Source organism: Ambystoma mexicanum, chromosome 5q (assembly GCF_040938575.1).
Source record: "Ambystoma mexicanum isolate Mex_15411 chromosome 5q, UKY_AmexF1_1, whole genome shotgun sequence".
Classification (NCBI taxonomy): Eukaryota; Metazoa; Chordata; class Amphibia; order Caudata; family Ambystomatidae; genus Ambystoma; species Ambystoma mexicanum.
Window position 1 is genome coordinate 1,007,764,524 of NC_090933.1, and position 72,089 is coordinate 1,007,836,612.

Below are 72,089 nucleotides of genomic sequence, written 5' to 3' on the forward strand. Positions count from 1 at the left end.
AGGCATGAATGGCATTCATTTACTCTAATGCAATGTGCTTTAAGATATGTTTGTGGTTTCTCAGTGACCAGGTCCTAGGGAACCTCTCCCACTTACAAAACATTGTAACATAATTTGAATAGAATTATATAATTTGCTGAAATGGGGAATGTGGGATTTAAGTCTCCCTCCATCCCCCGCACTCTCCTGTCCTAGGGTTCTAGTTTGGAATTGGTCAGTAGGCTCCATCCCCTACCATCTCCTACAATCTCATCCCATTCCATCTTTAGTTTTAGTCCAATATAAAGTGGTAGGGAAGCTAAAAAAATTCATTGGTAGAGCTGAATATTTTCTTATTTATTGAGCCTGTGTTAGCACCTATACAACCAGATGGAGTTTCCAGGCACCACAAGGCAAAATGGGGAGGGAGCAAGGAAGTACATAACATGGCAAAAAACAGTAAAATATACAATCGTGGTCATACTAGGCCATGTGTCATTTGGATGTGCAAGTGCAGTGATGAGAAGTGCAGGAGAGAGGGATGAGTAGGGGTGTGGGGGAGGGGGCAAGGAATGGGCAAGTACTGGTGTGGAAAAGGAGGGAAGTGCCAAGGGTCACCAGGAGAGAACCTTGGCTAAATCCTAGGGTGGAGGAAGCCGAGGGTGCTGTGCACAGCCACCAGGCAGGGGGCCACAGGGGGCAGCACTGAGGGGGTGGGTACTGATGTTGACTGGGTAGGAGGCTTGGTATCGTGTGAGGTTCATGAGGACCAGGCTACCAGTCTCAGCGGCAGTGGGTTGATTAGCAAGGAAGGGAGAGAGGTAAGGAGATATAGAAAAGCAGAGTTTTGCAAAGTTCCAGAATTTAAGGAGACCCAGCTCCAGTCTAAGAGGGGCAGCTTCACCTCACTGATGAGGCCCAGCAAGGCTGAAACATGTGTATGTGGTTGCTGTTGGTACTCTTGTTCAGAGAGGAATTGCCATTGCATTTCGGTGCTGGACTGCCCATGTGGGCGGGACAAAGACTGATATGCAAATGGATATTTCCCATCTGTGAACGGTACAGTGAGTAAAAGGTGTGAGCTGCAAACTCTCATCTCAGAACAGGTTATCATGCCATGTTCTTCCTGGAGAGGAGCGCCTGCTACCTTTTTTGAAATATTTGCAAGGAACTTGGGGTTGGTCACCCTGAGTTACCTGGGGGCAACCAGACGTGGACTCCCTGCTCACTGTGCTCAAAGAGGCACAGCTTCACCTCACTGATGAGGCCCAACAAGGCTGAAACACGTGTATGGGGTTGCTGTTGGTACTCTTGGTCAGAGAGGAATTGCCATAGCATTTCGGTGCTGGACTGCCCATGTGGGTGGGACAAAGACTGATATGGAAATGGTTATTTCCCATCTGTGAAAGGTACAGTGAGCAAAAAGTGTGTGCTGCAAACTCTCATCTCAGAACAGGTTATCCTGCATGCCATGTTCTTTCTGGAGAGGAGCGCCTGCTACCTTTTTTGAAATACGAGGGGCAGGGAGGTTGTTCCAAAGAGTGGCACCAACCAAAGAGAGAGAGCTGGCCCCCACTTTCTGTTTGGAGAAGCATTTGACAAGCAGAGAGTTGGCACTAGAGGAGCGGAGGGCCCTAGCAGGGAAGTATTTAGTGAAAGTTGGAGATAGCGTGGTCCCAGGACCCAGAAAGCCTTGTGAAAGATGCAGAGGGTCTTGAATGTTATCCATGCAGCCACATGGAGCCAGTGAAGAGATTTTAGGACTGGAGAGATTTGGTCCCTGGGTTTGAGGCCAAGGATAAATCTTGCAGCCCTATTCTGGATTAGTTGAAGGGGCATAGGAAAGGGTGAGATTGAGGGCTGTTGGAGTAGTCCAGCCTAGAGAGGACCTGAGCTCTGGAGACGGTAAGCTTCTGGGGAAAGGTGGGGAAAGGGAGAATGCCTCTAAGAAGGTGAGGCTGGAAATTGGACTGATTGGCAAGGTCCAGGATGTGAGAAGTGAAGAAGTGGTGCAGGAGAGAGTGGAGTCAAAGATGACCCCATGGTTTTTGGTCTCTCAAGATGGTGAGGGAAGAGAGCCCAAAGAGGGTGGCCAAAGGGCAGGGGGAAAACAGGGCACAGGTGTACCAATGAGTAGGATCTCTGTCTTACTGGCATTAATGCAGAGATTGTTTGCTGCACACCAAGCCTGGATGGTATCAGACAATTGAGGATGAGAGAGGAGGAAGAGGAGGTGGTAGAAGGAAAATTAAAGGAAAGCTGTGTGTCATCAGTGTAACACTGGAAATGTGTGGTGGTGGAGCAAGGGCCCAGTTGCAACTGAGAAGGGTGGTTAGTGAGGAAATAGGTCAGCCATTCCAGGGCCAGGTCCATGAAGCTGAGGGTATCAGGGAGTTGTTTTATGAGGATAGAATGGTTGACCACGTCAAAGACAGAGGAGAGATCGAAGAGAATGAGAACAGCTGGAGAGTTAGAGTCACAATTTGTGAGCATGTCTTCACAGGTGTTCAAAAGTGCAGTTCCATGCCTCTGGATGCCCTGAATCCAGATTAATGGTCATGGAGGCAACAAACAAGTCCAGTGTGGAGGATCATTTGGGGGAGGACCAACTTTTCCAAGCGTTTACCAAGGAAGGGGGTAGTTGAATAGGGCAATAGTTATCCTGACAGGAGGCATCAGCAGACAGCGTTTTTAAGACAGGGTGCACAAGGGAGTGCTTGAGGGAGAGAGGGAAAGAGTCAGAGGTGAAGGAGTGGTTACAGAAGTTGGCAGGAGCCAGGGCAAAGGACAAAACACTTTCCTTAATGGCACTAGAAGAGCAGGATAGCACCTGTTTGGAGGAGACCTTCATAGAGTGGACCACTTTAGAGACATCATCCGGTGCTATGGGCAGGAGGGAGGAGAATGTGGGGGAAGTAGGGTGGGGAGCCAAGTGAGGCAGGGGAGCAGGAGCGGGAGTAGGGATGGAAGAAAATGTGGATAGGATGTTCTGAGTTTTAGATGTGAAATGGGAGGCCAAAGCAATGAAGAGGGCCTGAGATGAAAGACAAGAGGTGCAGACGGCAGTTGGATTGGCAAATTCCTTGCAGATTTTGAAAAGTTCAGCCGTGTTGTTAGTGGAACCAGAGATGCAGGCTTGGATATGGAGTTAGAGCGGATGAATTCCACTAAGTGCCAAACATGCACTGTCACCACAAAAGACCCATACTTGGCTTCCTGCTTCCCCACCCCACATCACAAAACCCATACCTGGCACCCTCTCTTCCCACCCCCTCATCATAAGTCCCTCACTTGGTATTCTACTTCCCCGGCAGTATACATTATATAAACAGTAATCTTATAATTATTCATGGAGTAACCATATTTTACATTATACAGTCAAATGCATGGCATTTTCCCTATAGATAGTTAAAGAAAATAAGGCAATATGACAAAAAAAATATGGTAAGTATCTCATAATATGTTAAGTGTGGAATGCAGGGACGTCAGCCATGGCTTCCTGATTACTTTGTTTACAATTCAGACAGCAGGAGAGACTTCATCTTCTCCTATTCCATCTTCAATATAAGAATAAAAAAAACATTACTGCAAAGCAGTTAGGTCTAAACTGGTAGACTGCCAAATAATTCTGGCTTTCAAAGTACCAAGTCATTTGGCAAAGTAACCTGGCTAAATATAAGAGAATGTATGTGAAACATATGTTCATAAAGCAAGTATGCATCACTTTATGAGAAATAAAGAGAGGGGTTGAGCCATTTCAGTGGTCAGGTGTTTTGGCATGCAGCCCAAGCACATATCCCAACAGTCATTCTGACCTATCTTTCCAGATTTCTGCCTCTATCTCATTTACCCTATTGTCCTTACCCATCATCCTCCAGTGTCCTTTCCTTTCATCACTTCTTCAATGTGTCTTCATACCCATTTCTTATAATTAACATTCATGCCTCTGTTCCCCTTGTTATCCATCCCTTAACCCTTATCTCATTCCACTTTACCTATAATGCCTCTTTCCTTGCCCAAATGATCAGTCACACATTACTTGCCACACATCCTTTTCCATTGCCCTTGCTCCCATACATGACAAGAAGATGTAGTCGGGTCCTGGTGGTAATAGCGACTTTGGGGTCTGCACTTGAACAATAGAGAGTGAAAGACAACAAGGGCACTTGGCTTTTAATGTGCTGACAATATGCACTTTCTAGCAAGGTCAGGTGCATATTTCAATTCATAGCAGCAGAGGGAATTGCTGGGGATTCATTCAGGGATCTAATGATGGAGATTGAGGTAATACACCTTACCATATTTATTTGTATTTTCAAGGAAGGTGGAGTGTGTCTGTGTGTTGTGTTTGTGACTGTGTTGATATGTTTAATTGCATTTGTGACTTTGTTAAGTATATGTGGAAGGATGTATATCTGTACTTGTGACTATGTATCTATATATGTGAATATGTCGTTGATGTGTATGTGTTTCTTGATGATCACTGAAGAGTATTCTGGACAAAACAAAGAACACTTTTTTAGGCTTGGTGGATTATTCAGAGTTTGATGGTAACAGTAAAATCGGTGGTATTTAGCAAATACCACCGATTTTACTGTCTGCCCAATTCAGGCTTTCATGAAATACCACCAGCGGTTTTCCATGGGAAGTACAGTACCTCAAATTCCTTAGACATTCCCTATGAGATATATGTGGACTAAGTGAATAACCTTCACAACCATTTAACTAAGATTGGGTTTCACCAAACCTAGCCAAAAACCCTGTGTCACCCATATGACCTCTAATGTCATTGCTAGTTGTTTGAAAGAGATCATACCATCCATCAATTTAAGGAAAAATCTGATTAAAATCCAAAGGTTGAGGCCCATATGTTTCCTCAAGTTGTGTGGACTAAGCAAATAACCTTCAAGCACTGAATGAAGGCAACAACACTGACATGTACATCCCCTAAACCCTTGTAACAATGAGACCAATAAAAGACAGGTTAAATACTGCACATATTACAATAAGAGGGAAAACATCCATCAGTTTAAGGAAAAATCAGAATAAAATCCAAAGGTTGAGGTCCATATGGTTCTCTTGTTGAACCACAGTACAGGATATCCAGAGGAGTGATAAGCAATAACAAAGTAGCAAAGTAGTGGCATTGCTATGCACTTTAAATTGTCACTTCAAAAGGAACATGAGATACATATCGGCAACACTCTGAGGACAGATTTCCTGTGTCCCTACTGTTATTAGAACACTAAATCATTTGCATTAACCTTGGTCCTACATACCCCAAATTGTTGATATCAGTGTTATAAATAATTTCCATCTTTTACTGATACAAGTTGGATCAATGTAGGTCAAATTATTTTGATTTACATTGGTGGCCAACAAGGAATGTGTAATGATGAAAATAAGCCAAAACGTGGCCAGTTGTGTTGAATGTTTTTAAATCAAAATGTTTGTTTTGGTCGATTGATTGATTTGGATATTTATAATGCGCTCATGACAGACATAACCTTATAGAGGCACAGCTGATATCAAAAGCAAAAAGCCAACAAAGCACTGTAACCGCCAAGATTAATTTTAATAACCAGGAGAGCCCCACCAGCAACCTTCCGATTGTCCCTTTACTTAAACAGGAATGTCTTGAGAGCTCTGCAGAACTCATGGAGCATCTCAAGAACCCTGATCGCTCTGAGGATGCAGTTCCACAGCTTCGGACAAAAGATTGCAAATTTTCTGTCTCCCCTTGACACACAAAACAAGGGGGAACAGTCAAGCACAGCAGATCTCTTGACCGTATAAGCCTAGAGAATTGGTAGAGACAAATCTTGTCTCTTAAATACTCGGGGCCAGTCTATTTAAGCATTTCAAAATAAGGCACGCCACCTTACATTTAATACAGTCCTCCAGTGCCAACCAATGCAATGCTTGACGAGAAGAGGATACATGGTCCAATTTGCCTAGACAGCAGACCAATGTGACAGCCGCATCCTGAGCTTTTTGAAGCCTGTACAGTTGTTTAGTTGTGATGCCCATCAAGAGATTATTACAGCAGTCCAGACGGGCATTGGTTAAGGCACCCACCACCATCACATGATCTTCATCTGGGATAAATGGCAAAACTTGCCATAAAACTGGCAGAACTTGCTGTAAAAATCATAGCAAATAGAAAATTGCTTGCACCTTGGAGCCTACCTGAGACTCGCTACCAAGATTATCCTGCCAGATACAGCTGAGGTTTTTAATCTTATAAGCAAATTTCAGGTCAGTGCCTTTGAGGTTAGGGACTAATCATTCTTTTACGGCCGAGAGTCGATGTCTAGTACACATTAAAAAGCAGAGGCGACAATGAGGACCCTTGCAGTACTCCACATCCCATCACAGTAGGAGAGGAGATATATCTCTAAAATTTGATCTGCGGTTTCCTTAACCTCAACTCCTGGAACATTGTCCATGTCTTTACATATACAGGCTAGTCTAAGGGTCTGTGTTTAGTATCTGATTTACTCGAACAATTGTGCAAAGTGATCGACCAATAAATAGGTCAAGTCTCCTTCAGAGAGATACTATTACCTCTCACCAGCAACACACTCTGGCAATGGACTTTAACATGGGATGGCACAATTTCCAGTGATCCCAGCTCACGATTATCCATAATTTCCCAGGGTTCTTTTGAATCTGGCCTTATGGGATCCCCTAACCAGATATTCCAGTCACCCAATATCTGTTTGGCACCACAGCCATAGCTTCAAGCAAGTTAAAGCACAATTAGTGTTAAAACATTTACTTAACATCTACTTATATTTGAAATCTGTGTCAGCTTAAAGCAAATATATATGATAAAAATCCTTCAGAACTACTTGTAACTTCATGACGATTTTTAATCAGCGGCATAAGGAGGATTGTCTAACAAGTTGGGCCTGAAGCTAATGTAGTTGGGCCCACCGCAGTGCTATTAACATCTTTAAATGCCCACACAGTGCTGCTGAGTGGGCAGTTAGAGATTTTGGATGGGCCCTGCCCGCTCGAGTCTTACCCTATCTATGCCCTTGCGCATAATGAACATTGATTTGCCAAACAGTGATCCAAGTGATTCAGTTATCAATACATTATCACATTGTTATTGTGCCCCTGGACAATATTAAGGGACATACGTTAATTTTCAAATTAGATGAGTAGTCTCAATGACAGTGGGCAGGTGCAAGCAGAAAACACACCCCTCACAATGAACACTCAGAACGTGCAATCACTAGATCTCTGCAGAGACTGCATAATTCTTTCTCTAACAAATGGTGGGCTTCCAGCTTCCAAACAGTCTCAGTAAGACATTACCACATATTTTCAAAATAAATGTTTGCTAATACTTATTGGTACAGGGAAACACATGCTCTCAGGCGACAATGGGCCTCATTGCAAGCGTGGTGGTCCGGAAACAAGGGTGCCAGTTGTCTTACTGGCACCCTTTTTTTCTGGATCGCCACACTACGAGTCTGCCCGCTGCGGCCGCTGCGCCTGACAGGTCTGACCGTGCCGGCCCTGGTAGAGGCAGATTCTTCATGGAAGTGTCAGCACCATTAGCAATGGTGCCAGCAATGGCGCCGGTGCTTCTGTCTCCCCACTCACATACAGTCCTATGTGACTCTACGGGAATGGGGAGAAACAGAATGTGGTGCATGACTTCCAGCGCCGCCAGGACTTGTACTGTCCTGGTGGCACTGGGAAGTCAGGTGCTGGATCCGGAGTTATGGGGTTGGCGGCCAATGTCTTATGAAAATATCTCTTTTATTGCATTACTGCAAGTGTAGATCTGCAAAAGACACAGTCCAGGCAAATATAAGAGAAACTGTGGGAAATACAGTATCTCAATCATAATGTTCCGCTTTTGCCATCTGAGTAAATGCCATCTAGGTACAACCTGAATGATTTTGGGTTTGAAGACACACCCCTGAACGCTCACCCCAGAGAGAATACAACCTGCTAGGGAAGAAAGGCCCAAGTCAATCTTGTAAGGATAACAAGTTTAATCTCACACTCAGATGAGAGCAACAGCAAAGAACACTGCTGCTAAGAACCTTCTGCCAAAGAGTAGCACAAGCAGAATCTCATAAAGCAAAACATTGTCACAGGTGATGCAATACATGCAGTAAAAACCTGCGTGGCTAATTGGATGGACCATATAAAGGTACCATCTTTATCCATAAGGGATGGCTGTTTATTTGTTCCAGCCCAGTCCGTCCATCTTCCATCACGTGGGTGCTGAAGTACTCATCTTCTTCCCACTTTGAAGGTCCGAAAACAAATTAATTATACTCCTACTATACAGCTTGTTTTATCACTCATTCTGTGCACTTGGCAGGCCTCAAGATGGACACACAGGAGGTTCTGGGGCACTCTAACCTTCACACACACACCTTTCTCTCACTCTCTCCGTGCCATCCGTCTCCAAGGTCTCCACCCTTGTTTTGTAACTATAATTTATTCCTCCCAGCACCTCACAATACAAATCACACGACTGTCACTCAACAATGTTCCATGTCCATCCTCTTTGAACATTTCAGGACTTGTTACTTTGGGTTTGGTGGTCAAAGGGCACTTGGTGTAATGGAATTTGGAGATCTTAAAGTTTAGTCAGTTATGTGGGCTATTACTCGTGGTCACTCGGGAATGTGCCGGGTCATGCTTTGGCCCATGTGAGATAACATGCACACCAGGCACTGTTCTCGGATTTTGGCCTTGTAGGGCCCATTTTTCTTGGGTGAAAAACACATCTTTGCAACACTTTCAAGAACAATGAATAAACACTGCGGCAGGTAGCGGTGTGAGCTGTCCTCATGTGAGGTTGGGCATGACTGGAGAGTTCTGTGACCACCTGACCACCTGAATTTGGCCCTAGTGCATGTAATGCCGCATTTCCTGTGAAAGCCTTCTCTTCTATCTAGGATTATTTGAATCTAAGCAATTAGTGATGCTGCCCGCACCCTGGGCCACACCGTCTAGTTAAACTGTAATTGGTTGTATGAAAATAGGGTCCTGCTGGATGGGAAGGCATCCCTCTCACTCCTTCCTCCCACCTAGCTCATCATAGTGCCTCAAATGCATCTCAATGTACTTTAGAGTGCCTGGGGGAGGCGGCCCCCTTCCTAACAGGATGTACTTGTTTAGTGATGCTCAAGGTAAGTACAAGTAGGAGGAACACAACCTATTTATAGTCCACAATTAAAAACAAACACTCTTTTTTTAATAAACAGAGATTAGGTCTACTTCCCATATTTCATTTGAGAATCATCATCATGGAGTTGGAACATCTGAGTGAAATGATTTAGTATGGATTCCCAGGCTCTGCTGTACGTGTCGAACAGTGAGAAGGAAGAATGTTGATCCTAGCATAATTAGTAGGTTTAATGTAGATGGGCTAGATATGAAATGTCCAACTGTAATGCAGGAGGCGTGATGAGTGTGAAATTACGAGATCCATGTTAGGGTGAGGTCTTTGATGAGTATGTTGGAGTTTAGCATGTTAATGTCTCAGGTGCGATCAACAGTATCATAAACTAAAGAAAGGTCTAGCAAAATGAATTCCAAAGTGGAATTGTTGTTGAGTGTTTTAATGATTTCTCCACTCATACATTTGGGAGCTATTTCTCTGCTCCTGAACAGTCTGAAACCAAACGAGTTTCATGCAACGGTCAAATCCTTCATTACATTTGGATTACTGTACTGTGCAACTTTTCCCAGTATTCTTGCAAGCTACAGGATTTTAGATATATGGTGGTGGTTGGTTTGCTTGCTGCAGTTAGGGAAGAGTTCTTTAGAAAGGGGAAACAATAGCCGCTTTGAGGGATACATGTATGATGCTGGTAAGAAAAGATGTGTGAAAGACAATGGAGATAGCATGTGCAATGTTGCTGATCTTGTCCTTAAATAAGGGTGTGGGGAAAGGAAGAATCTGCGCCATTAATGTTTTGAAAATGGAGTTAAAAAAAGGGAATACATGAGTGTACAGGCAGTGATGAGGATGTTGGACTGTTCCCTACTGATGTAGTCCTGAATTATATATGTTACCATTGTTTGCTTGGGTCAAGTTGTTGGAAAGTTCCTTTGAGGTTGAGATGTTACAGGACATTTGATATGCTCAAAGGTGTTAATGCAAGTGCTGACTCTGTTATACATGTGTTTTTCGAGATTTCGATGGTGGACAAATAGATCTTAGGTACAACGTCCTTTCATCGACACCCGTTTTTATGACAGGTGTTTGCCAAAAAAACTTTTCAAAATGTGTTTGGGGGTGGGAAAACGCATATAAAGAGTTGGGGGGTCAGGAATAGCACAAACAGGTAGAGGATGGTGGGTTTGTGGGGGGAACCCCAAAAAATAATGTAAACAACATTTCGATGATTTTTTTCAGCAAAAACTCATCGTAAAAACACCTGCCGTAAAAATTGGTGTTGATGAAATGACACAGAACCAGATCTTACAGGCAAGGATGTATATTGTGGAATGGGTCTGTCCCCAACTGTGTTCTATGTTTCACAATGTTCTAGATGTTGACCTTGTACTCAAACCACTTATTTACTCTTTACCATGTGGATTATATTTTTCTGGATGGCTGACATTAGAATGCCCAATAATGAGTAATCTCTTGGTACAAATCATCCCTTAGGTTATTTAGCTCTTGTTCAAAATAGGAATGGCTGCAGAGATAATGGTTTGCTGGAATTTGTGTTCCATTAACTTTCTCACGAGTCTGAAGGAGATAATGGTAGGATGTGAATAGGCATCAAGTTTGGGCTTAGGAAGGCAGGCTCACCTTCTAAATATTAGTTATATATTTAATTTGTTGTCACAAAGGCAACGGAGGTTGGAGGCAGGCAGACTGGTTGACAGAGCAGAGGCCTTCGTGTCCGACAGAATATTCCCTTTTCTATGTTGTCATTTGCTGGTTTCAAGGGTGCAATTTTGTACTCCCTGTTTCCTGGTGTAATACAGTAAAACACGGATCTACAGGTCGCAATCACATGGGTTGGCATAGACAATTACAGAACTGCCTGTTTCCAAAATGGAAACACGGATGGACAATGACCAGGCACACGTGGAGGGATCTTTCTTCCGATGAGCTCCAGAGTGAGCACGAGTGTGTGTACTGACATTAGATTGAGCTGGTGAAAATGTGTCACTGCACAAATTTCAGAGGAGTGGAGTGCAATAAACGTACAACTAAATCAATCATTACACATGACTGTACTGTACTCTCAATCACCTTACCATTTCCTAGTTTCTCTTCCATTTTCCAGAGGAAAGAGAGACAGGCCTTAGCTGTGAGGATAGGAACATCAAAGTCTAGTTGGAAAGAAACTGCAAGACAGAAAAAGCATACCTCCACCCAATAAAAAGCCTTCCTTGTGTACTTCTGGCTTCCAAACGTGAGCTGCCAGTCCCTTTCAGAGTACATTAGCCAAAGCTTAGGCCCAGGGAATCTTCACTCAATTCTTATGATTCTCCCACACCCATCCACTGGGAACAACGGGCAAAGTAACCGTGCTGCGAGGTGATCTTCCTTGCAATATCATCTTACACAGACAGATCAAGCAAGCTAGGTGTGTGGTCCCCAACCCACCCACCAAGTGGCAAAGTTTACATAAGTTATAATTCATGTAGTGCTTGCTTGGCAAACCCATGACCATCCCATGCCGTGACAATGGCCATAGAACAGGCGTGATGTAGGCTTCCCTGAGTATCCATGAAAATTCCTTGGGTAGGGTGCTTCTTTTACCTTATTCAATCCAAATGCTCAAGACCAATTGTGGCCCAGGTAGCCATCTTCTCGATGCCTTCAGCTGATGTTTGTCCAGCAGGAGGCTGACCTTTCAGGCATCTAAAGTGTAATAAGCAATATGGTCACAACATCAGACCACAGGAGGAACATGCATGTTATGCAACCTTCGAGTGCCACTGTCTACGGAACAACAGGGTTTGATTCTTGGTAATCTTCCTTTCTTTCTTTGTATTGACACAGCAAGTGTCTCTTTCCTGCCGTGATGGGTCCTGTGGAAGAAAGCACGGATTTGTATGGGGGAAATTGCAATATCTCTGATATTATTATAGGCGGTATATTGCCCAGTCAAAACAAAACACTGAAGCAGATCTAAACCATTGCAGTCTGCAGTCATATTACGTTTAGTGCACAGCACTGCAGTTGTCAGAAAGTGAGTGCTTCATGTAATCTAGTTGACAAATCCGGTCTCACGTGTTGTAAAATATCATCCAGTAGTTGCCTATAATAAGCCCCAATAGCTGGATAAATTCGCTGTGCAGATGTGCACTGTACATGTCATAACACATTTACGTGTTTTTCGTTGGCATCATCAAAGCTTGGAAGTGTCAACACAATGGAATTCTACCAGAACAAATACGTTGAAGTATGTTTAACAACCTCAATTGAAGCACTGAACAGAACAACAACAGGTGCACACTCCACAGAACAACTTCACCATCTGCAAGTCATTAGGAGGACTGTGCCACCATCTTACACAGAATGCATAGTTATTGAGCAATGTGTTATCTTTAGATATTCATTGACATGCAAAGGTGTTGGGTACGCAAAAGAGCCTGAGTGTCCTTTTACAAGTATTAGTATGTTGCTGTTTGCCCCAACATGGCTACAGGGATAGACTGAACACGATCGTTCGTTCGTTCGTTCGTTCGTTCGTTCTTCTGATAAGTAGCAAAGTTGTCAACATTGCAACGACCCTAAGTATAATCCTGTAGTATGATGTGTTCTCAATTTTTCCATCAATATACAGTCCTTATCTTTAAGAACCGTTTCTAGAAATCCACATAATAAACAAAATGAAGCAATGAAGAAGCAGCAAGCTTTCACAAGTATAGTACTAGTATATCCCGTTTTACCTATTACAAGCTTGCACCTAAGGGGTATGAGTAAAGGTTACAGAACATGGCAGCATTGTGACGAATTGGATTGTGCTCTGCAAGAGTACACGGATCAGTAGGTGTACAATGGCCCACTCAGCCCACACACTTCTACAAACCAAAACACAATGCAATCATACAGGTAAATTAGGGACAGTTAAGAGATATACCTCCTTCACCTTTTGTGGTAACGTGGGCCGAGGGAAGGCTATATTCTTAAGAGGGGTATCACTGTCCAAAATAAAGGAAATGTCCAATCAAGATTCTATACATTTATAAACACTTTAAACAAACACAACATCTGCACGCAGAACAAATAGAGAACTCTGTACAACAACCCACCCCAAAGGAAGTACAGAGAAGATGCGACAGACTGGAGAAAGTATCACTCTGAGTAGTGCCAGGTATGGTAGTTAAGGTATTACCATAAAAAGGATAGTGGTAGAAAACAGGAGCGATCGTGACCTAACCAGTCACTAGGGTCCAAGTGGACTCAGGGGGCAGTTAATAGTGAACAGTACCTGGATTTAGTTCTTGGTGGGCTGGGAAAGTTAGACCCATGGTCTAATGTCGATCTGAGCTGATCAGGCCCAGTTCAGGCAAGTAGGATTGCAGAGGCCGCGGCAGCAAGTGGGCATCAAGTAGAGGTGAATGCAAGTGCTCTCTGAGTGAGAACAGTGGCTCTTCAAAGATGCAGGTCAGGGTGATTCCAGGAATGCTTCACAGTTAGCCAGTCCGAGTCCGGCTCTTTAACCCCTGGGAGGGGTCCATGAGTTACACTCCAGCGGTTCAAGTCGATGGGTGACAGTCATCGAAGTGGTGCTCTTGGGTGCATGAATTTGTGATCAATGAGCCATTAGTTCATGGGCTAGCTAGGTCAAGCTGTGGTTGTAACCCCCGGTTGGAGTCAGTGAGTGACTCTCCAGTGATTCAGTTGATATACCAGCAATGAGCAGTTGCTTTGGGCCTTCCAGGTGACAGGTTTTGGCTGGGACAGGATGATGTGTCAAGTTGGGCGAAGGTGCAAGCAATGTTTGTGTTGTATCCTAGTAAGTGTATGGTCTATATCTGGTATGAGAGCTGTGGGTCTGTGAGTGGAGCTTGTAATGTTGGTGTGAAGCATGGAAGGTGGTTAGTGAGAGGGTTCCAGGTCGGACGGTTGGGGACTAGCAGGGAGAGAGCCAGGGTTGAAGGCAGCATGACTATTGATCTCCTATTCTCACCTTCCTACTGAATCTGTAACTAAATAAAGAAAACTTACCTTTTGTATACCTGACTCACTGGTGGTTCCTGTTTGTCCTGCTTGAAGTTTATATCACCAGTAAATACATCATTTTGGCGACGAGGATATTTAAGAACCTGGAAGGTGAGACGAAGTAGGAGAAGTGAAGGAAAAAGCATGATGCCAACCACCAGCTTGGATGAGTGCTGTTTTGGCGAGCTGGTGGTAAAAAGAGGAGTCTGGTGCCATAGAAAGTGAAGGCCCTGGCATCAGACAGGCTATGGAGGAGGCCGTGTCATCAGAAAGACTGTGGAGAAGCCTATAGCCCATCCATGGGGCACGAGGAGCACTGTGTAAAGTTGTAACCCGAGCTGCTCCAGAACATCAGGTATAAGTCCTGTATGAGGAGTGTGCAAGCAGCCAGAAGATGTAGTGCCGGCAATTTGAAAGAAAAAGGAATATCCACATACTGGAAGAATGCAGCCCACTCGTTTCAAGGTACTGTGGGGAATCATGGGCGAATGCAATTTTGGGCCCAAAAAAATTAATAAAAAAAAGGGTCTTTTGAGGCTGTGGGCGGCGCGCGCGCCTGACAAGCCTTGCTGTGTTTCCATTCCAGCTTGCCCGTTGGGGTGGAACGCAGGGAAAGCGGCCCAGCGCCATGATCTTACTCTCCATGTTCGGAGAAAGAATCTGAAGAAAGGCCCTATGTACGTCTGTCCACGTTGTGACGTACACGGAGGGGTTTCTTTCATTGCCGTGACAATAGAACCTTGGATGGAGGAAGACAATGGAGTTTCCATGGTGCGTAATATCTGCATTATTTCTCGAGGTCCATGACTGGACAACGAGGAAACTGTTGGTACTGCTTTCAAGGCGGCATAAATGTGCAAGCCAGGGGAATGATTACTGTAGAGACATGAAAGCAGCAGTGTTTTGTTTAGAAGACATCAAAGCGGCAGCGTTTGGTTGGAAATTTTGGGAAGCTGATTCATTTGCAGACTAACAGGAGTGTTCGGTTTGATTCGTCTAACATTTTTGTACTTTCTGGAGCATTACGCGTTTGGTTGGAAATTTTGGGAAGCTGATTCATTTGCAGACTAACAGGTGTGATGTCGTCACATGACTCCCTAGTCACGTGTGAAGGAACACGGGGCAACAGGAAGGGGAGGGACGGGATATGACGTGGGGTAACCACTTCGGAGACCGTGTGAGGAAATAAAGGATGTGTTGAACGAAGGCTCCGCGTCTGTGCCTCATTTCAGGGTGTAACGTTTTACACATCTCGACAGAGAGCACCACTGATTGCGATCACCCATGAACTCCGCAGAGGCGTCACCAATACTGAGTGCAGCGATTGCTCGCGACAATGATGCTTCGTCCTCACATTTTTCATAATTACCAGAACAAATGCTGTAATCCGGACTTTTCTGGTGCCAGCATCCACACACAACAGACGAAACCTGGACAGCATCACACGGCCCCAGAAACGTACACCTTTCTATGAGAAGCACACGAACACTGCTGACGAAGACGCATCTCTCTACCTCCATGGGTCAAATTTGTTCTGCCTGCGGGGGAGAAAATCACTACAAGGCTGTGTGTTTCATCTATCGCAGCAAAGTGCGAGGAAGTGGAAGACATAGACGCTCCACTCCAGAAAGAGAAGTGAGGCGTATGAGTCCCAGTCGTGAGTCACACTACCATAATGACACAACACGCCGCCGACAACGAGAAGAAACATCCGATAGAAGACAAACAAAGACCACACATGAATGGCGTGACAACAAATCTTCATCCTCCGGACGGAAAAGACGTCCCCGGAGATATGTCAGGTGTCTGGTAGAACAATCACATTCTGACAGCATCTCTAGCACCTCCTCAGAGGACAAACCCAAGAAGGAATCAAATCCACATAGAGGAGAAACACGGACAAAAGGTTACCTATATGCCCTTGGAAACCCCACAGCAAAAGAAAATAGCCCTACTCTCATCATAAATGTCAACCAAGTGGCTGCCGAATTTCTGGTGGACACTGGAGCCACAGTAAACGTGGTGAGTGAGGAAGTGTACAACAACATGCCAAATGCCCCACGTTTGCAACCCGCGAGAGCACTCATTTTTCCATATGGCTCCAAGACGCCACTACCATGCAAAGGCTTTTTCACGGCGTCATGTCGATACAAAGATCACGTGAAGGAAATACCCATGCATGTTCTTGAAGCTGCCACTGACAGTGGATGTATACTCAGCTACAAATCTGCGGTCGACATGGGCCTAATTCATGTTATATATAGACTCATGATGCACAAACACCTGGATCCCACCGCCAACATTGACAAAATTTTCCCTGCACTGTTCAGAGGACTCGGAAAATTGAAGGACAGACAAATTGAACTACATATAGACAACAACATTCCTCCGGTAGCGCAGCATTACCGCGGCATTCCCATCAATATACAAAAACAAGTGGAAACCGAATTAATGAAACTCTTAGAAGCAGACATAATTGAACCTGCTGAAGGCCCCACTCCGTGGGTATCCCCCATTGTGCCAGTCCCGAAAAAAGACTCCGCTGACATTCGCATTTGCGTAGACATGCGAAGACCAAATGAAGCAATCTTGAGAGAACGTCACCAGTCTCCTAGGATAACGGACATGGTGCATCTACTCAATGGAGCCACAGTGTTTTCAAAACTGGACCTCAATAAGGGGTACCATCAACTAGAACTTCACAAAAAGTCCAGGTACATCACCACTTTTGCCACTCACCTGGGCCTCTACAGATACAAGCGGCTCAGTTTTGGAGTTTCTTCAGCGGCCGAAATATTTCAGTCGGAAATTCATAACGTAATAAAACATGTGCCAAATTGCTTAAACTATAGTGACGACATCCTAGTGTTTGGACAAAATCAAGAACAGCACGATGACACCCTTATGCGTGTGTGCATGGCACTGGAGGAAGCACACCTCACCTTGAACAAGGACAAATGTGAATTTAGAAAGCCAACCCTGCGATTCTTCGGCCACATCTTCTCCAAAAATGGAATGACTCCGGATCCTGAGAAGGTCAGAGCACTCACAAGCACAACACCACCGACCTCCGTCACCGATCTGCGATCGTTTCTTGGTCTGGCAAGCTATTGCACGAGATACATTAAGGACTTCGCATCCGTCAGTGCACCCTTGAGAGCCCTCACCAAACTTAACGCCGATTTCCGATGGACGGATGAATGCCAACAGGCGTTCCAAATCATCAAGGATCGCATCGCTGATGCCAAAAACATGGCATACTTTGACCCACAGAAACACACAGAATTAATAGTGGATGCTAGTCCAGTTGGCCTAGGAGCCATTCTAACTCAACTAGATCACAAAGATGGCCAGGCCATACACATAGTATCATATGCCAGTCGCAGCCTCTCAAAAACTGAACAAGCATATTCACAAGCGGAGAGGGAAGGTTTGGCGGTCGTGTGGGCATGCGAACATTTTCATCTTTTCCTATATGGGAAGCCTTTCACCATAGTCACCGACCACCAGGCACTATTATTCATCTATGGAAATGCTCAGGCCAAGATGCCTCTCAGAATAGCTCGATGGGCCTTAAGGCTACAAGACTATCAATTCAACATCATTCATCGACCCGGAAAGGAACAAAATCCTGCAGACTTCCTTTCGCGCCATCCCAGTCAAGACTGCCACTGCGATCCATCCATTGCAGATCAATACATCATGTATGTGGTCCAAGAAAGTACACCACAAGGTTTGGACATGGAACAAATAGCCAGAGAAACCAACTCGGACCCTGCAATGCAGGTCATTATGAGATGTCTTGAGACAGGGCACTGGAAACAGGCAAAGCAACTCAAAGAAGGTGCAGAAGAAGAAACCAAGCAAGACATCACCTGTCTGCTCACAGTAAAGGATGAACTTGCGGAAACAGAAGGACTCTTACTGAAAGGGACAAAACTAGTGATTCCTCGCTCATTAAGAAAAAGGGTCCTTGAGCTTGCACATGAAGGACACCGGGGAATAATGTCCACAAAAAGGATGTTACGACAAAGGGTATGGTTTCCCCAAATGGACACACAAGTGGAAGAATTACTAAAAAACTGTCCCACGTGTGTGGTTCTTAACCCTCAAACTAGACCTGAACCCCTCAAAATGACTGAATTGCCAAACGGAACCTGGGAAGAAATTGCCATCGATCATTATGGTCCTCTGGAAGGGGGTGAATATGTCTTAGTGGCCATCGATGAGTACTCGAGATTCCCAGATACACAAATTGTACCGTCAACAGCAGCATATCACACTATCCCCGCACTGGACAGAATGTTTGCCACATACGGAATTCCAAAAGTAGTGAAATCAGATAATGGACCCCCATTCACCGTACAAGATTTCAAAACCTTCGCAGAATACATGGGTTTCCACCACAGAAAAGTAACACCGTTGTGGCCTCAAGCGAACGGCACAGTTGAACGGTTCATGGGAAGTATTAAACGCACCACGCAGATAGCTCGCCTGACTGGAGAGCCACTGGAAACATTACTGTGCAAGTTAATGAGAGACAACCGCAATACCCCACACAGTACCACTGGCAAGTCACCGTCAGAAGTCATGTTTGGCAGAAATGTGCGAACTAGACTACCGCACATAGAACTGGAGGAAGAACGGTACAAAGGAGACACTGAAATGAGACAACAAGACGCGGCCCAGAAAATGAACATGAAAACCATGGCAGATAAGAAAAGGAGGGCCGAGGAGAATAGTTTGGAGCCGGGAGACATCGTCGTTGCGCGACAGCCACAACATTGCAAAAACATGGCATCGTTCAATGAAGAGCCCCTCACCATCACACAGAGGAAAGGCTCTCTCATCACGGCTGAGGGAACAACGCACACGATGACAAGAAACAGCTCTCATTTCAAGAAAATGCCAGGGATCATACCCCTAGTCGAACATTACATGCCAAGGGACACTCTGATGCGGGATGCACCCTATGAAGGAGACCAAGAAGATTCCGACACTGATGAGCTCCATTGGCCACCTCAGGAGTCGAGCGAAAGAAATAACTGGAGACCTCAGAGATCTCGACGTCGACCACCGCGTCTCATTGAGGAGATGCCCTGATAATGAACTTAATGTTTAGTATCGGGGGGGTGTGATGTCGTCACATGACTCCCTAGTCACGTGTGAAGGAACACGGGGCAACAGGAAGGGGAGGGACGGGATATGACGTGGGGTAACCACTTCGGAGACCGTGTGAGGAAATAAAGGATGTGTTGAACGAAGGCTCCGCGTCTGTGCCTCATTTCAGGGTGTAACGTTTTACACATCTCGACAACAGGAGTGTTCGGTTTGATTCGTCTAACATTTTTGTACTTTCTGGAGCATTACGACATACGGCAGTCATCACTGGATAATTGTTTAAGGAGACGTGAGATAAAGATGTCACGTTGAAATGCTTTAAATACAACAATAACGTAATTTTGAGCTGTTTTAATGTTTTGTTTGACACATTTAACACGGAAGGAACAGTATACAAAAGAATGTCAGAATGACAATGCTTTTGAAGTTTATGGAGCTTATGATGCAGGGTTCTGGAGGTGAACTTAAGTTGTGTTGCGTTAAATGCTAATTGTTATGCATGTTTCTTGATGTGCAGTTAAGTATACAGGCGTAATGAGTGAGAAATGTATGAGTTGCACAGGACTTTTATGGATTGCAGGTGGTGAAATAATTATTTTTTTTCATTAGGATACATATATTACTGATTATGCGCAGGATCTTGGAAGCAGATGGAGGTTTCTAATAAAATGATGTTTTGCATTTTTTTTTAATTAAATGAAGTGATGTGACCACACATAATTTGAAGAAATGTCCACAGAAGTTCTTTCTTGAATAGACAATTGCAGGTTTTATATGGAGGGTGAGTTAATTATAGCTCAATTAAGGATCATTGGGATGTTTTGTGATGATTTTGCGTGCGCCCCAGCATGGTGACTGATCAACACCATGGCTGGTGGTGCAACACATACCTATTTTAAGAAATGTAGTTTATAATGTGTAATTGTACTTAGTGTATGTGTGATGTGGACAGTGAGTTTGTGAGTTGTGTTTGTGTGCACAAGGGTAGCAGAGTGTGTGTGACGCAAAGAAGCTTATTGGAGGTAGTAGGGGCGTAGCTGTCATATGTGTGTGTAGCACATGGTGTACTAGTAGTAGTACACGTGAGTAGTGTGACACATTTGTAGTTGTAGTGTACGTGTATTGTGTGACGCGTCTGTTGTGGAGTTTCATGCATATGAAGGGGTTTTGGTTTCCGCACTGTGGCCAAGTGTTGTTGCTGTTTGAAAAACGTTCAGGGGTTGGACACTTATATTGTGGAGTGCTCCATGGAGTTTAACCTTTTGGTTTTGGGTAGTGGCGTAGTTGCCAGGGCAAGGAGCCCATGAAGTAGTAAGAGGTCTTTACGTAAGTTGTTACGTTACAGTTAGGGCACAGGGCCCATGTAGTAGATTTTGGTGCGTTGTAGGTTATCGCACAATTTGTTTCCTCACGGTAGAGGTTACTGTTTTGGGGGTGAAATTACACTCCTAATGGGTTTTCTGTGCTGCCAGGCGATGCCTCAAGAGGAGTAGTGGCTCGCCAGTTGATTTTTCTATCATAATTTTTGTTTTCGAGTGGCACACAGTTTTGGAGTTTTTGTCTTAGTGTGGTGCTTTTGGGAGTTTGCAGTGTTATACTTAGTTGAACCACACTGACACCAATTTAATATTTATTATAAATGTTTTGGGAGAGTTTAAGATTGCACATTTAACTTTTCATCTCTCATGTGCATCTAAACAATTTTTTTTTGCAAATGTATGTTTGGCTATACACCACATTTTTCATCTTGTGCGTATATTTGGAGTTTTTGGGAATATTCTGCGAGTGTTTTATTTTCATCTTTTCAACATTTGTGTAAGAATTTCCTGTGTTTGCACGGTTGTGTCTGTGCGCATTGCCTTTTTAGCGCACCCGCCTTTTCTGGTTGTGCTGTGTTTTTCGTGATCTCTGTGTTAGTGGCTGTTCTATATTATCTTCTTGCTTATTTTATGTGGAGAGAGGTGGTGATGCTGTTTGTTTGTGTGTTTAGAATTATTTACTAGGTTAGAGGTTGTCATACCTTTTAGTTGTTTTCCAGATGTTGTATTGATTTTGGAAGCAGGTAGGTTTTGCCTGCTGTGCAGTTTGTCCTGCAATAGGGGTGAGGTTTGTGCCTGAATGTCGCACGTTCAGGGTTTGGGTGTGGCAGGCCTTAACCGAAGGAGGTAGGTTTTGTTTTGAGGGTTTTAGTTTGTTAATGGGGTTTGCTCAGATTGTGCTTGGGGGTGGCAGCCCCAAGGTCCTGTGGGGCAGACCAGGACAAAAGGTGGTCAGTTTCTTGAGGGTTATTTTCTTTGCACTTTGGACATTTTCTTTTGGTTTGTAAGGAGAGGGGTGGTGTTGTATCCTAGTAAGTGTATCGTCTATATCTGGTATGAGAGCTGTGGGTCTGTGAGTGGATCTTGGAATGTTGGTTTGAAGCATGGAAGGTGGTGAGTGAGAGGGTTCCAGGTCGGACGGTTGGGGACTAGCAGGGAGAGAGCCAGGGTTGAAGGCAGCACGACTATTGATCTCCTATTCTCACCTTCCTCATTAATCTGTAACTAAATAAAGAAGACTTACCTTTTGTATACCTGGCTCACTGGTGGTTCCTGTGTGTCCTGCTTGAAGTTTATAACACCACTAGATAGCTCAGTTTGATTAGTGGAGGAGCACAGCAAACCGCATCAGTGACTTTCCTCTTGTTCTAGTTGCGGTGAACATAGAGCGACCCGTTTGGTGCGATGAACAGGGGGCTCCGGCTGATCTTGTCCTCTGGTTTCTGTGAAGGCCTTTCAGGGGGACTCGAGGATAGGATGGTTCCATTCATGGTCTGCTCTTCCAGTTTAGGAGATTCTGGTGCAGAGCGTAGTTCCTGATCTACAGCAGAGGTAGGTCCCCATGTGCCCTGGGAGTGGTTGTAGGGAACAGATCTTCCTTCTATCTTGGATGAGTCCTTCTTCACCTCATGCTGAGAGCTTTGGAGAGTCCAGGGAGTTCTTTAGAATGGCTCTGCAGACTTAAAAGATCCAAGAGGAGCTGAGTGAATCTGCTGATGGGGTGGTAGACCTCTTCTTAGAAAGCAAAAGTCCCCAGGTGATTGGCCTAAAGCGGATCTGCCTTAGTGGTCCAAAGCCCTGCTCTGGGATGAAGTGGACTTTGCTGTGTTGATGTCACACTTATTGTGCTTTGCTACAGAGGAATTGGAGGGTAAAGGAATTAGTAAGAGAGACAGTGAAAATCAAAATGGTGGAAACCTTCTCTTATTGACCAGAGCCCTCCTGCCTTTCATAGTCCAGCCCCTTCCCTTACTGAGAACAAAGACCTTTACAGTTGCAGCACCCTAGTGTGAGGATGCTCTTTTTGAATGGGTGTGCTCCCTTTGTGCCCTGGCCTGGCACGGCTGCATGTTGTGTGACTTTCTCAGGTGGAGGGTGTTCTCGGCCCTCACATAGAGAGATCAAAGAGGAGGCCCGGGAGACCACCAGGGGGCACAGAGGAAATGGCAGCTTGAGCCGTCATCTCACTCACCGACCACAGAAGATAAACAAAAATGGTTGGTGCATTTAACTGATTTTCACAATCAGACACAGTGAAATTGGATCGTATGTGCTCAGGGACACTGGAGCCAAAGTGAAGCCACAACACTGCCCTATTTCCTGCCGAATGTGGCTCGAACCCAGACACGGCCCAAGACGACGTGGCGTTAATGGCTGACACCATGGTGAAACGGAGGAAGCAGTCCACTTTGTGGACACACAGCGTGTCATGCTGAGATCACGCAGTCTGACCATCAGTGACAAGCAGTAAGGAGGAGTCACTGATTGCAACTCCCTGGAGTTGCCGCATTTATTCCCTGAATGGCAGGCCATAAAAGACACTGCTCTGGGCAGGGAGGAAAGAGACGTGATAACCCTGACAATCGTCATGCAGGGTGTTGAACTCCACATGCTTTGATCCACCGTGACCAAGACTGCACATCCCACAGTGGGAACCCTCCCCACCCCCACAACACTGGGTGGAATAAAGGCAAGTGAAGCAGTGACCCAACGCACCATACATAAGCACCTCAGTAAGAAGGACTGTAGGCGCGTTGACATTTATCCAGACAGGACATGGCAGAGCGCAGTCGGGGCTCGCGGCACCAAGTACAGAGAACTCAGGCACCCTAGGTTTTAACAAAGGAGGACAAACCAAAGAGAAAAAAAGGAGGGGTGGGAACAGGAGAGCAAGGACACCTTCCCAGTCTTGGGAGGAACTGGGCTTCTGTACAGACCTCAGCATGTCCAGTCAGTCCACAGAACCGTTAAAAGGGGTGGTGCACTGTGAAATAAGATAGCAAGTGAACACAGTATTGGAGCACAGAATGCATCAGGTGCCAATTGAAGCAGTCTTTTGGTGTCCTAGCTGGTACAATACATACACATACTCATATCAGTGCTGGCTGACTGCTTTGCAGGAAGGTAACACTGCAAACACCAATTCCTACCTGCTCCGGCTCACAGAACTTAGATTGAAGCACTTCCACTGTCAATCTATAGAAATGGAGCAAGAGCAAACAACAACACCACCAGACATCCCAGGAGCAGACCAAGACAGTTCAACTAAAGCAGACATATGACTTCTGCTAGGAGAAATACGGTCAATTGAATCAACTCTAACTGAGGCGGTCACAAATATGCAATCAAGAATGGTCAACGTTGAGGACCAGATTGAAGCTCTGGAGAACAATCAGTTGTCCGAGGACCTCACTGTAATGAAAACAGAGGCTGTCTCCAAGACTTGGAACAAAAAGAGAGAGACTTGGAACTGAAAATGGATGACTTGGAAAACAGGGAGCAGAGATTATATATTTTCATAATGGGCCTAAAAGTCAGGCGAATCCGGGGCATCCCTGGAGAAACGAGTGAAGACACTAATTGGTTCAATATTTGACCTCCCAATGTCCACAGATATAGAGTTTGATAGAATCCATAGAGAAGGGGGTCCAGCAAACGTTCTGAAATCAGTCCTTGTCAAGTGCTGCCACTTCAGACCTCTCAGCTGCATTTGACCTTGTGGAACACAGGGTCCTCAGCAGCCACCTAGATTCAGCAGCACACTTTTCTAAAGAGACCATAACCTGGACCGAGTCTTTCTTCAGCGACAGGACCATGAGAGAGTTCTTCCCAGCAGCAGCAGCCGACCCGATCCCCATCCTGTGTGGAGTTCCTCTGGGCTAGTGCGTCTCCCTATCCTATAATACATATTTACCAAGCCCCTTTTTGACGATCTGGACCTTCTTGGTATCACCTTCACTAACTATGCAGATGATACCCAGATTCTCCTCCCACTTTCTGGGGATTACAACAAGGATTTGGCCTTGGTGAATAGGATGTATATCATCATTCAGGCATGGATGGCAACCCATGGTCTATGCCTGAATGATGACAAAACGGAGCTCATCATCTATAGGAACTCATGCTAACCTCAAAAAACTGAGCCAAGACTACACCTCATTCAAGATCGATGGTAATATCATCAGGGTGTCCAAGTAAGTGAAGACACTTGGATTTTATCTGGATTCCACCCTCTTTTTCGACAAACAGTTGAATTCCATGGCATCTGCCACAGCTTATATCTGTAAACCCATCAGAGCCGGCAAACACTTTCTCTCAGATAACAACTGCATTATCCTAGCTACAGCCTTCATTCTATCCAGGCTCGATTACTGTAATGCCCTCTACATTGGTGCTAATAAATCAATCATCCAAAGAATCAAAATCTTACAAAATAACACCTTGCGAGCAGCTCTTGGTGGGTCCAAAAGATCACACATTTCCTGCCCACCCAAAATAAAATCCACCTAAATGTGGCATCCATTGTTCACAAAGCTCTGAACAATGCCGCACCAAGCTATCTCACAGACAAATTCCAAAAGAGAATCTCCACCCGACCAGCAAGAACCTCCAATGCCAACAGCCTTATCATACCAAGATTCAGGCTAGCCAAGGCTGGGGGGGTAGCTTCTAGTTACAAGCAGCCCAACTCTGGAACTCTTTGCCCCACCCTTTAAGGGAGGTGCAGCCCTTTCTGAAATTTAGATCTAATTACATCAGCCTGCTGAAATCCATGAATGACTAGCCTACCAGCTCCTACTTACCCATGAGACCTCCTAGTGTAGATATTTGATAGACCCTACTTTACCATCTATGTGCACACTCTTATCTTTCCCAGCTGGTCAGGGACGATTTATCCCACCAGTGCCTGAACATGCTATCCTCCTTGCAATTTGCATATATTCTGCTCACATGTAACGTGAACATGCTATCCTCCTTGTAATTTATATATATTCTTCTCACATGTAACGTGTACTTGACTGTGTACATCTCGAATGTGTGTATTTTGCTATCTATGTATCCTGTAACTGTACCTAAGCCTTGCATATCCTTTACTGCTGTGCCCAGCTACCTTCGGGTTTGGTGTGCATTATAAGTGAATAAAACAAACAAACAAACAAACAAACAAACTTCAAACTAAAAATATACATCCTGCAAAGGGCAAGGGAAAAATAACCCATTGGGCCTCATTATAAGTTTGCCGGTCCGGGATCAACTGTACTGGTAAGCTTGCCGGTACCATTGTTACCAGACTGGCAAACTATGAGTTCTGCTCGTGGGTGCCTTCCCGCCCACCAGGTCTGACTTGTCAGGTGTACCAGCATCCGTGAGCAGAGCATGTCGGATGCACCGGCACCATTCACGAATGGTGCCGGTGCATCCGACCCCCCCATTCCCTTGGAACCCTATGAGGCTCAAATGGGAAGGGGGACCATTTTTTTCAGGAGCCCGCGAATGAGCAATTACCGGGTCCGGCGGGGCTGTAATGACCCACTAATTGCCCATTCGCAGGTCTCATAATGAGGCCCATTGACTTTTGAAGAATGCAACATCAGATTATTCCAGGACCTGTCAGTAGCCACACTCATCAAAGAGGCTGCCGCATTCTCACGAGTTGGCTGCAAGAGCAAGGAGTGCAGTGTAGATGGAGGTTCCCTTTTTCATTAAACTTTTAACATGGCAACAAGGAATATCTCATCCCCTCGGAGGAGGAAGCTCGAGGGGTACTGGAAAGCTTGCGATCGGGCATGAAGGGAAGAATCTTACATGCCAGAGGTTCCCAATGACAGGGAAAAAATGTCTACACCGAGAAGAGGCCCCTGTTAGGGAGAATTCTCATAAATGTGCTAATTTCCCTTATCTTAGAGACCCCCGGCCTCTTTGCTGGATTTTGGGGGCTTGATTTTGTTTACCTGGAAAGAGGGTGAACCTTTTTTCCCTCTCTTTCAAGTATTTTGATGTGTGTTTTACTTTTGTGTTGTTTGGATATGGAGTTTTAGACAACTCCATAGGCATCATCTTGTTCTTGTGTGCCACACAGCACCCTCAGTGCAGTGGTACAGGGATGTCTTTCAGACTTCCCAAGGTTTAAAAACCTTCTCTGGGACTGACTACTGTCTCCCAGTGAATGTAAAGTTAAATTGACTTTGCTAGTCTTTTTAAAATTGCTACACCCAGCACACACTGCCTTAAAGCAGAGTGCTGGAAGGAATACCTAGTATTCCCTATGCCTAGAAAACTCATGTAGCACTCAAATGCTACCCTTTTCTCTCAGAATGTCTGGTGACAGTGGTATTACATTATTTTCCTAGAAGACCTGAATGCACTCTGGCATGATTGGCTGGCTGACTGTCCGGCAAGGACAGCCACCCTACTGGGTGAGTAGCAGCCAGGCTGGAATGAATGGGAGCAAACTGTTTAAAAGCAGGTCTCTGTGACTTGGAAGGCAGAGTCGACCACTGGAATGAAAGAACTGAAGACGCGCTGAAGGAAGATGACTGCTGCAACTCCTGGATAGTTGGTTTGCCAGGTGGAGCCCTGCTGCAGGTCCAAATAGCCTGAAACTCCCTCGACAGAGAAGCCCCTTCGAGGACGACTTCTTCCCTTGAGCTGGTGGAAACAACCAACTCGCAAACCACCTGGAAACCATCTCCATACTGATCGAATTTTCTTCAGAGTGCTGTTGAAAACCAGATAGCCAGTGAGAAGGATACCACCTTGTGGACTTTAAGGCACTCAGACTTTAAACCAATGCTTTGTCAAGCTCATGAATCCATCCCCTTGCAGTGCAGGAACCTCCCGAAGTCCTCCCTCTTGTCCCCACGACTGAGGCCCAGGAACAGCGAGATCTGCAGCAACTGCCAGGAAAAACTGCCTCAGCTACAGCTTTTCTTAATTCCAAAGGTACTGTGCAAACGCGGTTGAGAAATCCTCTCTGCTGCAGTGAACGTTTGTGAAACTTTCAAAACTTTGGAGTCTTGTTTGCTCCTAATCTGACATATAACTCTTTTCCGTGCAAACTACTTTTAAGAACATTGCCAAAGAACTTTACTATCCTATCCAAGACACTGATCCATTGACTTTGGTCCAGGCCTATTGAATTGAATTGCCTCTTGTAGTGAATTGAAACTATTTGCCCTGTCTAAGAAAGTATTTGTGTTTAATTCTTATAACCTGTGTCTTTTTACTCCCATTTAAAGTTACTGAAGTGCCATTTTGCTCCCACTTCTGGGGAGCCTAACTTGTTCAGAAACGTATTGGTTTGGTACTGGAGTGTATTATAGTGTGATATTGAGATGCTGATTGCTAGTGGAATGTTTACGAAATGAATATGTAAATAAATTACTATTGTTTTACCAAGAAATCTTGAGTAAATGTCTGTTTGAACCACTGTGATTGCAAGTTCTTTGTGTAACACCTTGTGCTGCTCACATCCTCTTAAGATAAGCCTGGCTGCTCAGCCCTGCTACCAAAGAAACTGTGTAGTACAGACTTATACCAAAGGTGAGATTGTGTTTACACCTGTAGTCTTAATTGTGTGTAGTGTTCCCAAAGGGTACTGCATGTAATTCTGCCTAACACAGGTGTCAAGCGGTGAGGATAAAGTATAGTTGTTAAATTGAGAGTGATGCTCTTACTGTTGTTGAATTAATCTACACAAGGCTAAGAACTACTAGAGAAGCAATTGTTTTATCACACTTGATATGGATAACTACAGACAGAAGGCCCTAGTCATTTTAACAGTTGATCAACTAAAGGAAATGTGTAAAACTAGGAACCTCACTGTTAAAGGCAAAACAAAAAATGAATTGATAGAATGATTGTTGGAATTTCAAAGTCTGACAAATAAGTCTGCTACACCTACTTCTGTAGAAAATGTGGAAAATGATGATGAGGATGATAATGTTTCAGAGCCCAACTCAAATGTTATTGATGAGTTAGAAGAGGCAGAGGAGTATCAAGATGTAGGCCCTACTAGACCTCTACCTGCTCTTAGGCCTCAACCTTTAGCCACAGGGACCTTACTAGGTCCAGCACTGAGTCCAGAGTTTGTCTCTCTTGAGAAGATGAGACTTGAATTAGAGTTCAAAAGGCTCCAAGCACAAACTGAAAGTAAACATCAAGAACTTAAACTAAGGGAGATGGAATTACACCATGCTTTTGAAATTAAGAAATTGTCTCTTGAGAATGGTTCTCTCCCAGAGTCTTTTAGGTCTTCCAGTCCTAAGAGGCATCACATGCCCAAAGATGCAGTAAGTATGAATCAGGTTAAGCTTGATTTTTTGGATTGGTTGGGGGATTTGTTGGCTGCTTTTGAATATAACTATGGGATTCAGGAAATTACAGGGAATCAGCAGATTCCTTGGCTTTTGTGTAGGCCACACCAGGTTGCAACTGATGCCATAATGGAGTTGGGGGAAATAGACAGGATGAAGTATGAAAATGTGAAACTAGCTTTGATAGCTAGGTTTGGGAAAACTCCTTCCCAATATCTTAAGAGGTTTAGAACCCTCAAAAAGCATGATGGTACCCCTTGGGCTACCTAGGTGTGTGAATGTTTGAAAAACTTAGATGGTTGGGTTAAGGGTTATAGGGTTAACACTTATGAAGGTATGAGAAATATGTTCATGTTAGAATCTATCTGTTATGCATGCTCTCCTAAGCTCAGATAGCACTTGGCTGATTCCAAGGCAATTGAGAAGTTAGGAAAGGCTGCTGACTTGTTGGTTGCCAACAGGGCTACTCATGAGGATTCTGGGGCTACTCAGAAGAACGATGAGGGAAAGCAGCACAAGAAAGATAACAAAGAGAATTCCAATACCTCCACTCCAAAAGAGGCCACAAACAATAAGAAGGGTAAGCCTCCTGGGAAACCGAATCAGGCTAGTGAAACCTCTGGTGCTAAACCAGAGGGAGGTCAGACCAAACCTCCATTTATCAAAACATTTGGGAAATGTTTTGCTTGTGGGTCAACTGACCATGTGAAAGGGGATCCCAAGTGTAAGGGTAAACCTTCAGGGGTCCACACTGTCTCCTTAACCTTCTCCCCAGAGGATGAAGTACAAATGGCAAGTGGAAACTTTCACCTACTGGCTGAGGAACCCATGAACGTCTCAGCCAGTGTTTCTTTAGTGTCCCTGTGTCTGTGGGAACAACAGAACTTAGATGTCTATAATTCCATCCCAGATAAATGCCAAAGAATATTACAAAGACAGTGTACTTATGAATGGTCAGGACACCACTGCCATCAGAGACACTGGGGCCAGCATTACTGTAGTGGATACATCTTTTTTCAAGGTTGAGGATGTTCCTAAGGCACCCAAATACCTTACTAAGCTTACTGGAGGCCCTGTCCAAATGCTTCCACAGTTACCAGCTCTCACCAATGCAATGACATGACTGTCAAGATACATGTTAGTGTGCAGAGTGAAGTACCTGGGAGAGTCATGCTGGGGAATGACAAGAAAGGCCAGAGAGAGTCCCTTAAAAGGATCTCTAGGAGAAATTATAGAGGAAACTATAACCCCCAGTCCACAGGAATTACTGACTGTTATTTCAAAGAAAAAGAGGGAAAAGGGGAAACCTATAAACTCCAGTGTGAGAAAAAACCAGGACTGAATGAATCAGCTGCTGAAGATACAAAGCTGGAAGAAGACCTTCCACCTGTTGGAGATCTGTATCCTACAGACCATCCTCAGCTGCAGTCTTTACTGGCAGAAGATGGCCCCGTTAGGGCAGACTTCAGCAGAGGTCAAAGAGAGTGTCCTACTCTTGAAGGCCTTCACCAACAGGCAGCTTCCCAGCTGGAAGGGCAAGAGCCAGGGAAGCATAGGTTATACTGGGAAGATGTCCTCTTCTACAGTGAACCAACTGAGTCTATCCCAGGGGACTACAGGAGACTTGTAGTGCCACTAGAGACTAGACACCCGTTCCTACAGTTAACCCACGATATTCCTTTGGCTGGTCACTTGAATTCAAGAAGACTAACAAAAGGCTTTCTCTTTATTTCTACTGGCCTAAGTTGGGTTCTGATGTACATAAATTATGTAGGAGCTGTCACACTTGTCAGACATCTCGCAAGAGTGGAGCCAAGAATGTGGCACATTTGGAGCCTCTCCCAGTGGTGGGAGTCCCTTTTCAGAGGGTAGGAATCGAGACTGTTGGTCCCTTAGACCCTCCAATCTCTTCAGGCAACAGGTTTATCCTGGTTGTAGTAGACCATGCTACTAGATGCCCTGAAACTATACCTATGAGGACTGTTACAGCTCAGGCTGTTGCTAATGCCCTACTTGGTATTTTTACCAGGGTAGGTTTTCCTAAGGAAGTCATCGATGACAGGGGATCCAATTTTATGTCCCACTACATGCAGGCCATGTGGATAAACTTTGGAGTGACTTACACACTCTCAATTGCCTACCACCCCCAGACAAATGAGTTCGTAGAAAGGTTTAACCATACAATGAAGAGCATGATAGGTGCTTTAGAGGAACTCCTTAGAAGAAAGTGGGACCTACTGCCATGCCTTCTATTTGATTATAGAGAAGTCCCTCAGGAGGGAGATGGGTTTAGTCCCTTTGAGCTTCTCTATGGCCATCCACTTAGAGGTCCCTTGGCCCTAATTAAGGAGGGGTTGTGGAGTGCTCCTTTCCCCAAGCCAGTGAGAGTCACTGACTATATGATAGGTCTCCGGAGGAGAATGTCACACATGATGGCAGAAGCATCAGATAACCTAAAAGCTGGACAAGCTCTGGCGAAGCATTGTCATGACCAGAAGGCCAACATGGTTGATTTTAACAACTTTTAGCTATGATACCTACAAGGCAGAGGGCCTTACATGACACATGGATAGGACCCTTCAAGGTTGTGGGAAAACTTGGAGAGGTCAACTATCTGGTGGACTTAGGCAATCCTAAGGAGGCTCCCAGAGTCTTTCACACCAACTGTCTAAAAACTTATGTCTCAAGACCAGAAGTTGGAGCTTTGCATTTAGCCTCAGCCCAAGAGGAGGAGGAGAGTGAACCTCTACCCGACCTACTCAGAGGACAGCCTTTAGATGAGAAGATAAAAGGAGTCAATCTCTCTTCTAATCTGACACTGGAACAACAGGAGGAGTGCAAGTTTCTGTTAAATCAGTTTGCCTCCCCGTTTTCACTATCACCAGGCTTGACCCCTTGGGGCCAGCATGATATTCTCACTGGTGACTGTTTACCTGTGAAAATCAGAGGTTACAGGATGTCAAATCATGTAAGAACCCACATAAAGGAAGAGGTCAACAAGATGCTTGATCTCGGGGTAATAGAGCCATCTACCAGTCCATGGTCTAATCCAGTTGTACTAGTGCAAAGGCAGGATCCAAAGAGTTGAGATTCTGTGTGGACTATACAGCTCTTAATGCAGTCACAAAGACTGATGTCCATCATTTACCCGGACAGATGAACTGGTGGACAAACCTGGTTCAGCCAAGTACCTCAGTTTATTTGATCTCACGTCAGGCTATTGGCAAATAGCCCTGACAGACCATGCCAAGGGGAAAACTGCATTCTCCACCCCAGCAGGCCGCTACGGGTTTAAGGTAATGCCTTTTAGACTAAAGAATACACCTGCAACATTCCAAAATATGGTTAATCAAGTTCTGAATGGGATGGAGAACTTCTGCATGGTATATTCGGATGACAGTGCAGTGTTCAGCCCTACTTGGAAAGAGGATGTTGACCACTTAGGATATGTTTTACAGGCTCTTGAGCCGGCCCATCTGACGATAAAGGCATGTAAGTGTCAAATTGGCCAGAGTAAAGTGGTCTACCTTGGACATGAGGTAGGAGGAAGTGAAATCAGGCCATTGCGTAGCAAGGTACAAGCTGTACAGAACTGGGCCACCCCTACTACTCAAACCCAAGTGAGAGCCTTCCTAGGCCTCACTGGTCACTATAGGAACTTCATAGAGAAGTATGGGACCATAGCTTCTCCCTTGAATGTAGTCTCCTCACACACATTTCCCAAAAAGGTCAGGTGGAATGAGTAGTGCACTCAAGCATTTGAAAGACTGTTAGGGAGAATTCTCTGTTTAGGCTGAATTTCCTAACCTAGTGAGTCCCCCAGCAGCTTTGCTGGATTTTTGGGGTTTATTTTTTGTTCTCCTGCCAAGAGTGAGACTCTTTTACCCTCACTCTTGGGCATGATTTGAGTGTGTTTCTTTGACTCTAGATGTGTTCTATGGGCTATGGGGTCTTTTACTCCATAGGGCTTCATGTGTTTTTGTGATGTGTGTTACACAGCACCCTCAGTGCAGTAACACAGGGGTGTCATAGTGACTCCCCAGTATAGACTCCATACCCTGGGACTGACTACTGTCTCCCAGGGTCTGTAAAGTCACCATTGACTTTACTAGTCTTAAATTCTGAACAGAACCAGTACAAACCATCATATTGTGGACGTACTGGCTGGGGCAATTAGATTGCCCCGGGGTATGTTAGTCGAGGGGGCACGTCTCCGTCCCCCCTGATCGAGTTTTGGCTGGTGGCAGTGGATACTACTTTTTATATTCAACCGCGAATATTTCTCTATGGGATTTTCCCATTGTTCGAGGCTACTATCTTTATTTATTTAATTACGATAGCCTCGAACATACCGCCGGTTTATTTAATTAATATTAATTCTCCGGTTGGTATTTTTTGCCAAATTTTGTTCTAAAATGGAGTTTGTGTTCTCTTCTGTGACTCCAACCCAGGCCGAGCCTTTTGTTCCACTTTTTGGCGGGCTTCTCCACAGAAGCCCTCCAAAGTGGTGCCACTCTGTCTGGGGTACTTAGGAGGGGTGGAGGGGATTTAGGCACCCTGGACTGAGTTGCCTAGGCAACTCAAGTCGCACTCCGTCCTGATTGGCCCAAGTGGTGAGCCGGCCGGCCCACCACTTAGCATGTTTGAGTGACAGCTAGGCTGAGTGAATGGGGGTTTTCTGCATAAAAGCAGGGCTTTGGGGACTGGAACTTCAGAAGTCGCCACAGGACCTAAGAATCCGATGAGGGAGAAGCTGAGCCGACCTGCCATGATGACACCACCGGTGGAGCCCTGCTGGACCGTCTCACCACTTTTCCCAATGACAGAGGAGATCTCGCGCCAGAGAGTCTTTTTCCTTTGACTGGTGGGGATTACCAGTTTCACCATCTTTTTGCCTTCCCGACGTATCTCATGGCTGCCTTGCCTGTGCCAAGCACCCCGGCAACCGGGATACCACGTTTTACCACGACCGCAAATTAAAGGGTAGTACCTTTAATCGGAAAACTCTGCGGCTCGTTTCTTCCCTGGCAGTGCAACGACCGTCATCTTGCCTCCATGTCGAGATCTTCTCTTCACCTGGACGACAACAAGACTTGCGCCCGCTGCCAGGAACCACTGCCACCGCTGGAGGATCCTTCCCACTTAAGGTACTGTGTCCCGTCCGGCTTCCCTTGCCACGGACTGTACGGGGTAGATTTAGCCCCCGGCTTTCGAACCTGTGTTAGCCTGGGACACCCTGGCTAAACTTTTCTGAGCCTCTCTAAACTCTTTTTCAAACTCTCTGCAAGACTTTCAAAGCCTAGTGTAACTGTGTGATCTTGGGCGCATTTGTGCTCTGCTCCCTCTAAGAGTGGGCCCAGCCTATGGACTTTGTCTCACAAGTGACTTTTTGCTCGTCTGCCTTGCTAATAGTCTTCCTAAAGCTTAGAGTGGTGTATCTTCCCATATTTTGTCTTTTTCCATCCCTTCTTCATGAACCTATTGGAGTGCCATCTATAGTTAAGAGCTCACCTCTGTCTGGAAATAAGTGGTGTTAACTAAGACTTATCTGATAAGGGATAAGGGTTGTATATATTATAATAGTAACTGTGTTTAGAGTGTTTTACAATAAGAGTGCTGGAGGGTTTCAAACAGTGTGTTTTTAAATAGATAACTATATACTTTGATACCAAAGCTCTGGTCAGTGTTTGCTTGTATTATTGTGTCTGAGTGCCTATTGTGTATATTTTACATACTGCCTAGCTCTTCTTGAGGGAAGTCTGACTGCTCAGCCACAGCTACCAGTTAAATCTGGGTGGTACAGACTGCTACCAAGTGGGTTTACTGCTAACACCTGTAGTCCTAAATCTTTTGCAGTGTTCCCAAATGGAACTGCACAGGTTTCTGCCTAACAAAGACTTAAGAAAGCCCATCGTCAAGCTCCAGTCTTAAGAGCTCCTGACAACAACCAAACCTTCATTGTGCAAACAGATGCTTCCAATACAGGTATAGGAGCAGTTCTGAGTCAGCTGGATGAGAAAGGTAGGGAGCACCCCATTTGCTTCATCAGCAGGAAGCTGAGGAACCAGAAACATGGTGGGCAACCATTGAAATAGAATGGTTTGCTATTGTGTGGTCACTGAAGAAGTTTAGACCATTCTTGTATGGATCTACTTTTGTGATTCAGACTGACCACCAACCCTTGATGCAAATGAAATGGGAAAATCCTAAACTATTGAGATGGTCAATCAGACTGCAAGGGTTCGATTTTACCATTGAGCACATGTCAGGGTGTAACCACCAAAATGCTGATGGTCTCTCCAGGATGTTTGACCAACTGGAGTAAGGAGATTCATCCAGGAGTGGATTAAATCCTCCTGTCCCTTAGTCTGGGAGGGAAGAGTGTTGGGGAGAATTCTCATAAATGTGCTAATTTCCCTTACCTTAGAGACCCCCAGAAACTTTGCTGAATTTTGGCGACTTGATTTATTTTACCTGGAAAGAGCGTGAGCCTTTTTTCCCACTGTTTCATGTATTTTTATGTGTGTTTTACTTTTGTGTTCTTTGGATATGGAGTTTTAGACAACTCCATAGGCATCATCTTTTTCTTGTGTGTCACACAGCACCCTCGGTGCATCGGCACAGGTATGTCTTTCAGACTTCCCAAGGTTTAAAAACCTTCTCAGGGACTGACTACTGTCTCCCAGTGAATGTAAAGTTAAATTGACTTTGCTAATCTTTTTAAATTGCTAGACCCAGCACACACTGCCTTACAGCAGAGTGCTGGAAGGAATACCTAGTATTCCCTATGCCTAGAAAACTCATGTAGCACTCAAATGCTACCCTTTCCTCTCAAAATGGCTGGTGGCAGTGGTATTACCATGATTTTCCCGACCGCGACCCGTTTAAATGCTCCGGTAGCTAAAATCCACCAGAGCCTTGTTTCCCAAGATGGCGTCTGAGCCCCCTCTGTAAAAACAGGTTCGGATCGATTTGTTTGCCATTTCATTTTGGAAAGGTCCTTCTAGCATTTGTCTCTGCACGCCAAACCAGGCTTGGTCCATTTGTTTGTTTTCCTTTCATGGCCTTCAGTACTGAAGACCCCCTCTGGCGCCTGAGTGTCTGGGGTGGACAGGATGTGCGGGTAGTGCCCAAAACTCCCTGTGCTCAGTCTCCTAGGAGACCTGAATGCACTCTGGCATGATTGGCTCGATGATTGTCTGGCACGGACAGCCACCCTGCTGGGTGAGTGGCAGCCAGGCTGGAATGAATGGGAGCAAACTGTCGAACACTGGAATGAAAGAACCGGAGACGAGCTGAAGGAAGACAACTACTGCAACTCCTGTACCGTTGGTTTTCCGTGTTGCAGGTCTGAATAGCCTGAAACTCCCTCGACAGAGAAGCCTCTTCAAGGACGACTTCTTCCCTTGAGCTGGTGGGAACAACCAACTCGCAAGCCACCAGTAAACCATCTCCATACTGGTCGAATTTTCTTCAGAGTGCTGTTGAAAACCAGATAGCCAGTGAGAAGGATACCAGCGTGTGGACTGTAAGGCACTCACACCTTAACCCAATGTTTTGCCAAGCTCATGGCTCCGTCCCCGTGCAGTGCAAGAACCTCCCAAAGTCCTCCCTCTTGTCCCCTTGACTGAGGCCCAGGAACAGCGAGATCTGCAGGAACTGCCAGGAACAATTGCCTCAGCTACAGCTTTTCTTCATCACAAAGGTACTGTACAAACGTGGTTGAGAAATCCTCTCTACCACAGTGAATGTTCGTGAAGCGTTCACAACTTTGGAGTCTTGTTTGCTTCTAATTCGACATATAACTATTTTCCATGCAAGCTACTTCTAAGAACATTGGCAAAGACTTAACCGCTTACTACGAGAACTGTACTATCCTATCCAAGACACTGATCTATTGACTTTGGTCCAGGCTTATTGAATAGAATGGCCTCTTGTAGTGAACTGAAACTATTTGGCCTGCGTAAGGAAGTATGTGTGTTTAATTCTTATAACCTGTGTCTTTTTACTCCCATTTAAAGTTACTGAAGCGCCATTTTGCTCCCACTTCTGGGAGCCTAACTTGTTCTGAAACTTATTGGTTTGGTACTGGAGTGTATTATAGTATGATATTGACCTGCGTATTGCTAGTGGAATGTTTTCTAAATGACTGTGTGAATAAATTAGGATTGTTTTACCAAGAAACCTTGAGTAAGTGTTTGTTTGAACCACTGTGATTGCAAGTCTTTTCTGTAACACCTTGTACTGCTCACATCCTCTTGAGATAAGCCTAGCTGCTCAGCCCTGCTACCACAAAACTGTGTAGTACAAACTTATACCAGAGGTGAGATTGTGCTTACACTTGTAGTCTTAATTGTGTGTAGTGTCCCTAAAGGGTACTGCATGTAATTCTGCCTGACAGCCGGGCACATGGCTCCAGGAAGTTTAAGTGCTTTAACACCTCCCGAAAGCTAAAGATATGGTTAACATTTGAAAGATTGAGATTACTCCTTCTACTTTCCCTCCATCAGTCTGCTAAGATGGAGTGAACCTAACATTCTAGTGCCAGATTTTGTTTTGCTGAACAAGTTTAGAGGGAGAGGGGGGAAGGTGATCCGAGCGAAGTAAAGGACATTTTACAACACTAGTTCCTGATCTCGGTCCTTGAGATGTAATGTTTGTTAATTAGTAGTGGTAAGCACCAACCAGTTTGTTAAGAAGAAAATTCATGTTATATGACATTTCGGCGAGGGGCTCCTGGAGGGTGGCCCTTCTTACTTTAGGGCGTCTTTAACAGGAGAAGAAGTGTCGGATGTGGCACTTTCATTTCGGGGGGTAGGGCTTGGGGAGGGGGGAATTCACATTGGGTTAAAAAGAGTGTTGTCAGCAACACATACTTGATTGACGGGAATCGATTTAGTAGAGAATGTATTCAAGTTTTCTGTTCAGCTTTTCATGAGATTATAAAGCGATCAATTCAATCGACACTTGCGAAAGACAATGAACTGTAATGTGAACATGGTGCAGGTTGAACGATGAAGTTTGGGTCCCTTAATGTTAAAGGTTTCAATTTGCCGCTCAAGTGTTTCATGTTGTTAAGCAAATTTAAACTTTCCAAAGTTTGTGTGTTATTTGTTCAGGAAACACAATTCAAAAGGGGAGAAGTGTTTAAAGTGGGTGGGAAGGAATTGGGAGGGGCACTGTGGGCATCAGGTCAACACAAAAGAGGAGGAGTGGGCATCATATACAGGAAATCTTTAAACCTCCAGTTAACAAAGATTCACAGAAACGATGAGGGGAGGTACATTGTGATTAATGGGAAGATACAATCATGTGCAGTAACCCTCTGTTCAGTATACGCACCCAACCAAAACCAGCTAACTTTCAACAGAGACCTCTTCACATTCTTAGAAGGCTGGAAGTCAAACCTGTTGATATGCGGAGGAGATTTTAATCTTATATCAGACCCCACTATGGATTGGGACTCCATGAGGGAGGGAGCAATCCCCCCATCAAGTCCAGGCAGTGAAAGATTCCCTGATCTCTTGAGAGCAAATTACTTGATCGACACATGGAGGGAGAAGCACCCGCAGAAAAGGGCATTCACGTGTTATTCCCCGCCCCACCTGACACATTCACAAATAGATTATATCTTCCTGGGAGTCGCATCCCAGCACACCATACTAGTGATTGCCATTGAGATTGTGGGCTGCTAGAATCATGAGATGTGGTTACTTGAACTTGACTTAGGCCCTCCCACACAGACTGACTGTAGGTGGATCTGTAATGACACCCTCTATAAAGATGTGATTTTCAGGGACTCCCTTGTTAAAGAAATGAGAGATTACTCTGCAATCAACGACATGGGTGAACTCACACTGAACACAGTTTAGGAAGTGGCTAAAACCACATTTCGAATGGGGGGGTCTAGCGGAGGGGGCGTTCAGGCACAGGAAAAGGCTGCTAAGGGAATCAGCATTAAAAAAAGAAATTAAGCAGAAGGAATTAGCCCTCCAAAACCAAAACACCCTTAAGAGGAAACTCAGATTCATATTAGAACACTATGTAAAGAAGTGAGCAATATATGGCATAAGAAAGTGCTAAATCAGCTAAGGGTCTTGAAAAAAACCTTTTATGAGAAGGGCGACAAAGCCCACACCATGCCGGCCACACGTCTATGCAACTAAAGAAAGGATAGAGCGGTGTATAAAGTCATAGACGAGATTAGTGGGGAACTGGTCAGCCCAGTTGAGATCACCAGGCACTTCAACTGCTTTTAAGCTTCCCTATACACTGCAGAATGTGGATGCTCAGAGGAGAACATATCGAGATATTTATCGAACTTCCCCCACAACCCTCTTGCCACTAATAATCTGACTTTTGAAGAAATACAAAGTGCTATATCTAAGCTTAAGACACGTTCGGCAAACAGGGCAGAATGGGTTCACGCCAGAATGGGTTCAAGCCAGTCTTTTATAAAGCCTACAGTAACTCCTTGGCTCCCTTCCTCATCAAACTCTTCAACAAAATTTAAGAAACTAGCCAAGCCCCAGCATCCTTTATGGAATATCAAATTATAGTTATCCCGAAGGAGGGCAAAGATGTCATGGCATGCACTTCATACTGCCCTATAACACTTATAAATGTGGAAGCCAAGATATATGCAAGTGTCTTGGAAGGCCGGCTATCCCTGGTTTTACCACATTTAGTACACACAGATCAACTCGTCTACTTAAAGAGCAGTCAGGGCTCTGATCATATTTCTAAAACCCTGGATCTGATAGCCTCCATAATCTAGACGCTTGTCCTACTCTACTGTCAATCGATGAGGAGAAGGTGCTTGACAGGCTGGAATGGCATTTTGCAGTCATGCAATGGGGAGGATTGGGCCAAAAATTGATAACTGGGGCTCAGGCATTATACATAAACGATAAGGCTAAAGTGATAGTAAATGGTATCGCATCAGAGACCTTTGTTCTTACTCGAGGCACGTGCCAAGGCTGTCCCCTATCATCCCTTTTGTTTGTTTTAGTCCTAGACCAACTGGCCCAGGCTATCCGAGAAAACATCCAAATTATAAGGTTAGTTAAGTATGGGTGTGAATATAAACTGGCATTATTTGCGGACAACGTTATGGTATATATAACCCATCCAACAATATTGATCCCAGCCCTCTTTGCAGCTTTGGCGGCATACGGCACATTATCTGGGTTCTGCACCCAATTAAAAAAAAAAAACAGAAACACTCACATTGAGGTGGCCCTCTACACTCCCAGAGCAATTGGTAGCAGCCTGGGGATTCCAGTCACAAGCAGTAGGTATCAAATACCTGGGGGTGGTACTCACAAAACATTTATCAAAGCTGTTTCAGGCAGATTTCATGCCCCTGTGGGTAACAATTAAAACAGACTTGCAAAGGTGGTCAAAAATAGCTCTCTCTTGGGCTGCCAGTTTTATGCCTATCAAAATGAACATACTGCCAGGACTGTATTTTCTCTTCGAATCACTTCAAGCACTTCCAGCAGTGATCCCAGAACCGTTCCACACAGAGGAGAAGTAAACATTACTTCAGTTTCTGTGGGCTGGCCAGAGACCTGGATTTCATACAACACATTGATAACGCCCAAGAACAAGGGGAGAATGGGTTACCCAGACATCTTTGAATACTACAGGGTGTTAGGGTGATTTCCCAAGGTGCGGCAGGGCCGTCCACGGACCTCAGGGTTTGGGGAGGCCCCAACTACTTCCGCGTCCCAACTGAGTATGAGACACACACAAGAGCAATAAGTTACTGCTGTCTATTGTAAAGACATGCACGGACGGGCTCACAGGTCATAGGCATCCGAGAGACCTCTCCATCCTGGAGGGCTCGCAGGCCCTTTTTCTAGCTGTATGACGCGGTTACGTGCGTCACTTGGGAGAACTAACTCCCACACCTAACCAATGTTCCCTCTAATTATTTTTCTCTATGTGCGGAACTGGTTTGCTGTTGTGCGCACATTATTTTCCATGTGTGCATTTAATGAGGTAAGCCACTTTGTAAGCATGCTTATTTAGTGAACTACCGCTGCAGAAGAGAGTTTGGAAAGGAATTTCCTCTTCCCAGCCACTGCAATTCTGACAAATTTTACAAAACACATAGGCTAAAATAGAAACCAGTCCAAGACTTCAAAATCTGCCACAGTACCTTGCAAACGTTTTATGCCACTGGAAAATCACTCATGTATACTACACAACACAAATATCTCTTGTCATAAAGTGATGTGGCCGTCAGGAAATTCATACAGAATACAACATTTGCCGATGGAGTAATGGCAAGTAAAAGCAATGAGTCAAAAAACATGCTGATAGGAGTTCAAGTGCGACTTTAATGAAGTAATTCAAGGGCCAGGAGAACACAATTTGTGTAAGGCTGATAATTGCATCAGAATAACTGCACCTCAGAATATGATAATCAAATATTCATGTGCCTCTGCATAATATCCACATTACATTGTCCTTTGGGTAGTGATAACACCAGCCTGACAGCTAAGAGACATATACACCATCAATTTTTACTCCCTAAAAATGAAAATGTGCCCAACGAGAAACAATGAACATTTTGTTGCTTCAGCCCACAAAGCCCCACTGATATCCTTTCGAATGAGGGACCATTAGAGCAGTGGCATAGAAATGAACTCTAATAGTATTAATGCCTGATCTCAACAGGAATTTTAAGGGGAAGAACATCTTTTAATAAGCAGAAAGTATCCCTATTGGCAAAGCTAATAACTCTTTTTTCTCCCATAAAAACCATTTGACTTCAAATAGGGAGCAAAATATGATTATAGCCTTGCTTGTTACCCTGACATAGAAAGTGAAATGACAGGCAACATAATGTAGTCTATAGTTTTGCCCACCCTTCTCCACCAGAGCCTAGACAAATTAAAGAAGAGCTTTATTGGGGATTATTCATATCCCTGTGTAAGAAAATCACGTACATGTGCCTTTTAAGTTAATGGCATCAAATCTGAACAGATACAACAGATTGAGTCCCTTCTTCTTTAACTATTGAGCCCACTTCTGTAATTCTTTGTTATAAGTTAAATAAGATGCAGGGAGATGCTAGAGACGATACAGAGTACATGGTTATATTCAAAAGCCCTCAGCAGCTGAGCATAGAAATAGAAAAAAGGTGCTGTTGTTTAGACGGGTACTAGCATTTCCTATCTTTTAGCAAATAAGCAACACATTTCCTTCAGTGTACTGTCGAAATGTCTGACTTGGTTTTTGAAATTTGCTGTTTTGTTCATCACCCACAAGGAGTGATGACCTGTGCTCTTCCACCCATACCCTTCCCCGGCCCCTGTGCTAGCCTCCAATACTAGTTGATAGAGCATTGTAAAAAATGAGGGATTGTAGCAGTAAACACTCACTGGGATATTTGCAGACCCACAATACTTTGCAAGCAAGGCTTATTGAGTGGCATTATGTGCATTTTAAGAATGTCATGACTCTGCATGTACGCAATTCTTTTGCAGTGCATACAAGATTGTTTGCAACATACCCCACCCTTATATCATTTTGTAGGATTACACAGTGCTCAGTGAAACAGTTTTTGCATAGCAGCGAGTTACCATATAAGGTGTAATGGTCTATGCCCAAAGGAACTCTGAACACTTGGAAACGAGGGAGATTGTGTGAAAAGCATTCTCTTGTCTGAATATCCGGTGCCCTGATACTATGGACGAGTAATCCCAGGCATAGTCCATATTCATTATCCCTTGTAGTGAAAATAAATGATATTGCAATGTTGCTCTCCACTTCTGGGGTAATGTTAGTAATGCTAAAGTAGGAGATACTGAGCATAACATTTATCTTCTCAAAATCCTTAGAGGGCAAATTAATATTTGAGTTTTATAATTCGTTAACTTGCAAGGGGGCCGCTTCAAAGCACTTGCGTGACATATGTACAAAGAAAAGGAAGAATGGGATAAGGTTACACATCCAGGTAGCCAGCTTACTTACAGTCAGTATCCGATATTTCGATTGTATTGTGTGGGTGACGCTTTTGGTGAGGTACAATGAGTAACAGAAATTCTGGCACGTGAACTCTATTCATATTATTCATATTACAACAAACATAAAACAAGTGGATGTAGGTACACGTCTGCTAACCTTTCGCAAAGCCAAGAGTGTTGGAGTCAAGGTTGTCGGTTACTATCTTAAAGTGTTCTGGGACAGAAGTTAGAGTCATAAGGTCAAAGTGTGGAAGAATCAAGCTTAGGGTTCATGGATGGGAAGGGGATATTATTTGGTTAATGTGTGCAGGCATATCTTGGTTAGAGTCTTCTGTTCATGGAGTCAGTTTCTTATATTAGTTTTTAACCTCGTGTGTATTTTGATGTTAGGGATTTTAGGTGTTTACGGTCATCCTTGCATAGTAGTGTAATGCAAATTAGCAGAATATCAAGACTAGTTGCTTATTTTAAGAGAAATCAAATTCCAATTAATTGCTTTGGCTTGTACCTTATTAAATATTTTGAATAGGTGAGAATTGTCTGTGTGCGCTGCTAAAAATCTTCTGAGCGGCACCGACGGAAGCTTAGAGGGAACACTGCACCTAACGTAACCTTGGATTGGCTCCCCGAGTGGTGGGGTCAGTGTAGACATGTATAGGATAGGTAGTTAGTGGTGGAGAAAGGGTCAGGTGGTACGCTTGGGCTGCCCCTAATAATCACTACAAGTGAATTGTTACATGGGGATGATTAGTGATTGGCTAAACTATAATGGCATCGGTGGTGAGCCCCTAATATTCTGATTGGTTCACTTGTGAGCCCCCAAGCCTGGGACCATCGTTGTTCCCAGCTTGCGGTGTACCTGGTGCTGGCAACAAAGTATGACTATGTGTCAGTGGCAGTCAATGGATAGGTCTGACTATTGGCTGGTGTGCATGTCTTTACCATCGCTGTCGGTGTCCAATTTGTCACTTCATTGTTGCGGTCTGTGTCCCAGACGTGAGACCCCAGTGCTTCTCTGGTCCCTGGAGCTTGGCATTGTATCAGGCTGGCCTGGTCACGTGTTGCGGGACCGTGGCTGGAGCAGAATTATGAGCATTTGATTTGTATTTCGGGTCGGGGAGCATTTAGCAGTGGCAGGTGTAACCTTGGCGCGGGGAGCACGGCATGTAGATTGCAACATTGCGGCCTTGGCTGGGGGCTCTTATCAGGTCTCGTTCTGTCTGAGCTGCTCCGGCCTGGACACTCTGGTTTTGCAGCCTACCTCGGCCTGGCTTATGGGTGGCGGTACATCATCCATAATATAGGGTTGTGAGGGGCGACAGGCATTCATATGCATTAGTCCATATATGGGGTCACATCTTGGTGGTTTTAGTGGTGAGGAAGCGTCTGCAAGCATGTACACAAGCTCTTCTGGCATCTTGCATTTCTGCGGTGCTGTAGCTGGCCTATGTGAGAAATAACAATGAGGTATATGTGAGTGTAAGTGGTCCTCTACGTCACAGCACTGATGTTCTTTGTATGGATTGGTGTGTGTATGACCATGTGCTTGGTGGCACATATGTTCTTGTCCGCTGGCTATGTCGTCATGACAGCTCTAATGATGGCGGTATTTGTGAATACTGTCTAATCGAGTTGATCCATATGACCGATGTCAGCTCCATCTGAGGTTCCAGCACGTGGTTTGATTGGCGGACAGCTGCCCTGGCTGTGTGAGGCGTGGCCACAGTGAATCTTGATATCTGGGGTAGCTGTGAGTGGGTGGAATTCCTCTCGCGGTGGGTGCTTGGGTCGTGACGTCCTAGCCCATGGTCTGGATGAGAATCAAGGGAAGGGATCGTCCCATTTTCCCTCTTCAAGGGCATCATAGCTGTGCATTATCTTGGATCACCTGTGAGAAAATACAAACAATGGATGAATCTAGAAAATGGGTTGTTCTTTCCGGTCACCCTGGGTGAATGGTTATGTGCCCCTAGCAGTACCATTCCCTGTAGAATACGTGAGCACCCAGTACTTGCAGTTTTCTGGTCTCTCTGGTGTCCATCAAAGGCTACGCAAGGAATGACAACTTGGCCATCACCACTTAGTTGCATTTGGGCCCCCCATAAGAGAACTGATGGTTGATGCAAATTGCTTTTAGCCTCAATTTGAGGGTTGCCTTGTACGAGTGGGGCAGATGTGAAAGGATGGTGCCTTTGTGACCAAAGTCGAACTAAAATCGGCCCCACAGGGCATCGCCATCTCACTATTGCAGTTCTTACAACTAAGAAGTGCACTAGTAGATCCGCTCTGGGGCGAATCCATAAGACGAGCCCTCACACCCCTAGAACGTGCCTTAAATGAACATCACAGCTCCAGAGGGTTGATAGCAAAGCTTTACTCCTCCTTGATAAGCAGAGGCCATTTACCGATACCAGAGACACAAATCAGTTGCGAAGGAGAGATAGGCTTACACGATAGCAAAGATACTTTGGCAGAGATATATAGAGTGGTCTGGTCCACTTCAATCTCCATGCAATACAAGATGCATAACGGAACGCTACTGATGCGATGGAACCTAACCCCACAAAGATTGGAAAAAATGTATCCAGACCTTACCCCCTATTGTTGGAGAGGTTGCCCCGAAGTTTGCAACTATTGGCATCAGTGGTGGAGTTGTCAGAAAGTTCAGGTATACTGGAAGTAGATCCTGGGTTGGGGGCGAGCCATAGATGGGATTCAGAGAAACGTGTCCCCTTTATTAACGCTATTTGGAATAGAAACACACGCGGAGGGGGCACACACAGTACTGTTGCACATCCTTAGAAACATGCTTTTAGCAGCAAAGGTTTTCCTCATGATCCCCTGGAAATGTAACATGCTACCATCAAAGAAAGAATGGTCAAACAACATGAGATATACCAAATGGAAAGCATGAAAGCTGCATTGTTTGAAACACATTTCCACATAGATATGACTTGGCTCCCCTTCTTGGAATACTATGCTGCGTTTAAGGACACACACAGGCAGGCCACGCAATAACAAACAATAAGGGGCTCGAAAACCTACGAAAGATCACTCTTAGCACATAGATAAGTGGGACTTGGTCGAACAAAATTGAGGTACTGATGATTCTTATTCCTGACATGTACATTATTACATCCAATGGACAAGTGGTGTTGCGATTTGTATAGTTCTAGAATGTAAGACCTTTTTTTCCCAGATGTAAAGGGAGAGTTGTTGGGGTGCAGAGTGTTAGGGAGGGGGTCTTCTTGTGTTTTAAGTTACCAAAGGTTTAAAAGCCATCAGGGTCACCTCTCACAATTGTGATTTACTTGTGCTATCTTATAGTTGACCAATCTTATTCCTTGGTATGGTACCCGCATAACAATGAAGGTGGCTTCTGATGATGGGTACTTATATGATGCTTGGTATAAACGTTGGTAACAAAAATCGAATAAAAGACTATTACATTTTTTTTTTTAAAAGAGGAGGCCTGGCCTCCCAGGTTCTTATCCTGCCATTTGGTGGGATACAACCGGCTAACAAGAATACACCTCACCTTCCAGGAACCTACACATGTGAAATATCAATTGGAATGTGGCGGTCATGATCATAAGTAGCACCGCGCACTATGCCTAAATGTAGCCATAGCTTTTTTTTAGAGTTTACCCTACCACCAGCACTGGTGAATTATCACAGACATAGTGTTGGGTACAGAGGGGCATATCTGGCCACCTCTGTGCGGCAGGGACTTGTCTGTCTCTGTGGATGTCAAGTCGGCATATTGTGACCTTCAAACCTGCTCTGTGTCATGAATAGATCAGGCCACTAATGGAGGGACCCTAACATTCTAGAGGCAGATTTTGTTTTGCTGGGACAAGTTTAAAGGAAAGAGGGAAACAAGTGTGCTATGCTTTTGGCAAGGAGTTGACGGAAAAGGGGAATCTGGTTAGCAGATTATGCCTTTTGGAGAAGGAATTACCCTAATCATTATATTTATTAATACAAATTAAAACAGCCAGGACTTTGCACACTTGCCAAATGGCAATTCCTCACAAGCATGAAAGTGAATGATGAGCATTTTGCAGTCCATCTGGGAAACTGGTATTTTTCTTTGTGTTTTCATCAATACTGCACAATATTTTAAAAGGACTCATTTCAAACATGTGTTAGTGTCATAACTAAGCAACTAATCCCTGTGGGAATGTGTCGGTGTGAGTGTCTGCTTAAGAGTGTGTTGGTGAGGGAAGATGTGTGTGGAGGTGTGTGTGTATGTGTGTGTGGAGGGCATTGTGTTGGTGTGGTAAGGTGTGCGTACAAAGGTGTGTGTGTGTGTGTATGCGAGGGATGGTTTTAGGGAGGGTGTGTATGGGATGTGGTGGGGATCTGTGGAGTGCAGGGGTGAAGCCAACATCAATATTTTGGGGGCTGGAGAAGAGTTTCAAACGGTGATGTGTAACCTGCAGATTACACATAAAAATCTGCAGTAGGTGCATTAACCCATTGGACTTTGGAACCCCTGTTCCTTAGTCTGAGACGAGGAGTATGAATATATATCATGCCTTCCTTAGTTTCGTATTTTACCACAATTCAGAGGATATTTAGGTTTACAGAAGATATGCTAATCATCAGGAGGTCAGAGACAGTTAAATACTAAGAAAAGCATTTAAATCGTTGGCTTCATCATGAGGTGTATTGATAGGCAAGGAAAACCTTCTATCCTTTGCCATTGAGTGTATGTTTCTGCTGTCTGTGAATGATTTTTAAATGTAAATACTCTGCTCTCAGTAGTGGGTGGTTTGAGAGACTCCTGCTACAGTGCCCCTATTCAATGGAACCAAAGTCTGATCTGAGAGTCATGCAGAGTGCTGCCTTCTTCCTTCCACTTCCTCAATTTGGGTGGGCTTGAGCCACTGTTGTCAGTCTCTGATTTTGATAAAGAGGGAGAGAGAGAGAGAAAGTGTGAGACTAAAAATGAAACTTACCTCTGTTAATTTGAACAAGCTACATTCAACCATTGGAAAGCGACAGTGGCTGTTCTCATCGTTTAAACCCAATGGGCCATGGCAGTAAATCTGTTACTGTCATTTTTTTCTGCACAGATGAATTATATTGTTTGACATATTTACCGCTGGTGGAATTACTGTGCCGTAAAGCAGCCACTTTTTGGAGGAAAAGTGGCTGATTCAACTCCTGTTAGCTGCTGGACCATTGCTCACCACTGGAATACCGTCAAACTCGTAATGAGGTTTAATGTCCATTATCATTTGAAATTCCTCTAATTTATTTACAATAGGCCTCTTACGAGTATGGTGGTGCAGCAAAGAAACTGTTAACGTACAGTACCTCCGCAATACCGTACCGCCATACTACAGGTTTGACTGTGAGGTGGAGGATTTTCCTCCAGCAAAAAGCTGGAGGCAAATCTGCCACCTTACTGCCAAAAAATCGGCAGGATCAGCAGAATCACCACTAGGGGAATTACCGCTAGCGGAAAATTCTGCCAAAATATGCAAAATAAATCTTCCTGATATGTGAACGCATGTAAGTGTAGTGTGATAATGTATGCAATTAACCATAATTCTCTTTAACATGACATTTGTCAGAGCATTGTTATTTAAAAATACATTTCTGATGTCCTGATTAAAAGCAGAGGCACTCATGTACAAGCAAGCACGTTCTTCTAAATTCTCCAGCTCTTAGCCTTGTATCCACATATGGTATCGCAGATGCAGCTCCTGACAGCTGAGCTGCAGTCGGCATCACGACTTTGACAAACTGAGGCCTCATTTCTTACATGTCATTAAATGCATTCAGATCACTTTTGTATGGGATGGAAATTAATTCTTTTCAGAACTTGTTTTTCCAAAAAAGAAACCCAAATCGGACCGTCCATTTGTATCCCTAGGTTTCTTCCCGCTGACCAGAGTGAACATTGAAAATGGCATTATATATATTTCCAGTGTTGTTCTATTCCAGAGGATCAGAGAAGCATGTTTAATGTTTGACCATGTGCTGTACAGATGACAGAGTGATGGGAAAGTGGATATCAAGAGCACAGCATATTTTCCTTGATCATCCCTCAGATGAGGAATTGGTGTAGGAAAAACACACAGCAGTGGAGGCAGCTCTGTGTGAAACAGTACTTGTTGTGGCATCCCAGAACATTAGCATTGGTGTGTGTGTTTCTAAAGCTCGCACAGGCGCAGTTATGGAGCCTGGTGAGAGAATAGAACAGCGCTGCTACCTATTTAATGTGATGAGAGGAAAACTCTGTGTTCAGCTTTGTTCTGATTACTAGATGGATGTACACATTCGACACGAGGGCTGAAAACGAGTTGCGAGTTTGAAACGTAACAATTACGTTTTCGCACCAATCGTTTTTCGTCTACATAACAAGACAGATATTGGGTTGAGAGCAAAGCTAACTTGGACGATATAACATGTGTGTCATTTTTGAACTTCGTGCCATAAAGAGCCACAGGCGAAAGTTGCACTTATCTGAAAGCAGTCTCAATGGCGATGGGAAATCAGTGCAGCTGCCGTGCCAAAATTAGGTCAGATTCCTCGGTCACACAGCTCTGCCAAAACAATCAGTCCAGATCAGTAGACAACCCTTGATGGATTGCATGGCGGTGCCATTCTGCCACTCTCAATGTTGCCGCCGGGTAGTTTTTTTGTGACGCTAGATCTTATGCTGGACCTCCCACATTTTTAGTTTTGATTTTTAGGTAGTTCATTAGTGCCACCTATCAGCTATAACGATTGCACTGCAGTACGGCTAGGAGGGAAATGGCATGGAAGGGGGTTATTTACCCACCATTGACTGCCCATGGCCATGCTAATCCCTATGGCCATTCACACCTGATACCTATACAAAACATATCCTGCAGGGATTTCCTTATGCTAGCTCTGTAAAGCAGGCACATCAAACTCTGGCCTGCCAGTGATATTTGTATGCCGTCTGCTGAAAGTTAATGGCTTAGTTGCAGCTATAGATACATGATACTGGTGTAATACAAATGTCTTAACCAAGGGTACCTTAAGCCACTTGATGTATATCCAATCCTTTCACTGAAGTCCTAGTAAAAACAAGCATTGACAAAATCAACAGTTTTGGCTTTTGATTAGGGGTGCGATTGGCATTTGCCAGGCACTGCCATTTTATGCCTAGGTAATCTCACTGTTGTTTCAGCTGTTGCCATATTATGGCAAGTTGCAAATGCCTATCCATGTATACACAAAAAACAAGACTGTTGCCTTTACCAAGGCTCATACACAGAGTGCCTCAACATTAGTGAGGTCTCACATACCTCCCATGTTATGCTCCTTACCTCAAACACCGTTGTCCACACCCACCATCCAGAGCAACTGCTCTTAATTGCTGGCAAGATTTCAATGACACACATCAAGTTGCACGCTGGCAGCTGCCAGGGTTCTTGTCAGTAGAGGGAGTTTACTGCTTGTCTGAATATGCCATCCTATTACGAGGCCCAGCATTCCGACCATCTGTCATGCATGCGCCATGGGCACATCCATTTCTGCTCCATTTGGACTTTACTAATTAATGATTATGGTAATCTAACTACGCATACCATAATGCACCTGGCCGCAAGCATTGTTTTCTGGCCTTTCCTATTGGAGTTCTATGGAACTACACCCCCCAGAAGCCTTAGAGTCTGGTCCTGCTTCCACCAGCCCAGGAACAGAAAGGGCGGTGGCCGATTGCCTGCAGGTGTGATTCGCCAGGTGAAACCAATTGGCCTGCCTCTGTGCTGGGCTAGGCAGTATATAAGGCTGCTGTCTGCAGTGACTCGGCCTCTTGCATTGAGAGTCCTTCCTCCACCTTTCGCGTGTGTCTTCGGATCCTTGTATGCTGTTTATCCTCTCTCCTGCTGGGACCCTGCCTTACAGCTTGTTACACCCTGCTGCCTACAGCCCTAGCCCTTTGGGCTCCCTGCCTTGTTGCTTGCTCCACCCTGCAGCGGATCACGCTCTGCTGCCTTCCAGTCTCCGCCCTTGCCCTGCCGGGCTCTCCACCCTGCAGCGGATCACGCTCTGCTGCCTTCCAGTTTCCGCCCTTGCCCTGCCGGGCTCTCCACCCTGCAGCGGATCACGCTCTGCTGCCTTCCAGTCTCCGCCCTTGCCCTGCCGGGCTCTCCACCCCGCAGCGGATCACGCTCTGCTGCCTTCCAGTCTCCGCCCTTGCCCTGCCGGGCTCTCCACCCTGCAGCGGATCACGCTCTGCTGCCTTCCAGCCTTCGCCCTTGCCCTGCCGGGCTCTCCACATTACAGCGGATCACGCTCTGCTGCCTTCCAGCCTTCGCCCTTGCCCTGCCGGGCTCTCCACATTACAGCGGATCACGCTCTGCTGTCTTCCAGTCTTCGCCCTTGCCCTACCGGGCTCTCCACATTACAGCGGATCACGCTCTGCTGCCTTCCAGCCTTCGCCCTTGCCCTGCCGGGCTCTCCACATTACAGCGGATCACGCTCTGCTGCCTTCCAGCCTTCGCCCTTGCCCTGCTGGGCTCTCCACATTACAGCGGATCACGCTCTGCTGTCTTCCAGTCTTCGCCCTTGCCCTACCGGGCTCTCCACATTGCAGCGTATCACGCTCAGCTGCTTTCCAGCCTTAGCCCTTGTCCTCAGGGCTCCCTGCTCTGCAGCCTCCTCTCTCCGGCTGCCTTTGCCCTTGTCCTCTGGGCTCCCCGCTTGCAGCCTATCTCACACCGGCTGCCTTAGCCCTTGTCCTCAGGGCTCCCTGCTCTGCAGCCTGCCTCTCTCCGGCTGCCTTTGCCCTTGTCCTCTGGGCTCCCTGCTCTGCAGCCTTCCTCACTCCGGCTGCCGTAGCCCTTTTCCTCTGATATTTCTACCTTACCGTCCCACTCTTGTGGGCTTTCTCCTTGCCTTCCTGCTCCTCTGAGCGCTCCACCTACCTTTCTGTCCTCTGTTATTCATATCCTGTTACTCGACTTTCCCTTCCTATCCTTCTGCTAGTTTGCTATTATCTCCTTTCCTGGATTTGTCTGTTGTATCTACTCTTGTACTGTTTGTAGACCCTTTGTACAGAGCTTGTCTGCTGGTTCCCATCAGACAACCTCTGCCCCTTCCCTTGTCTTGTTTCTATATCACAGACACCCATAGCTGCTGTTCCAAGTTATGAGCAAACAGCGTGGGACTCTGTTATAGCAAACTGTGCAGAAGGCTAGAGTATTTCCAAGGTTCGTGGAATACTCTTTTCCTATTCTGCATACACCCCAAGAGGGTATTCACTCTATACCTTTTCCCTTGCTACTCTTCCCTACTCTTCACTCCCTTTCCTTTCCACGGTGTGTGTTCCTATCTGTCCACTTTATTTCAACACCCAAACTTGTCTGGGTGTCTTGTGCCACTCGTATTGGAGTGCCATCCTTGACACCATCCTTTTAACAGGTAAAGGAGTTTCAACGATTGGTTGACGTGCAGTTTTTGGCCGATGCTTGCATTTTTGCTTGGTTTATCTTTAAAGAGTTGTCCATCATCCAATTTTTTTAAATCAAAAATAAGAATTCTTTAAATGTTATAGAAGTGAAATCTCAATGGCCTGAGAGATTCACAAAGATCTAGATGTTATCTAAATAGTTAAAATAATGTATAAAAAGTTTGACAGCTGTGCGACACCACAGACTAATTAAGGGCTGAAGGGCAGAGGTCACGGGTGAGGCATGAAGGGATTGTTTCCTTACAGAGAAACAGTATTCAATAATTTTAATGATGTACCTTAAATTCCTTATGACCTCCAGAACCTCATGAGGAAAGAGTGGCCAACTGTTTCGAAAGCCCCAGATTGCTTGAGCAAAACCTGGGATCCACTACCTACACCAAAAAGGACCCTCCCCCCACAGCTGATCAAACACAGCTTTCGTCACAAGTGCAGTGCTTCTGCCAGGACTTTAGATCAAAAGTTTAGCAAGTTACTAACCGTAATTGGTCATTACCCCGGGTTCAAAGTGATTTACAAGTATTCGAAGTTGGAAGAATGGTGTGACATCTCCGGCATCCACGACTTCTGTACCATGTTGGAGGTTGAGCGATAACCCTTGATTACCATCAGGTGTGCGTGCAGATGGTGTGCACCCCCCCACTTCCTGGTGTAGGCCCAAGAAGAAATTAACCCATTAAATCCCAGTCCTTATGATTGCTCCAAGATCCTTAAATACGCTGAGTATGGTAGAGAGGTTCTAGGGCAGCCCAAGGGCATGATTTCCCCTGGAGTACTCCACCAAGGGGACAAGGGATGGTAGAATGTAGTGTTATTGGTGGCTGGACCCATGGTACACAGGGAGGCATAAGGAAAAATCCATTATCCAGTAAATCAAGTGCAAACACTACCTAGCGCCAGATCCACCCTTTTGGGAAACCACTGATTTCAGTCATTATAGACTAGTATGCATATGGAGGGGAAAATACCTTACTTATTGCACCTGCAAAGAACATTCCATGTACCAAGCATCAAAGACTGAATGAGTGTAGAATATACAGTACAGAGTATAAAGTAGAAACAAGTCATTTGAATAGCTTGAGGAGAGCAGTAAGTCATAAACCATACAACAATCAATGTATGCATGCCACGTATCACATGTTTATTTTTATGTATGTATTCATTTATTTGTTCATTTGCAGAGCGCACCTAACCCAAGGGTATCTGGGCACATTCCTTAAAAATTACGCTCATGTTACAGAGTAGGGACAGTTCATTACAATGTTGGAACAGATAGCAAGTGACATTTTAAGATTACAATCATGTCACCAAGTAAGTGAACAGTTCACTATCATGGTGGTGCATATAGCAAGAGCATTTCGAGACAAAAGAAAGGATACAGTTGTTAGTCAAAGGAGTGGCATTACTGCTCGTGTGCAAAGAGCCAGGTTTTACATTTGTTGTATAGATATCCAGATGGACGGTTCTGCTCTTAGAGCTATGGGCGTAGACTTCCAAAGTTTAGCGGCTGGTACTGGGAAGCTGTTGCCCCCTGCTTTTTGTAGTTTGAATCTCAGAATTTTTAGAAGATGAGCATGTATGGATCTGGTGGGTCGGTGGATTATTTTCTTGTGAATTTGTTCACAAGATATTTTGGGTCTGAGTTTGATAGGCACTTGTGTGTTAGTGATAGCGTTTTGAAAGCAATTCTATCCTGAACTGGAAGCCAGTGTACATTTCGTTTTGCTGAAGTAATGTGGTTGGCTCTTGGGAAATTGAGTGCCACTCTTAATGCATTATTTTGAAGCACCTGTATTTCTTTACATTGCAGCTGTTCGTACCTTTATACCGGGCATTAAAATAGTCTAGTCTCGATAATATAAAGGCTCTAGCCAAGGCATTGCAACTGTCAGGAGAAAGGAAGGGTCTGCGGGCGTTAATAAGTTTAGATGTGTAGGCCATTGCCAATGCCATTACATTAACTAGTCTTGTTAGTGTGAGAGTGGAGTCGAGATATATACCTAAAGTTTTAACTTCTTTAGATACTTTAATAGTGATACTGTCAATATTAAAGAATTTGAATTTATCGTCTAGTTTGTTTAGTCTGTTCTGTGATCCGATAAGCAGTAGCTCCATTTTTTCGTTGTTAAGACAGAGGCCATGGTTCGCTATCCACGCCTGTATTGTTTGGTATATTTTATTTAGTAGTTTGGAATCCACGTCGTAGGAGCCTGTGATAAGAATGTGGATTTGGATGTCATCCGCATAGTTTGTGTAGGTGACACCCAAGTCATCCAAGTGGTCGAAAACTGTCTCTGTAAAACTGTGGTACAAAGTGGGGAAACGCACTGTGGAGTGTGAAGTGGAGTTTCTATGACGTGATCTCAACCACTGCGTCCCGGAGTTCATTCCGCCAGTCGCCTCCATTGAAAGGGAGAAGGGACACATCTAGTCCCTTCCCCTCTTTCCATGGGGGCCATTTTTTTGTTTACATGTTTTTACATTGGTTTTATTGGCCGCCATGGAAAGGGACAAGGGATTACATGTAGTCCCTTCTCCTCGGTCCCTGGCGGACATTTTCGTTTACCTTTTTTTTTCTGTAGTCGAGAAACAGTTGCAGCGCTGTTTCTGAACTCGATAAAAATTGCTATTAGTACCCCGGTAAGACGTGCCGGGGTACTATTGGCAATATTACCCTCGGAGGGGAGAAATTACCAGTCGGGAAATGCCCTCTGGGCTACGTTAAAGTCCTCGCTTTGCTTGGGTTTCTAACTATGACCCCGGTGGCATTACCCGACCCCCTCCGAGGGATATATTGCCTAAGTAACTGCATGCATATATATGTTTCTGTGTGCATACCCTTTCTGAAAGGCAGACACATCTCTGTGACTTCAACGCCACCGAAAGAGTGTCACGTCATTATCTGCAAACCCAATGGGCATGTTGGGGAATGTTTGGAAAATGTCAAACCTTGTATGTTACTGGATGAATGGTAACTTTCTCATGCCATCTGAAACAACTGACCATAGAGTAGGGATAATGACCGAACGATCTGTAGGTGCATGCAAGGATGTAATGTATATTGTCTGCCGGCTAAATCAAAAGTTGCCTGTTGAGACCATGATGCACAGGTCATGCATCAAGTAGCCTTACCCACAAACTGCCCTCATCTGGGAACGAGACTCTGATGTTATGATTATTTTCTTCCCTGAGTCATCATCCAGTTTTGCTCCAAATGGTTTATCGATGTTCAGTGACTAGTGAGAATCCTCGTCAATCTCAGGATGCTTCAGTCCCCTCAAGCGTGTACTCCCTCCACTCATCTAGGACAGAGCTGGGCAGGCAACCAAAGCAAAACTCGCAGGAGGATATGTGGGGCATTAGACAAAATTGTAACAAGGTATTTATTGCTCATGCGTTCTGCCCCGTGCCAATCAGGACAAGAAAGCAGTCATAGGTGAACACGTTTGTTTTAAGAAGGTTAAACATATGGATGCTTGGTGAATTCAATAGCGCAGGGCAAACACCTCCACACAATGCCAATAGAGCCTGGTGTTCTATGGAACACAGTGGCTGCCGTGTTCCAGTGTGTAGTAATCTGCTTTCAGGCTAGGTGGGTGTGTGACATCACCTACTTGGAATGTTTATGTAGAATGTTGGTGTGCAAGGTTCTGTGAGTGACGGTTGGGAGTGAGAGTGAAGAGTGAGCTGAGAAGATGGGTGTGGGGGTGAGCCCGGTGTTTCCCTTGTCATCTTGTGTCCCCTACCATCCCTGTGTCTTGAGGAAGAGTGCTGGACATGGACAATAAAGGAACTTGTAACTTACCTGAAGTACTGGAGGTCCACTTTGTTACACTGGCGACGAGGATGGGATGGTAGGTGGACTGCCTTTCGTACGGCGCTGCTGGGGGGGGTGCAGCACTCCTGGAACACCGCCCCCGTGTGGTCCCCCCACACCCAGGTGGGCCTGTATCCTTTTGGCCAGAGAGGGTATCAAGTTTGCTGCCCTCAGTGAGGTCTGTGCCAAGAACGCCTCATTTGTTGGAAGGGCAGCTATTACTTGTGTTGCCATTCTGAGTGCAAGTGGCTGTTTGTCCTGGAGGTGCGAATCTAGGAGCCCTTGCATTTCAGGCGCTCCTTGGTCCAGGAAGTAGGAGCGTCTCCTGAGGTGCACCAAAGTGTTTGGCGCTGACCTGCGGAGGAGGGGGCTGCGTTCGGCAGCGTGACGCAGAGGACTATTTCCCCACAGCTGGCCTTCCCCTATCCCGAGTTGCAATCATGGAGGGGCGGTCCCTTCTCTCGACCCCTCCATGGGAGCCTGTGGAACGGCCCCTCCCGAATGGCATCGGGTGAAGAGAACTTATTGTGCACAGATGGGCAGGTCTTTCGGAGGAGACTTGTGCTCAGCTGCCGTTTTAACGAGGTGTGCGCGTTGCTCCTATTGCGGTCCATGCGCGCTGGCATCAAGAAGGAAAAAGAGCGCACTCCAGCGGTATGGATTAAATCCGTTACTCCGGTTTCCCTGGCTGTTAGTATTTGGTCACCGCAACATGAGCCTGGGTAAGGGAGCGTACGTTACCAGGTGTTGTTGCTGGGACGGCGACTTCATGTTTTCTAATTACGTCACAGCTGGGGGAGGTTTCCCAATCCGTCACGTGTGCGGAGAACGTTGCCTTCCTGCATTCCAAGCCTCGTTCACAGCTCGTTGGGAAAGGAAAATACGTACCTGAGAGGGAGAGCGGAGAAGCGTTTCACTGGCGGTGAATGTTTTCATTTGGTTTACAAACTGATTCTGGAAATGTGCCGGGAGGTGATGAATTTATGACTTTTTCCCGTTTTTTTTTTTTCTGGGAAATTTCGGAACTTGCAGTGTGGATTATCTTTAATGAGGGAATGCCTGTCAGGGCATTTCGTTTCTTCCGTGTGTTCCTGAGCGTGTTTCCGGATATGGTCTAGCATGGAGATTACATAAAGAGTATTGTCTATAGAGAGCTGCTGTATATAGACACAGGTGTGGTGCGATCAACATTGTGTCATGAGAGGAAGAGAAAACATATGCTCCAACAAGTACCTATGGCATGGTGACCAATGTTATACATAGCTCCTCCCTTTCTTCTCACGGTGTGTCTGGCTTAGTTCGTTTCGTATCTCTCTAAGCACTCGTATTCTGTGTCTTAGGCTGGTAGCCATTTATCTTTTTTCCGTTCTTTTCCTCTAAGTGTTGATATTACTCAAAGTGCAGTTGTTCAAGCGTAACTATTTTAATTTTATAATATTTCTTCTATTATTTACTCTTTTGTCTCATCAGCAATTTGTGCTTATTTTCTACCTTTAATCAGTTTTATTTTCTTTTTCTGTCTCCCATTTGGCTATGAAATCTTGGATACCTGCCCCTCATCGTCATCGTATTCCATCTAAAACAGGGGTTTGTTATTTATGATTTCTTGCTGCCTCTAATCCTTGTAGCTGTGCTTCTCCTTCTTATATTCGCTTTTCTCCTGATTCTCTCCCTCTATCCTCTTCTGCTTATTGTCGTGGAGTCTTCTCTGAGACTTCAGTTTCATTTTCTCTCCGTCACCTTTATTGCTCAATTCTGCCATTTTTAAATGCACATCTGAAAATTGCGCACTTTTTTATTTGTTCTGCTAGCAAGACTCCCATTGATATTCAACCTTCTAGAGTCACTACATTTATAATCATCATCATCACCACCACCACCATGCTCCTCAGACTCATCGTCATGCGTGGATGTGTGAGGTGGTGAAGGACAGTAAGAGCATTCCACAGCATGCGCCGCTGCACATGTTCATCCCTGCTCCTCCGTAGATCTAATCTGGAACTTTGCAGAGATTCGTGGAGACCATCTGGCTACTCAAAACTAGTACATAGGGCACAAGGCATTTAAGTTGAGGAATTGGGAGATACTTCCTACACACATACTGTAGTTTAGCTCCTCCTGCCCTGCCAGATTCTCTGAGGAAGCCCCCAGCTTTAATCTTTGTGTGCCAAGGCTCCTTTGACCTTTGACATTACTTTGTTAATTGGGAATAATGGAGTCTACCCTTACTGTGCTTATTGTAAATGATTAATTCTGCACTTACTATAATAACAGGGCATGATGAGGTCTGCCCATACTTTGTTAAACGAGGTTACGTTATCGGCCCTTGTTGTGCTAACTTGACTTATTAGCCATGCACTTACAACTAGGCCTAATGGAAGCTGGCAGTGCTCTCCTAACTAGATACATGGGCACAATGAAATGTAACTTTTTGGTGCTTACGGGGCCTTTGGATTTCTACTATGCATAACAATACATTGCAATGCTATGCCAAAGTGTCCTATTGTAATCCACCACTGAAAATACATTTGCACATTATGGCATTTAACACTGCTTTGCAACAAGGTATTTTGGATAATGTAATAGGTAGCAGTGTGCTAAGAGTGCATGCTTAACATGATTTTACTGTGCAGAACTGCACTTTAGGATTTGCCATTTCTGTTTTCTCTGAGCACAGTGAATGTACTAACCGGGCATAATGCCATCTGGCTTTTCTGTACTAATTAAACATTATTTCATTTGGCCTTTGTGTTATTGCTGGGAATAGCAAAATCGAGTGCAGCTGTGTTAACCCGAGATAATGTTTTAAGGCACCTCTGTTTAAACTGAGGAAAATGGTCTCTGATCATTCGGTGCTTACAAGGCCAAATGCAATCTGGAACTTGCTTTGCTAAATGGCACTACCAAATCTGCATTTTATGTGCACACTCAGAATAATGGAACATGACCCTATTATAAGCAGCCCTAAAGAAATCCAGACTTACCCTGCTAACTGTACATGATGGAATGCAACCTTGCTTTGTGTGAATACTGTGAATGCTTGTAATGGACACTGGTGTGCTAGCTGGCAATGGCAGTATGTGAATGTGACGAATTGTATTCTTCTCCAAATAGGGGTGAAATAGCACCCCCAGCACTCAAACAAAACAATGTAATGATAGAAGTAAAACAGGGAGAGTTTTCTGAAGGTAACGTAGGCCAATAGAAAGCTATGCATTTAAGCAGGGTGTGAAGGTGACCCAGTAGTGTCCCCAAATATACAGTATCACAGTCCGAAATACAATGTCCAATGAAGTTTCTGTACACATATATATGGTTTAACTAAGCACACCCAATATCCAAACAGAGAGGTACCCACGTTTATGACAAACATCACTCTTGCCATTCATTTCAATTATTTTCAAAGGGAGAACAAATGTGCTTCAAGAGTCACACAAAACCAACGAAAGAAGTCAGTAGAGTGCAAGCTTAATTAAATACAAAGAAAAAGTGTTTTTGTTTAGATTCTTTGAAATTACAAATCTTTTTTAATATAAATTTAATAACAATATTGAAAAAAGAAAAGACATAAGACATAACAGTCACAATATATACATGAATCATAAAAGCACAAAAAGCAAACCATCCTTTAGAGCAATTGAAAGGGTTTTTGCAAATTTAATTGGATAACGCTTAAGAAGACGAATTGCTGCTGCAGTGAGGGCTAACAGGGTGAATTAAAAATTACCCTGGTAGGATGGTAAGGTGTATCAAGCATTATTAATTACTATGCATGACTTTTGTTACCTGCCATAAGCACACCATCTGCAAGATAACAAATAGAAAACACGGTACAGAAACCCACACAGAAGGAAGAACAGATAAGATGCGACAGACTCGAGAAGGTAGCACTCTGAGTATAATTGCAGGGGTGGTAGGTAGATTAATATTTCCAAAAAAAGATAATTTAGTTGAAAACAGGAGCAATCGTGACCTAACCAATCTCCAGGGTGCAAGCAGACCAAGAGGGAAGTTCAGGGTCAACAGTATCTGGATTAGGTTCTTGGTGGGATGACAGAGTCACCCTGGTGTCAAACATGGAAGTGAGCTAATCATGCTCAGTTCAGGCATGTTGGATCGTGTAGGCCCAAGCAGCAAGTCTGTGTCGAGTAAGGGTGAATGCAGTCGCTTTGTGTGGGAAAAGGGAAAAGAACGGCAATCAAGGATGCCGGTTGTGTGGGATACCAGGATCGCTACACAGTTGGCCAGGTCGAGTCAGACTTTGGCCGCCCAGATGGTCGATGAGTGAAGCTCCAGCAGTTCGAGGCAGTGATTGACGGTTGACGAAGTGGTGCATCAGTGTGCAATTGTTCAAGGGCTAGCTTGGCTGAGCTGTGTTTGAAACCCCCATTCAGAGCCAGTGTATGACTAACCAGGGATTTGGTTCGGTCCCAGAATCAAGAATTCACTTCGGTCCTGGCAGCTGATGAGCTGAGCTAAGGAACAATTCAGCGGCGAGTTGGTTTAAAGTACAAGCAAGTTCAAATTGTTGGAGGAGTGCAAAAGCAAGCGCAGGCACCTTCTCCCACGTTCCAGGTGCAGGGAACACAGAGCGACCGATCTGCTGCAGTAGAACATGGAGCTTCTGTTGGTCTGGCACTCTTGCTCTTGTTAAGCCCATTCAGGGGGACTCGAGCAAGTGATGGTTCCTTTCAGGGTCTCCTCTCCCAGCTCTAGGAGTTTCTGGTGCAGAGTGGTAGGTCCTGGCACACAGCAGAAGTCACTCCCAATGTGCTCTGCGAGTGGGTAGGGGACAGCCCTCCCTTCTGTTTGGATGGATCCCTCTTCCCCTCTGGCTGAGGCCTTTGGAAAGTACAGCTTTCCCAAAGGAAATCCAGTAAGTTCTTCAGAGAAAATATTCAGCCTTAAAGGATGATAGAGGATCAGAGAGAAGCTGTTGAATGGGTAGAAGAACCCTTTTTTAAAGGCACAAGTCTCCAGGTGATTGGAAAAAATCTAGCCTGGCTTAGTGGTCGTCCAATCCCTCCTCTCCTACAGAGTGGACTTTTCCCTTTTGATGTCACACCCAAAGGTTCCTGTCCTGCCAATTTGCAGGCTACACCCAGCTGATCAGATTACACATCGCCTTCCACTACAGTGCTGGCTCACAGGAGCTGAGACTCATGCAATATCAATTGGCATGTGGTGGCCTCAATCATAAATAGTGCCATACACTATGCCTAAACTCAGTTCTTATGATCATCATAGTTTTGGTACAGGGGTGCATAACTTAAATGCAGCAGCTTCTAGGCAGAGACATGGCTTTCACTGCAGCTATCAAATGGGCAGCTGCAACATCTTTATTTGCTCTGTGCAACTGGTGGAGCAGGAACTGCAAATCAGGATACTGAAGCAGCAAGACACGGATACATCCTTGCGTTTGGCCTGGAGGTTATGAAAGGTAAATCTGACCAGCAGATTACCCTTACAAAATGGAATTACCAGCATCATTTTACTATTTAATACAAATAAAAAAAAGCCAGGGCTTTGCAACCCTCACCAGATTGCAATTTGTCACCACCCCCAGCCAAAAATGTTGAGGCTCATCCTTTTAATGGTCTGACTCAACCTCCTGGCGAACGTGCCGACTGATGCCATCTGCATTTTAGTGCTGGGACCCATGTTTGTGTTGGATGTCCATGTCCAATCCCTGTAAGGATATGGCTCAATGTAGTAACTTGGGTGGTCTCCATTCATGGCCAAAAGCCTTCTAAGTGGTTTGTGGTGTGTTTGCACAGTGAAGTGGGAACAAACATGTAGGGTTATAATGTGCCTACTGCACAAACTACCACAAATGCCTCCTTCTCAATGGTGGCCCAGTTGCAAATGTCACTAGGTCAAGCACCTACTTAGGTACGCCCAAGGTTGTTCATCCCCATCAGAGTTGCGTTAATACTGCACTGATGCCAAATTCACTAGCATCTTTCTGAATGATAAACTCCTGTCCAAAATCTGGGATCTTTAGAACTGGGGCCTGGCACAGACCATCCTTCAAGATCTTAAAGGATTACTGATAGACAGGAATCCAGGTGACCTTCGGCAGTTTCTGCAATGTTACATTGTTTAGGGGAAAGGTGTTTTTCGACATTCAATCCCATGTTCCCTCCCTTTTGCCCTGTGGACAGGTTTGAAACATCATTTACTTGTTGTATAAGTGCCATACAAATGCACAATAAAATGTAAAAAAACAATATAATAAAATAAGAGTCCCATAACCTTTTATTAAAGGGTGGTAATGACCCATGAGGCCTAGGAAGGCCCTCACTGAAGTCTGGGTGGTGGGGATGTCCCATACCTTCACCAAATTGACTTGACTCTTGCCTGGAGAGGCTGCTTCTTACTGCTACTTAACTGGTGTCCCAATTAAGTCACAGTACCCTGTGCTATCTGACATTTGGACGTCTTGATGGTCAAGCCAGCATTCCACATGGCTTGATTACCTAAGGGATAGCCTGTGGTCGGGCAGGACGTTAAGGCTGGAATTATATTTAGTACAGGGGGGTAGTCCTGACCTCAAACTTTTACATTACAGTGATTTGCTGTAGGAACAATTCTAACACATCTCCATATTCAATACATCTACATAAGTATGCATCCTAGGAGGAATAACGTACAAATCCGAGTTCTGGAAAACTGGAAAAACCAGTTGTTAAGACCTTTGTTTATTTAGGCTGCATATTTCAGCATGGATAGTTCAATTTTGCTGGCTGAAAGACTTACATACAAACAGTAAACAGTAAACATAGTCACCAGCTTGCTAAGTTTTGTAGAGCGAGGACACAAATGTTTAACACACAGGTTACTGAATGCAACCTGTTATACTTGAAGTTGTACAGAAATCTAAAGTAACTTTTAGGCACTCTGCCAACGTATCAAAAAACAAACACATTCATAGGCTAAGTATAGTGTGTTAACTCCACACTGCTATACTATTACTCTGTTGTGTTATCTGTGTGTTGTATTACAAGATATTGCTTCATATTTGTCAACACTTTTGCAACCAATACTTTGTACAATGCAATGTTTTGCTTCGAAAAACCTAAAAATAGGGTCTGCTAAGAGGCGACGTCAACACTTAAGGTGGTAAAGATTATGTGGGTCATTGGTCTCAATGTTGTAGGTTCAAGACACAGTGACGTGGGACGTTTCGGCTGTGAGAGGGTGGCAGCCTTCTTCTGGGGCCAGGAAAAGCAGGTCTCCCTATGGTTAAAAAACAATATGTAAAATATTGTTGAATGTTCCAGAACTTAGACCATGTATGCAAATGTTAAAAATGCCCGTGAGAGGCTACGATCTAAGAAAAGCTCTCCGGACCCAGGCACTGACCTTGCAATCAGAGGTATTTAGGTGTATGAGCTGGTGGTCACTTTGCTCATGGTGGAGGGTTGGTGGCCCGCTGGCTGCGGGACGCTGGGTGCACACTTTGAAGTGATCTGGAAAAGAACACACCTCTCAACCTCAAATGCTGTTTTTCAACTACCCCCAATGGGGACAACCAGGAAGGAGACGCAGGGGCAACCAAAGACGCCAGACCTAATCCCGATATTCAATCTCTCTAACACACCCCTCTCCAAAGATGAAATCTCCCTTCTAGCAAAAGGCCTCTCGTATGTACCCACGAACACAACTGATTGGTTAAAATTGGATGGAGAACTCTCGACTTTTCTCCGTACTATTAGAAGAAACATTTTCTTCAAGGACAAAGACGGCCCTTTGGAAATAGAGGACACTGGACTGAGACCAAGAGGTGATTTCTATCCAAGGGACAGTGATATCCCCCCCACATTGCTTGCATTTGAAAAATGCCTCAGACAAGAAATTAACAAACTTAAGTCTACTAAAAACCACCGGAGAAACAACCTTACGGTCGGGGAACCAAAAGCACTTAAAACCTTGTCCAATAATTCAGACATTGTGATCAAAATGGCAGACAAAAGAGGGGGGATTGTAATACAAAGCAAAGAACAATACACGACGATGGTCATGGCACTACTGAATGAAGATAACAACTATAAACAACTCAAAAAAGACCCCACCAATCAGTTGAAACTTAAAATACAAGAAATGACTAAATTTGCAGCCGAAAGAAATTGGATCTCAGATAATGAAGAGGCTTTCGTGAACACAACCGAGGGAAGGATATCGGCATTTTAAGCCTTACCCAAAATTCATAAAAACAGGACCTCCCCTCTAGGCAGACCCATTGTCTCAGGATGCAGCTCTATACTTGAACCTCTGTGCAAATTTATTGACTTTTTCCTTAAACCACTATGCCAGAATACACCGACATACCTTAAGGATACATCTTCATGGCAGAGTACGAAAAGACCGTCATACTCAACGATACCAATCCATTCCATAACAACATCCGCCTTTGGCATACATACATCGATGATGTTATTTTCATATGTCATGGCCACAAGCAAGAACTGGACAACTTCCTTAATTGGACCAACAACTTAACACAAGATATTCAATTTACGATGAGCCATAATAACGAGAAAATGAATTTCCTTGACTTCAATATACTGGCCTCGGATGGAAAGCTCACATGCTCCATTTTCAAAAAAGACACAGACCGCAACACATTGCACTATAGGCGCAATCACCCCAAAAGCCTCCGGGACAACTTGCCATATGGACAATTTTCTAGAATCAGACGCAATTGCACCGACACCAAGGACTCAAAACACATGCATCAGAACTTCAACTCAAACTTGAAAACAGAGGGTACCCTGAAAAAGTTCTCAAGGATACCAAGAAAAGAGCACTCTACACACCCAGAGAAGCATTATTGGTTCCCAAGAACTGCAACCATGACTCCGAAGACCACATGGCATGTGTAAGTACCTTCAATGCTAATACGTCCAAACTTAAAGGCATCATCAAAAAACTCTGGCCTATTGTTCAGCTGAGTCTTCCAGAAGAACCTCTACCTAGAATGGCCCTTATAAGATCTAAAAATCTGAAAGATCTCCTCACTCATGCGAGAAACAAACGCAAAGACTCGAGATTGACTCTGTGGAACATGCGGGAGATCCGCAGACACCATCCCTGCGGAAGTTGCTCAGTCTGTAGCCAAACTAAAAAACTATGTTCCTTTCCAATAGATGGAAAAGAATGGGAAATCCGTCACTTCTCCAACTGCAAGACATCTAATGTTATTTATCTCATTGAATGCCCCTGCACTTTAAGATACATAGGGCAAACATTGAGGCAAGTGAACAAGAGAATAGGGGAACATAAGTCTAGAATAAGATGCAAGACACACAATCCACCCCTCGTTTCACACTTTCTCGAATTTCAACACAATTGTGATTCGTTTAAATGGTGGGTGGTGGACAAAGTGATGGACTGTTCTCATACCACCAATGCACTTAGCTTCAAAGAATCGTGGTGGATCTTCAAGCTACAAACCATAGCTCAGGGCCTCAATGAACTCGCACCAGTTGAGTATTTGTAATCTGCCACATTATTTACCATTTCATGCTACATTTTACGTAATTACGCAATGTTCTGTCGCTCACATTTTTTGTCCCTACTGCATTGGCCAGCTCAGACATCCTTCCCACGGTCAGGTTGCGTAGCCCAGGAGCATTCACAACATCCACTGCCGTACAGCAGCCGATGCGTCCTTTCTGCGTCCCCGTCTCCCTGGAGACCGGACATCCACGCCAATGCGCATGCGCGACAGAGAGACGCGCAATCCAGGCGCTTGTGCACCCTTATTTGCCTGGTCCTTTCCCGCTGTACGCGAGGATTGTACCTCTGCGAATCTGCCGCACGCCAACAGATCCCAGACTTTAGGTGAGTTTTAGCCCACTTTGGACAACCCCTCCCATCGAGGGCCCCACCTCGTAGTCCCTTCCCTTTACTGACAGGAGGGCTTGCCTTCTCCATTTTTGTCTCCCTCCGCCCAGCAGCTTCGATCGCCTGGCCATCCATTCTCCACATACAGGAACTTATCTCCTGCCTCCAGGACTCCTTCCACACCGAGGGACCCATGTAGCACCTCACCCATCAGTGCACCTCACTATCAGTGCACAATCCTTCAGGTACCTTTCTCCCTTTGATTCCTTTATTCCAGTACAGCCAGTCACAGGCTACCCAGCCACATGGATCTTACACCATTCCATGTGTGTTCTTTTCCAGATCATTTCAAAGTGTGCACCCAGCGCACCTCAGTGCACCTCACCATCAGTGCACAATCCTTCAGGTACCTTTCTCCCTTTGATTCCTTTATTCCAGTACAGCCAGTCACAGGCTACCCAGCCACATGGATCTTACACCATTCCATGTGTGTTCTTTTCCAGATCATTTCAAACTGTGCACCCAGCGTCCTGCAGCCAGCGGGCCACCAACCCTCCACCATGAGCAAAGTGACTACCAGCTCATACACCTAAATACCTCTGATTGCAAGGTCAGTGCCTGGGTCCAGAGGGCTTTCCTTAGATTGTAGCCTCTCACGGGCATTTTTAACATTTGCATACATGGTCCAAGTTCTGGAACATTCAACAATATTTTATATTTTGTTTTTTAACCATAGGGTGACCTGCTTTTCCTTGTTGAACCTACAACATTGAGACCAATGACCCACATCATCTTTATCACCTTAAGTGTTGACGTCGCCTCTTAGCAGACCCTATTTTTAGGTTTTTTGTAGCAAAACATTGCATTGTACAAAGTATTGGTTGCAAAAGTGTTGACAAATATGAAGCAATATCTTGTAATACAACACACAGATAACACAACAGAGTAATAGTATAGCAGTGTGGAGTTAACACACTATACTTATCCTATGAATGTGTTCATTTTTTGATACGTTGGCAGAGTGCCTAAAAGTTACTTTAGATTTCTGTACAACTTCAAGTATAACAGGTTGCATTCAGTAACCTGTGTGTTAAACATTTGTGTCCTCGTTCTACAAAACTTAGCAAGCTGGTGACTATGTTTACTGTTTACTGTTTGTATGTAAGTCTTTCAGCCAGCAAAATTGAACTATCCATGCTGAAATATGCGGCCTAAACAAACAAAGGTCTTAACAACTGGTTTTTCCAGTTTTCCAGAACTCGGATTTGTACGTTATTCCTCCTAGGATGCATACTTATGTAGATGTATTGAATGTGGAGATGTGTTAGAATTGTTCCTACAGCGAATCACTGTAATGTAAAAGTTTGAGGTCAGGACTACCTCCCTGTACTAAAAATAAATTCAACATGGCTTGAAACACCCATTCCAGATGGGATATATTGTGATACCAGGTGTTGTTTAATACTGCAACATCATCTAGGTAGGCAGTGCTGAAGTCTTCCAGTCATGATAGGGACTGGTTCACCATCGTCTGGAAGGTGGCACAGGCATTCTTTAATCCGATTAGTATAAATGTTAGCTGGTAATGCCTATCCGATGCAAAGAATGTGGGCCTATCTTTTGTGTGATCGGTCAGACTGACCTGCCAGTACTGTGCCATGAGGTCAAAGGTACTCATGGGTTTTGCATCACCTTTTCAAAGCCCCCCTATCATGATCATGCCATTGAGGATCTTCCTAAACTGCTCAACAAGCCCCTTGGTTTGTGGGTAAAAGTCTGTGAGAATATGTAGATTACTCCAAATTCATCATACATCGTCTTCATGTACGTGGATAAGAAGTTGGACCCTCTGTCAAAATTACTTCTTTAGGGAATACTACATGAGAGAATATGCCAATGAGGGCCTTCACGCCCACAGGGCTTTGATGCTTCCCAAAGGTACAGCCTCAGGGTAGTGGGCAGCATGATCTATTACAACCAAAATAGAACAGTTTCTGGAGCAGGTTTGGTGAGCCAAAGGACCCACTGTGTGTTCTCTTGAATGGCTGCCCAACAGCGGGTAGTGAAATTACTGGTGGCTTTGGTGGCTCCGCCAGGATTGCCGGGTGCTTGGCAAGTGTGGCAGCACCGGACACATTACTTTGGGGGCAGTACAAATGGGCAGACAACCTGCCTGTTGTGTTTATCATTCCTAGATTACCTGCCAATGGAATGTCATGAGCCAGGTTGACAAGGTACCTCCTTTGGCACTGAGGGATGACCAAATGCCAGCTGACCTCTACCTCTAAAGTTCCTTTGCTCACTGTACAGGAACTATTCTCCCAGTATACGCTGTAGATGCCAGTAGCTTCCAACCTGGGACAGTGTTAAGTTGTGTTAATAAACCAACCCCACTCCTACCTGACAGACTGTGGCAACCTAACTGGACCAGCAGATATCATAATGCCAGTCTCAAAACCTACCATCATGAAACTGGTGCCTATACCAAGATGGCCACCATACCATAACCAAGCCTGGTCCTTCTCACTGTTTATTCCTTTTAAGATGAGAGATTGGGCTGTTGCAGGTTACAGAGTCTCCCTATCCAAGACAGCCAACAAATGCACCCGACCCCTCGTTGACGCAGCGATTAAGGTGTTTTCATAAAAGGAAAGCAATACACGAGTCATGTTCCTGTTGGCAACTAAATTCCATTTTTCTTAGTTATTCAGCAGGTAAGACCTAGGATTACCTTGGACCTGTCTTGTTGGTTTTGGACCTTGCCATGTTCTCCTCCTCCGCTCTTAAATAGCTGAAGCATAGACCTTGCCTTATCTCCTTCACCTTTATTTCATAAACCCTGACTTAAAAGGGATTGCCTGAGACCTGAAAGGACTTCTTCCCAAAACCTGGTTGACCTTTCTGCTGTGAGGTAACAGGGATCGTATGCCTTAGGTTGTTTCAAACGAGGCTCTTCAGAAGCATAGGCATTTCCTTTCCTTATTTTTGGTTTTGTATGTGCAAGCAATCTTCCCTCTACAGAGGCTATCCTGTCTTCCTGTCTCACCTTTTGTAGTTCCAGAGTCAGTTACTTGAGGCCACTGATACTGGGGTTGCATAACATAAGTCACTCCTACATAGGTGGAATAATTCCTCTACTCTGTTTTAAATACCCAGAAGGAATCCTTTCTTTGCCCATATTGGATTGACTCTCCTCTGTAAATACTGAGAGGGCCTGGATCTCCCACTACATATCCCGGTGTGCCAGCCTGCTTGACTGCCTACTCGGGCAGATCTACCAAAGTTGGAGAGTTGTGCTGTGCTTGGAAAAAGTCAGCCTGGCTAGGGCCCCCAACTAAGGACAAGTCACTTAGCTTGGGTAGACTCTTGACGTCGGTAACTGCTGTATCCTAAACCCCAGGTTCTGGTTCATTGCCTGGGGTACTGAGTTTAATGCCCCTGCAGCAAGCCCACTGGGAAAAGGACCTGCCTGCATTCACAAACCTTAATTCTGAAAATGGGCCTATCTAGGCAGACTATGTAGGTGTCTTTCTGTAGTTGAAATACAGAGAAAGATAAAAACAAAAATGTAATCTGAGTGCAGGTTGGTAAAGCACAATACATTGCTGGCTGAGAAATAAATGCTGCATTTTTCCCTGAAACCGTCACCCATCAAAAGGTGGTGCACTGTGACACTTCACACCCACATTCCAGCATACAAATGAATGGCAGGTAAATAAAAGTGTATTTTTTTAATGACTGAAAGAAACAGCCCATACTTTCAGTTACCAACAATCACAAAAGGAGATCTACTAAAAATGTAATCTGGGGGAACCTTAGACGGGCTGAAGATTTGTATTGCTGGCGAAGAGTCACAGCAGGGGCAGTGACTCTTCGCTGGAGCCAAAGAGAGAGAAGTGCCGTGGGATGCAATTTGACTGAAGTGCTGGCTACAATCCTGTATTTCCCCTCCGGGCACAGAGATTTCCAAAAGTAAGTAGATTGTCCAATCTGCTTGCTTTAAATCCTTTCCCTTTATAGTGGGACTGAGGGGGCAAAACTGTGTAGATCCTTGGCCTATTTGAAGGAATGTAATTGAATTAATTCCACTTTTAGCAAAACACTCTTGGGTGAATTTTTGTTAACATTCAAAATTAACAAAGGTCATTCCCAGTGTACGCAGAAAACTATAGCCTGTAATTTCATTGTGTAAATCCTATTTGTCCCTTTGACCCCAACTTATTTAAGGAAGAGGATGTCCTTGTCCCTAAACTCGAAGAATCCTTAACATATCAACTTCCCCAACAAAGTGGAGGGGGTGGAAGGCTGAAAATCCAAAATTCCTAAATCATCCCATTTTTTTCTATACAACTTCCCAAACACAGGCCTTGAGTGTAGAGGGGTCTGAAATCTAAGACTACTAAATCATCCCAATGTTTTCTGTCCAACTTCCCCAATACAGGCCATTAAGTGGAGGGCGGTCTGAAATCCAAAATTCCTAAATAATCCCAATGTTTCTGTCCAGCTTCCCCAAAACAGCATAAAATAGGGGGGGTGGAGGTCTGAAAAACAAACTGCTAAATCACCCTGTGCTTATTTTAAAGCAAATGTGTATGTGAAATAATAATCGCCATATGCATTTGTATACATCTGTAAACCAAACTGCTAGCCTTTTAAGCGTGCAGGAACATCAGAATTGCACAGCATTGCATATGTAAATTGATTTTGTTCATTGACCATTGTTGATTATTTCTTGAAGTGAAATATGGAAAAGTATTGTGATTTTTGTTTTTCCCAACCTGCTTGTGTGATCTATTTATGTAACAAAAAGTTGAATTGTGAGCCACAAAGAATGTGGCATGTGTAGTTTAGTGTGATCTCTATTATATATAATTCAGATCAATACAAATGTATTTCATGTATACAGGCCTGGTTCTTGGCTCATTGGTAGCTCAGGGGAGGGATCCAAGGGGTATGAGGTGAACCGGAAATAGGGCTGAATAAAGGATTGACATTAAACAGTTTGTTGTGTGACACCCTGATTGGGGAGGGAAGGCACTCCCCCCCGGGTTGAGGGTGGCCTCTCAATAAACTGTTACAAATTGGGGGCTCGGGTTGGGATTTTACCGGCTATTTTTGACTCATGACAATTGCATAGTGACAGACTATTCATTTTGATGTAATTGCATGAAGGTGGCAGGAAAGTCATCTTTGCTTTATTTATGTGCCACAAGAACTTTACCCCTGAGTTCCAGAGAGGTGTATAGGTGAATAATTACAAATAAGAATTGATTTTCATTCGGCTTTGTACGTTGAAAATAAGTGGCAAGAGGGATATTTTTGCACGTGAGCAAAGAAAATTCTACAAAAATTGCAAAAAGTCAATTTTTAAAAATGAATGCAATTGAATTAGATGATGCTAGTAGACATTTCTTTACTAAGCTGTTCATTTGTGGTGAGTGTACGGAGGCTGATGGAGTAAGCTGGCAAGCTAAAATGATACAAGATGTTACATCCAAAGGAATTGCCACTCAGTGTGAATATGGAATATGGCACAAAGCATTAAAGGGATTTTATATGACCCGAAATGCTCAAGAAGAACTGAGTCAAATGGCTCAGATCACAGCTTATCTATACTTCCACATGCAGTTAGTGGAAGAGCGAGTGCAAAAGAGTGAGACCTCTGCATGCAGTCAGATTAAGATTCTAAATGAGGCATAGAAAGAACTTAAACAGTAAGATGATCAATAACAGCAGAGTCATAACTTCAATTTTAATCAAGAAAGCCTCATGGAACAACACAAAAATGAGTTACAAACCCAGCAGCAAGAGAGTGCAGAGCATGAAACAAAGTGTTCTGCACTGCAAGATGTACATAGAGAGTGTGTGGAAACTTTGAGCACAATTACAAAAAAATTAGTTGAAAAATGAAAACAGTCAGTTAATTATAAAAGGGATTTGTTCCCAAAATGACTTCGATCAGATATAACAGAAGGTACATACTTTAAAACAACAGAAAAATTCAACTGTTAAAGTAAAAATACCTCTATAACCAGGAGAATAGTGTCCTTGATCAGGAGGTACACTAGTTGAAA